At 35.1% G+C, this 72,089-nt stretch overlaps 1 protein-coding gene across 2 annotated transcripts; it reads right to left on the bottom strand.

Moving 5' to 3' along the window:
- Positions 1 to 16,305: 16,305 nt before the first annotated feature.
- pcdh17 (protocadherin 17) lies at positions 16,306 to 70,119 on the bottom strand. 2 transcript variants are annotated; one of them, XM_066706673.1, is made up of 5 exons: positions 69,582 to 70,119; positions 65,921 to 68,720; positions 48,074 to 48,132; positions 47,775 to 47,947; positions 16,306 to 20,315 (listed from the first exon to the last, which is right to left on the bottom strand). In XM_066706673.1, exons 2-5 carry the CDS (start codon positions 68,402 to 68,404, stop codon positions 19,651 to 19,653), a joined length of 3,381 nt encoding a protein of 1,126 aa, XP_066562770.1. In that variant the 5' UTR covers positions 68,405 to 68,720; positions 69,582 to 70,119; the 3' UTR covers positions 16,306 to 19,650. The 2 variants fall into 2 exon arrangements, with proteins under 2 accessions (XP_066562770.1, XP_066562771.1); XM_066706674.1 differs by having other exon boundaries at positions 47,775 to 47,944.
- Between the last annotated feature and the right edge of the window lie 1,970 nt (positions 70,120 to 72,089).

The following is a 72,089-nucleotide window of genomic DNA, read 5'->3' as shown; positions in this document are numbered from 1 at the left end:
TTTCCTTCCTTGGACCACTTTTGATTGGTACTGACCACTGCAGACCAGGAACACCCCACAAGAGCTGCAGTTTTGGAGATGCTCTGACCCAGTCGTCTAGCCATCACAATTTGGCCCTTGTCAAAGTCACTCAGATCCTTACGCATGCCCATTTTTCCTGCTTCCAACACATCAACTTTGATGACAAAATGTTCACTTGCTGCCTAATATATCCCACCCACTGACAGGTGCCATGATAACGAGATTATCAGTGTTATTCACTTCACCTGTCAGTGGTCATAATGTTATGGCTGATCGGTGTATGTTGGGTTTTTTCTGTACAAAAAACTAGCCTATGGCAAAAGAGACAATTACCCACTTTATTATTTAGTTTTATTTAGTTTTTTGTCTCATGAAAAACAGAAGTATAAATATGTTCTTCTCCATTAATCCACTTCACAAAACCTCCTTACATTTTAGAACAAATAGCTTTCAGAAAATTCTGCTGGCAGTTTATGAAAAGCAAATCTGGGAACTAGGTGAGTATGAGGAATAAACCCCTAGGAGACTGATTCCTGCAGGAGATACTTCAAGGCATTCTTCCAGAGCACTTTGTGCATCTTATATTATTACATCCTGTGCTATCGTTCTAGATAACCCTTCAGTACTGAAGTTATTACTAATTAAACAGAACAAAATACAGTTTAAGATACGTTTTAATTCTGGGTGACGTGTACAATGAAGCTCAAATACAACTTATCCATCAATATGAAGAATGCGTGGGAAGTGCAAAAACAAATTGATTAATGCTCCTAAGACTGCTTTATGTATAAATGTGTAGGGGCAAAACATTTACTAAGAAGAACCAAGAGGCCAGGGAACTTCAGTTGAACTAGTGTATTCAATACTCAGGGCTCTGGAGCCAGCAAGACTCCAGAGAGTAAAGCTACATCTAATATACTTTACAGGCTTCATGTAACATATTGTATGTTGATGGTTTTCCCCCTACAATATTCACCAACTGTCCTCCCTCAATCTGACACAACTCAGTACTTGTGGTAACTGCTCGTATCCTCCACAAGGACGTATAGTTCCTTTAGCACATATACTACTTGTTGTCAGCAAAGGTCAATATCCCAGGTCTATTTACCTGTTTGCAAAGTCCAGGGAGGCAGGAAAGATGAATGTCCAGCATCGATCTGTGTTCCATTTGTCTATTTGTGAGTTTTCATCATGCAGCAATATTAGGTCTTCTTTTATACATTTTATGTTCATTTTCCAGACCCTTCGTATGTAAGTGACTTTGAACACAGACTTTATGGAATTGTAGTGGCAGGTGCTATCACTGAAATAGCATAAGAGCCAACTGAGCTGCAGAGGCCATGTCATTGCTGGGGAATGATTAATTATATTTGCATTTGGAAAGGGGGCAAGTTTCACATTGTTGTCGACTTTACCAACAAGCAACTATATTTGTGTGATTGCATCCTGACATAGATTCCAGAGTATGATATATTGTGCTATTTACCTAAACAGATTCCATTGATAAACAATCAGACCAAAAACATTGTTATTTTTGTTATACCACAATATCAGAATTGAATACCGTGGTACATTTTTAAAGTGCAGCAACACAGATGTTCTACACTACAGGTGCATATCAAATGCCATATGTTGATATTTCCAGGATGTGCCAAACCTTGATTTATAAAACTGTTTACAGATGCGTTGTTGGTTAAGATGTTGGCAAATGTGCCTCTACCCTATGCTTTCTTGAATATAACATTATACAAAAAATAAATAAACAGCACAAACAGATTTAGATTTGTGAAATAATTAAATGCAACTAAGAAGAATATTATATATATATATATTTGATCATTGTGATGTATAGATTGCATTGCATTTAAAATTACTCAGAAAAAGTGGATGGTGAGTTAGTGCTTTCTCTGTGTTTTGTGAAAGAGGTGGTCAGATTTAAGTGAATACATTTTGTGCAATCTTGACTTTAAATCAAATCAATTTATTTTATTTTATTTCCAGTAGTGATGACATTGATTATGGAATTCCAGAACTCTCTGTGGTATGTAGCTATATTGAGCAATACATACTTAAATATATGTATGTATGTATGTATGTATTGCCCCTATAACAGTGAATGATTGTTTTGTCTTTTTCATTTTTGAAAGACTATAAAAAAGTTAAAAATACGAGATTTAAATGTAGATTCAAGGACTTTTCATTTTCTTTTCCACGTTTAAATTGTATTCAAGGTCTGCAAGCCAAACACATTATTGTATTGGAATATACTGCTGTATATCAAACTAGAGGACACATGAAATGCATGAATAAACAAGCATTGGCAAAATCACTTTGCCACCTTAAGCATACATGTTTTTCATAGTTCCATAAATAAAACATTGTAGTATTTTTCCATTTTCAAAACCCTTTGCAGTGCTTTGTGCAAAGTGGCTCTTAATTTTCAATGTTTAACTTACTGACATTCTAAAACATTGAGGTATATCATATGTGCATGTACATACAGTATGTACCAAAAAGAGGGGGACATATATATTTTCTTGTGTGACTTATGACTTATGACTTTATTTTCCCCCGTTTTATATGGATTAAGCATTATGATGGATTCATATACAAACTATTTAAAAGAATATCAGAAGGCGGTATGCAGCAATTGTCAAAATGATATTCATGCTGGTACAATGTAAGATCTAAAAAGAAAGATCTGTTGAGGCTCTGTAAAAGCAATGGGGCTCAGAGCAAAAGCTTTATTCTGCTGTTTGACTAAAATGTGCACTCTAGTTACCTGCAGCTGCAAAGTCCTCAGAGTAGTTGTCTAAATGAAAATCCACTAAAGCACCCAACCTGCAACACGGTATACATGACAATTTTTTTCAAATTATGCTAGCAAAACATGTATATTTTTATTTTTAATTTTTTTAATTTGCAAGGATAAATTATTACAACCTTTGAACCTAATTTCAGCCACTCGAACCGGCAAAGCATAGGGCATAAAGTGTGGAAATGGAACCATATGGTCAAACATGCTGGGGTATCTTCATGCCATTCAGAAAAGACAATTAATCCACTATGATTAGGTAAATTGTATATGGAATTTTATATTATATATATATATATATATATATATATATATATATATATATATATATATATATATATACACTCACCTAAAGGATTATTAGCAACACCTGTTCAATTTCTCATTAATGCAATTATCTAACCAACCAATCACATGGCAGTTGCTTCAATGCATTTAGGGGTGTGGTCCTGGTCAAGACAATCTCCTGAACTCCAAACTGAATGTCTGAATGGGAAAGAAAGGTGATTTAAGCAATTTTGAGCGTGGCATGGTTGTTGGTGCCAGACGGGCCGGTCTGAGTATTTCACAATCTGCTCAGTTACTGGGATTTTCACGCACAACCATTTCAAGGGTTTACAAAGAATGGTGTGAAAAGGGAAAAACATCCAGTATGCGGCAGTCCTGTGGGCGAAAATGCCTTGTTGATGCTAGAGGTCAGAGGAGAATGGGCCGACTGATTCAAGCTGATAGAAGAGCAACTTTGACTGAAATAACCACTCGTTACAACCGAGGTATGCAGCAAAGCATTTGTGAAGCCACAACACGTACAACCTTGAGGCGGATGGGCTACAACAGCAGAAGACCCCACCGGGTACCACTCATCTCCACTACAAATAGGAAAAAGAGGCTACAATTTGCACAAGCTCACCAAAATTGGACAGTTGAAGACTGGAAAAATGTTGCCTGGTCTGATGAGTCTCGATTTCTGTTGAGACATTCAGATGGTAGAGTCAGAATTTGGCGTAAACAGAATGAGAACATGGATCCATCATGCCTTGTTACCACTGTGCAGGCTGGTGGTGGTGGTGTAATGGTGTGGGGGATGTTTTCTTGGCACACTTTAGGCCCCTTAGTGCCAGTTGGGCATCGTTTAAATGCCACTGCCTACCTGAGCATTGTTTCTGACCATGTCCATCCCTTTATGACTACCATGTACCCATCCTCTGATGGCTACTTCCAGCAGGATAATGCACCATGTCACAAAGGTCGAATCATTTCAAATTGGTTTCTTGAACATGACAATGAGTTCACTGTACTAAACTGGCCCCCACAGTCACCAGATCTCAACCCAATAGAGCATCTTTGGGATGTGGTGGAACGGGAGCTTCGTGCCCTGGATGTACATCCCACAATTCTCCATCAACTGCAAGATGCTATCCTATCAATATGGGCCAACATTTCTAAAGAATGCTTTCATTCAGAATTAAGGCAGTTCTGAAGGCGAAAGGGGGTCAAACACAGTATTAGTATGGTGTTCCTAATAATCCTTTAGGTGAGTGTGTATATATATATATATATATATATATATATATATATATATATATATATATATATATATATATATATTTATAAATATATGATTATTTATTAATTGGCAGACACCCTTACCCAGGGTGACTTACAGTTTATATATAAACAAACAAACAAAAAAACAAACAGGTTTACGTTTGGTTTAACACAGTTGGCTTTCACCTTAGTGACTTCATGCAACTAATGATTGCAATAGCCTCATGTGTAAAAGGTTGCACTGTTATCAGCGATTTCCTTGCCATTTTAATGTGCAAAACCCAATGGTTATTCACTGGGGCTAATTCACTCAGAAGGAGCCTTTAGTCAAATGAACCCTTTAGAACGAATACACATGCAGCCTGAGATATCATGGCATCCTGGGAGAGAGAAAGAAAGGGATTGAGCTCCCTTCAGAATAGCACTGTGCTTGGCTGTGTGCAGTCTACGGAGAAATAAATGACTTCCATCTTCAGAGCTGGGAATACCTTGCTTTCCACAAGCAAGGAAATGACACAAACATGAGTAATCCTGCTTAATATGACAAATGAACTCTTTTAATCTCAACGAAGCGGGTGTTTTTTTTTATGCATTAATCCCCATGAATCAAAGGTTTTATGCAAATAAAGTTTTAAAGGAATTTTCATCTAAATGAGCACAGGTATTAGGTTCAAACCAGTTAGCTTTGAACCCAACATGTAAACAAATGTCAGAATGTATCTATTTAGTGTAAACACCCATTTCAGAAAACTAAAAACTTAATTTTTTATACTACATGTATTAGTACTCAGAAACACTTTATGTCAAGCCTCTCATATTAACTGTGACTACCTGTTTCTTAATATCCTACAGTGTTGACCTAAAAAGCTCATGACAGAGCCACTTAGATTTAGGGAGTGAAATAAAGCAATGATGAGTAAACTCTGGCATTTTCTTATGTAAAAGTATAAGAGGGAAAATAAAAAAAGCTTCAGCCACTTAGCCACTCAAATAATTATATAAATAATATAATATACACCTGCTTAATGAATTTTCCTATGCATTATTGCAAGGAAGTAGCTTACTATATAACAGTACAGTTAGGAAACCTATATTTAAACATATTAAATAATTGATCTAAAACAGTAGAGCTTTCAGTGTATGTATGACCACAGGACATATTGCCAGCATACAACATTTCCAGTAATTACAAATACTGTGCACTAAGTGATGAAACCATGTTCAAGTATGCAGTACAATATTTATGAACCATCACACTTTTTAATCAAGGCTCAGAAGGCATTTTTTGAATTTTATTTTACCTTCTGTGATATAGTGAACATTCTCCTCATAGACCAGTAAGCAGATTTTCAATTAAGTAGGCTGTTTTCAGGGTTTATATGCAAGCAATTATTACAGCCACCTTTCTCTCTCTCTCTCTCTCTTTCTCTCTCTCTCTCTCATGGAAGAAAGTAAAATCGCTTTAAAAAACCATGTCTCCGCCTGGTTTGCAGTGCAATACATATTAGATTTAATATGGCGAGAAGCGGAACTCTGAAATTCAAAGCTGCGTCTCTCTTTTTATTTTATTTAATCCAGTCCCTAGTCTATATATACTATCTATAACAGATTAACATATTTCTAGTCATGTCAAAATTAAAATTAAATAATGACATCAGAAGAATCTCTTGTTAGAGGCACTTTCAGCTCTTGCTAAATATGTTCTATTGCATGTAAATGTAATTTCAACTCTTCTTGTGAAGACACTCCTTCACAAACTTCGGAATTGAAATACCCATCCATGACCAAATAGCTCATTAACACATGAGATAATTTTCTGCTTCAACATTTCTTCTTGCTCCTATCAATCCAAGATGTCATCTGTATAATATAGCTTCTCAGCACCAGATGTGGCTATACAGCCCATAACAAAATTGTACCCCCTGTAAATTTAACGGTTTGAATAGAGCATGAAACATCATTGTATACCATCTGGACAGAAGAAACTTTCTTTTGTCTCATAACAGAATAAAACATTAAAATGCTTGCAGGCTTTGAAAACATACTGCTTGACAAACGCTGATAGATTCGTCTTGTTTTTCTGAGAGATAAATGGCTTTTATCTTGCCTCTCACCCATGAAATAGTTTCTTACCAAGACACAGGAACAATGAAGGACCTGCTTTATTCAGCTTGGAACTACCTCCCCTAGACAAATGAGGTGTGTACACTGTAACGAACTTGGGTGGCATACCTTACCATCATTGACTCTTTAAGTTTTTATCGGGAGCGTTAAGGTAGAAGCCAACCTCACTGACCATTAGATCAGAATTTTCCAGGCTTCACAACCCCCCCCACATACATACACAACCTGTTATTCATAATGTCAATGTGGAATCCAGTGAGTACAAAACAAATCCCATTAGAACAGGGTCCTCAAATTCATATCCTGTAGTGCCAAAGTAAGTTTTTGTTCTTGTTCCCACTGAGCTTTCAGTTGCTGAATTTAAATCTTAACAAATGCACATCTTAGTCAGACAACTGTTTATTGTACCTTAGCATTCACTTAGTTATTTCATTTGAAATCCCCAACTGTTTAAGCAACACAATTAATACATTATATATCTTATTCAGTACTGAAAAAGTCCAAACAAAGGTTCAAGCAAGTGAGTGCTGTAACAACATTTAGGAGAAATCTCCCTTTATGAAACAAACATATTACTAGTTGAAGTCCCAGTGGTAAAGTTGGCAGTGAAGGGAAGTGAAGAAAAAGCTCTGAAATGTTTTTTTTTTTTTTCAACTGGAACAATGATAGGTCCATTGAGTCACATGGGCATGACAAGAGAATATGAACAGAAGCAAACATAAAATAACATAACAAGACTAACAATAACCAGAGAAAAATATAATAATAAAAACGAATCACAAAAGAAAAGAAAACTAATTAAACAGACAACATAAAACAAAACAAAATAATCACAATATAGGACCTTAAGTCTCTCAATCCGATTTCCCATAGCCCTGACTGACTGACATAACACACACACACACATCCTAATCTACTTTATATAGTCCACCACTTGGCACCTCTCTTCTTAGATGATCACATATTATTCCCCCATTATATTATTATATATTATTATAATTATTTAACTATTTACAAAATATTAAAACACATTCACACCGTATTCAAATATAACAAATCACACTTTTATGGCAAGCCAAATTGTCATTTAGCGATATCTAAAAACACAATTTAAGATATCTTAAACTGAATTGCAGATATCTCAAACTAACTCCATTTCAAGATATCTCAAATTGAATTTAAGATATGTCAAATTCAATTCGAGATATCTCACACTAACTTCCTATGCTGTTTGAGATATCTCAAATAAATCAGAAAGTCATTTTAGGATATCTCAAATTCGATTTGAGATATCTTGAATTTGAATTTCAAGATATCTCAAATTGGAGCTTTAAATGAGATATCTCAAATTAATCTCAATTTCAAGAATTTCAAAATTTAATTTGAGTTATCTCAAATGCAAATTGACTTCCTGATCTATTTGAGACATCTTAAAATAGACAGCAAGTCCATACAAAACATACAGAATTTTCACAGGAAGTCATTTTGAGATATCCAAAAATGACTTCCTGTTTTATTTAAGATATCTCAAATTGAATTTGAGATATCTTCAAATAGAGTTAATTTGAGATATCTCAAATTCAATTAGAGATATCTCAAATGCATTTGAGATATCTCTAAATCACAATTTGGCTTGCCATGAGCCAAATTATCATTTAGAGATATCTTCAATTGCATGTGAAGATATGTTTAAATATTTACAGAAAAAAAGAGATATCTCTAAATGAATTTCAGCTATCTAAATGTATTAAAGATATCTTCAAATGACTTTCTTTTCATTTAGAGATTTCTTTAAATTATTTAAATATATTTTAATGATAAAAAGATATCTGCAAATGCACTCCTGTTCATTTAGACATATCTGCAATGTCTAGATATCTGAAAATGACTTCCTGTATGTAACCTGAGATTATCCCTTCCTGTTCACTCGTTCATTCATTTCTATGTAACTGAATAAGTAAACATTAAATAATTATCTCAGCCAACATACAGGAAGTAGTTTACATATATCTTGAAGTGATATGCAGATACCTCTAAATGAACAGGAAGTAATTTACAGATTCTGGAAATGCTTCGTATTTTGAGGTATCTCCAAATGTATTGTAGGACCTTTGAGAACCTTGAATGAATGATATATTTTTAAATTTCAGATATCTGTAAAATTGAGTTAAATCAGATTAGATTTTCCTCCAATCTAATTATTTACGCATTGAAATTCTCATAAGAAAGTCTGTATTTCATTAATGGAATTATCAGTCTGTCACCCATGTATTTTATATAGTAGAAGGTGTAATCCTTATGTTTTTCATATGCACACCATTACCCACTTTATATATATATAGATAAACATGTACAGTACATGAATTACAGAATAATATATATTTTAAATATAACAAATATATTTTAAATGTGCAAAAATGGGTCAATATTTTTTCAAATAATATTTATATTGTTTCTGTATGGGTCTAGGACTGTACTTTGAGATTCCTGCTTTGTCCTGCAATAGAAAGAAAGGAACAGTAAGGGATTAGTAGTATTACAAAATAAATTATGTAAACATATACATTCATATCTTCAGTCAGAATTACTGCACTTTTGCTGAACCCATACAACAACCGATTTAACAGTGATAAATTGTAAGTACTGCTGCTTACCTTTACAGTGCTTTTTCAGTGTTTTCTAGTAGTTGACACTTGGGAACTGCAGCAGCATTTCATGTTCAGCTCCTTTTTTTTGGAAAGTAAAGATTATTAGAATAAAAAAATCTAGCAGGTGACCATTTAGTTATAGAAAAGAGGAATTACATGTTTATGTGTGTATGTATGTACAAAATGATGTATGTATCACTTTCACTTAAATATAGATTTTATAAGGTGGATGTTATTTGGAATTAGGAAGAAATTGGGAGATGTTATTCTATAGCAATTAGCTTTGATTGGTGATTTTTCTATCACATAGTGCCTTGCTTTGCTTCTATACAAATGCAAGCCTAAGTTATATTGCAATTAAAATCAAATAAAAAATGTATAATTCAAATAATATTAACAAAAAAAAATGCATATTTTAGGGGGCATTGTATGTCTATTCATGCTTGGGTGATCTCTCTTTCCATATTCATTATGTATATCACCATTGTTCCAACCATTTATTTTCTTATTGTTTCATGCACTATTGTTTAAAAAAATATTCTCTTTTATCATGTTTCTTGTCTATTTCATTAACTTGTATGTTTATGATTCAGACTTGATTCAGACAATTTGCTTACCTATCAGACACTCTCGTGTTCAGAATCCTTATAACAATCTATATTTGCTCTTATAAGTTTACCCTTACTGAAAGACCATTATAACCACAGGCCAAAGTACAAATATACTAGAGTGATAGACAGTCATCTAACTTCTTTTTGTAGATTTAAATGGAATAGTAGACATTGTTCCTTTGAAAAAGAAAACTCTAATTGTGTTATGTTTGACAGGCCCATCAATGTATATCAGTCCTTAAGCGCTAAATAAAGCACTTAAGGTTCTTCCTACAACAACAGTCTTATCAAATAAGCCTCGTCTGTAGTAATTGCTGAGGTGAAGAAAATGAAAGCTTATGTAGGAGTACACTGCATTAAAATAAGTGACTCTATGTTACTCTGTTCTGCAAATAAATCAGATCTTTTTTTTTATGTTGATGTTGTTTTGCATTAATTGTCTGTGATAACAAAACCACTTATTCAGTGCAATCATTAAATTGAGACACTGATTTCTGACAGGGAGATATTTGTAATATTCTAGTGGTGTATTTTAGAGGTGTATTCCCTTTGGCTTTCCATGCATTCTATTGAAATACAAATCGTTTTGAGAGAAGTAAACTTTTTGTGGTCAATCACAGCTTAAACAACACTTTCTTGGGGAGTAACAAAAAATGCTCTTGTTGCTGTTCATTTAATAAATATGTAGATATCATGAAAAACTAATGCAGGCTTAGAACATTCCATAAATATATGGCGATGTTTATTATAATTTTTGTAGTATAGTGTAAATGCATAGTATTCATATTGTGCACACATCATGCATTATTCATACAAGAAAGAAGAGTTAAGGTGTGAGATTTCAGTGAAACACTTTACACCTCTTTATTATGATATTCGCACCTAGTTGTGTGAAAGTCAGAGTTAACATTTCCATACAGAGTCCTAAATTTAAAAGGTGACAGGACCTTGGGACAAGTACATCAAATAATGTTTTAATTGCAGTACCTTATTCATCAATGTATTTCATTACAAGTTAATTAATCTGGCAGGGTGTAGAGCAGTCAATCAAAATGCAAACTTGAGAGAAATAAAAAAAGTGTCAGCAAAGTCCAAAATCAGATTAGGTTTTATTTGATTATACACTCCTGATTTGCATTGTGCTACTGCTGTACCTGGCATGAATATATTGTCCTGAGCAAGTTAACAAACAAACAAACATGTACATCACAAAAACTTTGATCTTATATTATGTGTAACACTGACTTGGAGAAGTGACATTGTAATTAATAATGTATTGTTAATGAATGTCTAAATTGATCCTTTGGCATCAATCAATGTACCAACGTGCTGAAAGGAGGAGGTTGCTTGGTGATATTTAGATATTTACTTAGATATTTATGTTTACTGACCTTTAATTCTTATTATGTGATCCTATTTGCATTATGCTGCTGTTTCATATTGTAGAAACATAACCCCAATAATTTCTGCCTGGCGTGTTCTGACAAATCAGTGCTTAACAAGAAAACAAGAAAAAAAAAAAAGTGAGAGTACAGGTGACATTTAACAATGGAATGTGAATACTAATGTGGATCGCACTGTATAGGGATTAGATATTTATTAATTGATTTGGCAGCATCAGCTAGCATCCTGCTTTGCCAAAGGGAATAATCTGTTTGGTGGTATTCATATGTCTACTTCATATTAAGTTTCTACAGTGCTTATTGACCTTTTCATTTTGCATTTTTACTACTGAGCTGAAATGGCCCATCTGCAGCTTGTCTGGAGTCATTACTCTCTGTGAAGCACTTGTTACAAGAGCAAGACGATGCTTAAGACATCCAGCTGAGTGGCTTCTTTTGGAAAACAGTTCAGAGTAAAGTTTCCTGAAGCAAAGATCATAACCCGGAGGTCTGAGACTCCTCCAAGGATTTGCATTGTCACTTTACATTGCACATAGTGTTGCACTATGGGTAACCTGCTTCTGGACGGATGCACATTGCATCTTTACTGACACTTCACTGATGTACCTGAGATAAATTATATTAGATCATCTAGAGATAATTTATTTTTAAAATGTGTTAATAGCATCATCAAGGCACCATAAATAGAATAGTTAACAAGTAAATAATAATTGCTATGGGACAGTACCCTGTCTGTATGTCAAAAATATTCTGTTTGCTCGATTGTTGCAGCAATATTGTGTAACCCATGTGTGAATTTCAGCTTTGTGTATTGCTCTGGAGAAGCTAGATACAGTAGTTCTCTGTAGTTGATTTGTAGAAAGAAAGAAAAAACAGCCAAGGTCATAGAGAGAACAGAAGACAAAGTTTGGGGTATTTCATTGACATATTGTTGCCCAGCAAGCAAAGGGAGTAGTCTTCTATGTTATTTAAAAAAAACCTTTAGATGTGTCTTCTCAACTGGCCATCTCTGGAGCGCTTCGTTATAGCTGAATAAAATATTTTGGTATTATTATAATTCAATTATAAGTGTTCCTTGTCCGCATATCTATTGAGGGAGAAAATGTCTCCCTATCTTTAATAATTAATGGAGTATAATGCACCAGTATAAATGTCTGTCTTGTTGGTGGATCTAATCATCTCCATGCAATGTATCATAACAGATCAGCTCCGTATCTACGTTCAACAGGACATCCTGCCGTGTCTTATTGCTTACTTTATATTTTGGTATGCTGTTTGTTTCATGTAGCTTATCTTTCCATGTTCATACAGCATTATCAAAAGACATCTTTCCTTCTTTATATCTTTCTTTATCAAAAAAAATCTCTTCAGGTAGTTTCACCCAAGGGAAAACACTCGCTTTTCTTTAGATGCCTGCTTCACAGTTGTCATTCTCTGAGAATGAACAGTGATTTTACTCTATGGAGTATTTTGAAACTTATAAAGCAACATGAAGTAATATGTTAAATGAATAATCTGTACCTGGTAGAAAAACCAAACTTTCAGCATTCACTTGCTGTGTGCATAATTAACAACACACTGTATTGAATCAATCAATTAAGGTATGCCTCTTATGTTGCCTGTGCTATGTTCATGTTGTCCTTTGTATTATACCAGTTTTCAAATACACAATTTTCATGTGTCTAACCTACATTCATTTGGGATGTTTTTTGATACATACACGTTTCAAGGTTATGGTGCGATTAAAAAAAGTATGGATGTATGTTGTGGCATATTGAAAACAATTACAGAACTCAAGTGGAGATGTGATTGGCAAAGATTGTTGTTCCCTCATGTCCTTACATGTCCATATATAACCCACCATAAATGTAGCACCGTTCGATAATATCATTTCATTTCTCAAGGGACATTTTGAGATGACACATTTATGATACTAGCATGTTGGAATTTGCAACAATTGGTAACATTTAATATGAAAATGCAGACAATACACTCCAAGCAACAATGCATTACGAGAGAATATTTCATCCCATGGTTCCAGGTCATCGTGATTTACCAAGTCCAGGCTCTTAGTGGTCCACACCCCTGAAATGTAATGTCTTGTAATTCAGCAGCAGCAGCCTGTGTCTATCTTCTTCTCTCTCTGCCCCTCTCTCTCTCTCTCTCTCTCTCTCTCTCTCTCTTCCTATCCTATCTATCTACTATTCTATAATGTACACAAAGCTACACATTGTAAGAATTGTATATATATTATATAATTAGTATATAATTAGTACATTATAGAATAAAACTGATGGCTGTGTGTTGTTTACTGAGATAACATGAATGAGATATAGGGAACACACGGATCAATATAGATATGACTCTCCATGAATGAAGTAAGCCAAAAAAACAACAAACATTTACACCACCTTTGGAAAAAAAAAAGTCCCTTTGCTGTTCAGTTGCTCCACTAGTCTTTATCCTTTGTAATAATAAACATTGTTATTTCACACCACTGTCTGGGACTACACCCTTCCTTTTCCTGTTTTCTCCTATTTTATTTTTGTTATCAATGAAGGTACAGCAAAGTGGGTGTGAAGCCTCCTTTGTTACAAGGCAAACATGCAAAAAGGCAATAGTTTCAGGTTGATACATAGCTACTTTCATTTGTATACTTACATATAGGCTCTACCTATCTATCTATCTTTTTATTTATTTGTCACACTAGCCATTATTTAAATTGTGTTGATTCAGTATAATTTTAAAACAGAAACACAAGAGTTTTGTCATAGGATTTTATAGGATCTGTTTAGGCTCTTACTGTCAGGGGGGATCAGCATTAACTTCAATGTGTTTTTTTTTAATTATTTTTGTCAGTGCCTTCACCATCTGCAAAGATTTAATTTCAATGTCATCCCGATTACACATACAATTGGCCTCCAGTCCAAATTTTGTGTTCCTCATTATGGCCACCTATCTCTCATAATCTTCTCAAAATCTGAGGTGTATTTGCTATTCAAAATAGATAACTAGGCAGCTGGTGATAAATACAATACCCCGTTTTCACATTTTTTTATGCCTTGCACACAGTACATGATAAAATAATTCATTGGCAACAACTTAGCAGTTGCCGTTCTGTTTGCTTGTTCAAGCATGTTATCTACATTAATCTTTTTAATCTATTTTTTTTTTGTACCTGTAATGGGGGGGTATTAAGGAGCCCCGTGCATGTCTGGCTTTCTTCTTTCTGCATCAAATTCAACATGTTTTTTCTCTCACTTTCATCAAAACCTCGGTACAGACTACAATACAAATCAACAATGTACCATAATTATTTTTGTCCCTTTTTTCTGTGGCGATTAAGATTTAACATTTTAATCAGTTATAAAGGTTCTGACTGCTTTATATGGTTCAAAACAACAAGCTGCTTTAGCAATGATTTAGTTGGCTGAGTTAGGTGCAATTGTGTTTGTATTTATAAATGCAGTTGTGTTTAATAAATCAAAGGCAGGTTTTTCCCAATTTACAAATTAATGCCTTGGGACTACAGATTTATGAAGCAGAAAGAAAATAGAATTGTAGGACCAGGTCTCTTATTTACAACATAGAATTACTCGAGGAATGATCTACAAATCAAAAATGTAATTTACATGAAGTATGTACAGTTGTGTGAATATTTTCTTAAAATATCATTTGTAAATCATTAATTACAGGGGAAAACAATAAATTTATGAAAATACATGATAGATATTGTAAATTAATCATTCATTTCAAAAAGTATTAAAATAAAAATGTAATGACTTTCAAAGTGTTCTCTAGTTTTATGTGGATATCTGACATGTTATTAAAGCGAAACAGACAAAGTATGTTATTAAAAGTAAGTAATAAAGCTTTGATTTATAAACATCTTTGTCCATGAGGTTGTTTTTTGTTTGGATTCTTCCCCTAATTACTTTTCAAATGTCATTGCTGGGGAGAAATGTCGTTAGTTTTAATTCATTAACAATTTAAGACAATTGAAGACAAACATTTGTGAATCCATGACTAAGCTATTAACCCATCACTTACAGATCACCACGGCTGAAAACATACAGAATTATAGAGAACTGTACTACACATACTGTAAGTATACCCCACCCCCCAACCCCGCAACACCCACAACCCCCCCCAGTCTGTCTGTTTGGAAACAGTGGCTGTTGTGGATTTTTGTGGGATGATTGATCTATATGAAAGAGTTTATTAACATTTTCATGTGAAATGCATGTCTTCAGGTGCAAATGGACTTGATTGTCACATTTTACCCCAATTCCCACATTACATTAAATTTACCCATTACACTCTGTGGCCACAAACCTGATTCTGTCACAATTTTCTCACACATGTAACATGCACATATAAATACTGGAATATTGAAATTACACCAATGTCAGCTTTTCCCAATTACAAATGATCAATGGTTGTGTATTATTGAATGCTTGATTAGTGAAAATAAAGATATTTGGTTTTAATGCAAGCCTACATGATGACCAATATGCAAATATGCCGAATTTGGAGACAAGCCAGAAACCATTATAATTAAATCATTTGAGCAGAAGGGGACAAACACTGGATTGAGGATAGGAAGGCTGGATATTTAACAGCAGTGACGTATTACTGTGCATGACTTCCAAATCATCATATATTTGCTCCCACTATAAATTAGCTTTACGCTTTGTTTTGTGAGACTGGACTAATGAGGTACATTAAACATTAGCCTGAAGTCAGACTTTAAAAATACTGTCTGGGCTAAATATAAAAACAGATTTCCAAAAGTACTATTAACAAGCAAAGCCATCATAATGATAATGAAATCTTAAGTACAGACTGTTCATTTAATAAAAGATCATTCTTAAAATAAGTCCTTCAATTCTATTTATTGTATTAATATAATCTCCTTAGCTGCAAGTGCTTGTATTTTATTTATTTCAAATCGGCCTCTCTTTTCAGAAAGCCCCTTTAACTAATAATTGTACACTTTACACAGTGTTCCAGCAACCTGATAACTAGCTGTAGCAACTGTTGTCACAAGTTGTAATTACTTTGAAGTTCCCAATGGTATGTAGCATTTAACACATATCCTCAATGTTAATGAATGTGAGAGCAGGAGACACCACTATTAGTAATTGCTTTTATTCATAGTCTTCATTTTCCAGATAGATCACATTAAACACAGCCATTAGACAATAGCGGTTGAGATAATCCATACAATGTATGTCTCTTTTCTTTTCACCAGTTGCCTGGTGTAGCTTAGAGCCCTATGGGGTGACAGGGGCTGATAAATGTTGAACACCAGCCCATGGACCAATAGGGGCTGGAAGAGTCAGGACCTCAATCAGGTTTCATTCAATTACACTCCAAATCAACAAACTTTGATAGCCGAAATTCCCTTCTGACTAATGTACCAATTAATCTTGCCTGATGCCAAAAGAATGTAATTAGACAATAATGAGTGGGTGTATATTATGTTAGATTTCAAACTACTTGTTGACCTCAACAACTTATACTCCATTAGACAACAAACAGCTTGAAAATCAGCTATAATAAAGTATGACACATAACCTCCTTTTTTTAGGACTAAATCTGAATGCAGGACATCAGCTGACCCTTAAGGTAATGGTAAGTTAATTTCAGGAATAGAGTGCTAACCGTTTGATCAAAGTGACAATGGTTTATTAAAATGATTGCAAAAAGTCTGTGAATAGGATTACTTGCCCATGATACTGAACACTCCGTCTTGACATACACAGACAAACACAAAAACAATGAAAGTGAGATCAATTGTTTGAAAAACATGAAATAAACAATAACAGTGTGTGTGTTTTCTGAGTGCTATGGCTAGGCAACACGTTTGTTCCCTGAAGTTTGTATTAGCTAAAATTAAATAATTTGGCTCTGGCTAAATATATATATATATATATAAATCTGCCAGATATAAATCATCATTTGCAGTGACGACATCGGAATCATACGCTACACTGAATGTTGTTTTTGTTGTTGTCGAACCTTTCCTGGTAACATGTAGAGCATGTCACACCTGTCAAACCTGTCAGGCTTTTTAAAATCTTACTTACAAAAAAAATAAAAAGTATCCTTTTTCCAAAATGTATCTCTGGCAGTACACTTGCTTCACTAGGGTGTTGAATGTTCCTTTTTGAGTTTTACCTGAATAAAAAAATATTAAAAAATTACAAAATCCTGCTGTAGAAGCAGAGTGAAAAGCAAGATATGTATTCTCTTCAAACAATCTTTTTAATGGAAACAATGTCTTGTCTTGCTTTTACCTCAGGTTCCTGCTTATTTAAATAAATTAATAATAAACAGTTTCTTAAGAATGGCCGCTTATGGTACGTAATATAGTTCTTTTTTTTCAGGATCTCTACAGGATATTGAACTATTTTTCAGGTAAGGCCAATCTCTTTCTGCCCTAAAGGCTTAACTGCCAACATACATTCTGCATATATGCTGCCAGATATAATTCAAACTTAATTTGTAGACCAAAAAAGCCAATATATTTACATATATTAATGTCTCTTCATTGCAGTGCTGCTCTGTATTAAAGTCTGCTGTACTGCTTTACTTCCGGTTTAATCAGATTATTTTTCATTATTTGTGTAGTGGCATTTACTGTACTGGAATCTGTACAATCGTATGAGCTGAATGTGCTTTGTTTTTAATAAAAGCCTTATTTCACAATGAGAAAACCTGAACATAGATATTAAACTCTGCTTCTAGTGCTACAACTGCCTGAATTAAGAAAATAAAAAAATAAGGAAAATGGAATTTCAGTTATCAAGTTCGGTAATTTTTTGAGATTTCTGGTAAAATAACAATGTGACACATACAGAAAACATCTTGACAATACATAAACTGCTCAAGAGTAACTTTTTCTTTTGGTCCTTAATTAAATAATGATACTGCTCATTCTTCTATAGACAATGGGATATCCTCAACAGTCAAGAGCAATCGAGTTGTAATAAGAGAATCTCAGAGCACTTTTTATGTTAGTAAGGCAGTAGTCTATTCAGTAATGAAACAATTCTGCTATAAAAATGCCAGGTTTTCTTTTTTTTTAAGTTACTTTTTTTTTAGCTGCCTCGGTTTGATACATTAGTTTAGTAAAAGTACTCTAGTCATATATGGTTGTTGCTTTTCATTAGCTGGCTCATAAAGCTTTGAACAGTTTATGTATTCTAGTACAGTTTGACCAAACGTTAAACAAGAGACTTTGCTCTGAGGCATTGCTACCCACTCCTGAGGGAAAAGGGAGCAGAAAAAAAATGAAATTAAACTCATAGAGTTCGACAGCTACTAAGGCAACAGTTGCCAAATACAATATAAGCCCAAGTATATTGCAACACAACTATATATTAATTTAATAAAATACACAATATAGCTCTTATACACTTAACAATTTGGCTCATATGCACAGAAATTGCAATAAATCAATAAAAATATGTAATTTTGATGTAAACACATTAAATTCAATACATTTGCACATTAAATGATCTTGTGTATAGTGATAATGTGAAGGGACATTTCCTTTTGAGAGCCTTTGCAGTGTCCTCTGCAGTTTATAAATAAATATTTCACAATTAACTGCAGTTTAGCATTTTTTAACACTTTTTTTGTTTTGATTTTTTTTTTTTTTACAAAATGTATAAATATTTTTGTTAATATCTGGACACTATACATAAGTTTATATATATATATATATATATATATATATATATATATATATATATATTTATATTTATATATATCTTTTCACAGTAGAAGAAAAATGTCCCTAATATACAGGATTATGAGTGGCATTGGGAAGGTTAGACAAGTGGACATAACTGTACATGAAGAGATCAGGAAGTTTATGACGGATGAAGTGTTTACACAATGATCAGGGTGTGTTTTACTGCTTCACCAATTTGGAATGTTCTATGTGGCAGATAAATATAAGGGAACACAGTTTACACAAGTGATTGCTGATGGGATGTGAAGATCTGTATTATTGTATCACCACCCCCCACCCCTACCCTTTCCCCGTTAAAAAGATCTTCTTTTGAACAACAATACCATGAAATCCACAATGCTTGGCTTGTCCTCCTCCTCACTCAGACCAAGTTGCTCCGGAATCCGCAAACCAAAGCTCTGGTTTCTAACCGATTGTCATAACATTCTGATACCCATCCATTCATTGTGGATGTCTCCTGCCCGCCCTCACCCTCCCCGGCTGTGAATTGGTGTTCCTTGTGAAGGACAAACTGTAGTGAAAAAGTTATGAGTTGGTGGGCACTTGAAATGCTTACTAGAAGCCAGAAGCTGCATCTTCAGCCATCTCCGGGAATCCTAAAGTCTCGGGTCATGTCCTTTCAAAGTTACCCCTCCTTCCTCAGAAGATGCATTGCAATTGTCAGTGTCTTTATTTCGATTATATTCTTTGTTTCTTTTGAAATGGTTTATTTTTTTCACTTTCTTATTGATGTGGCTTCACTCCCTCGACAGTCCTGTAAAAGCTTATCGATTTCACGCACTACTTGTTCAGCATCCATACCCTCCCGGCTTAATTCTGGGTTGGACTGGTCCAACTGCTCCAGAACACAGTCCATCTCGTTCGAGTCTCGACTCACTCGTGAATGCACATCAGCAAGAACTTTAGCCATGGGATCGGACATAAGGTATTGGGAGTCTTTCAGTTGTTTATTAGGCGACAGGTACTGACTACTCGTTTCTGCAAAGTTGCCAGGTTTACCTTCACAGCCGTCTATAAGTCCTTTTGTGGATGTGCATGCAGGGATACACATTTTGCTTGGGCTGTTTGAAGCCGAGGGCACCTCTTGCAATAATGGGCTCAGAGCGCGCTTGGCTTTCAAATAAGGTTTGACATTGGCAACGAGGATTGTGTGATCTCTTTTCTCTTTTCCAAAAGTGCAGAAAGTCTTTTTTCCATTGGGGTTCACGGTTTCATAGGTTTCGGTCTCCACTGTTGCTTCCATTCCTGCTGGTACAAAAAGGTTTGTGCGATAATCTGCGCTTTCTGCCTGGTTAGCTGTAGGGAACTGAGGCATCCAACACCTGTCAGAATGTCCTAGTACTCGACACTCATCCGTGCAATTAACGCACTCTTCTTGTTCTGTAAAAAACAAACAAGTTTCCTCATTAGGTTTAACTGATACATAACCAGAAAAAGTCTAACATATTACATGGCTGTTGCTCAAAGGGTTTGTGTGACCTACTGTGTCCTGTAATTAAAGAAACAAAAACAGAATAATTATATATATAAAAAGCATTCTTTCAGGGGAATAGGGGATACCAGCTGGCTAATTCTGTTTACCATGAATATGATCAAGGGCTGAATGTGTTTACTAGAACCTCAAGAATGAATAACAAAAAGCAAGAAGGAAAAACAATTTGGCAAACGTTTGGTACTGTTGTCATGAATGTGTGACACGTGCGTTTGAAGCCCTCCCAAATCATGTTCACCATATAGTAGAGCCGACAGTGTTGTGCAATTCTGTTCCCCTTTAATCTCAAATCGGAAGAGAAATATATATTTCTGGCACAACTCTGATATTCTGTCAAATAATGCATCAATAGAAAGAAAGAAACCAAAAGAAAGAGCATTAAAGAGACAGAGCAACGGCAGTATTATGAATTTAAATCTTCAAAGGACCCAGGTAGGCATTCATTTGCTAAATAAAGGGTTTTATGAACTGTCACTTTAAGCCTCCAGAATATTAACACAATCTCTAAAAACGGAGACTTTCATTTTAACAACAAAAATCCTTCCTTCCTTTAAAATGATATATACTTCACAAGTGAAGTACTATGTGAGAAAATATGGATTGCTCAAACAGGATCCTGTAAGTGCAGTACACTGCACAACAGAAATAACCTTTTCCAATGACCGATCATTCAATATTTGGTAATAAATATGCTAAATGTTTGAGAAAAGGCTTTATTTACCAGCTTCACCATATTTTGACCTTACACACAACACACTGTATTGTTTTGGTGATGAGAAAAGTAAGGTATAAATGGTTTATTTTCACTCACTGTCAAGCTGTGCAGTGAAAGTTACACATTTCAGTTAAGTGAAATAAGTTATCAATCACAATACAGTGCATCCTGTCTAGTTTCTATCCACATAGAAAGCACTACATAGAAAATGATTTACCTCCTTTAAATCAACAGGATTCTCTGTTCTCTCTCTCTTTTATTGTTTTATGCTTCGCCATGGTGTCCCAGTAGGAGTCATTACTTTGTGTAGATCTTGGATTTGGTAGACAAAGATATACACTTATGGGGCCACAAACATGCTATTAAAAGGTCATATATATAGCAAAGGATATCCACAGAGAGCAATTAAACGAGAACCTTCAGTTGCTTTTGGAATGCGGTCACATTATTTTACCTCACTTTTAGACTTCATGTTTGTTAAGTGACTCAGGTAATTACACATCTGTATTACCAGATGCAGAATTTACTGCTTAACTGCACACGCATGCATTTTCATGTCACACAGTGGCAATCGTTGAAGTGCTGCAAACTACAGTCTTTTAATTATTTTGTTCTTATTGACAGGTTGATAAAATAAGTTATTGTCAGCTGTAACATGATACACTATACGCATTGTAGTAAAATAGTGTAAAACAGAGCTGCACCATGTAGCTGTGGATTCAGGGAAAAACACTAACATGTTTATGTAGGGAGGTGTAAAGGTATGTATATATTTGCCAAAGTACAGATGTAGAGTTTATGCCATTCATTGTACTATTACTGTTATCCTTTTGACAATACTGAATAACTACACATAGCTATTTCTTAGCTTTTCTTATCATCTATTTCTTTTATCTTCTGCTTTTGGCCCCAACACACAGTGTCACATGGTATTTGCTATTATAATTTACCCTCATTCTTTTTTCAGTAATTGTTTTGGTTGTACTGTATGTTATACCCTGCAGTGCACATACATTTAAAGTCAGTGCTCTATTTGGTATTCTGCTTTAGGCCTATAGGTCCAAAATGGCAGGGAATAAAAATATTAATAATAATTTGTAGGCTATTTCAATTTTACCATTATCATTATATTTCAATACATTATTTTAAATTCTGTTGACAAAGACTTGCAGATATTGCAAATGTAGAGGGACTGTGGATTGGCGTGGTACAATGTGACTATATATATACATGCATTCACAGTACTATTTGCTTTCCTTTTTCCCTTACATTCTCAAACATGTTGTCCATTCACTGAATATATAATAAAGCATAAATAAAATATGTAGACACCTTTATATGTACATGTTCATAGACACAGGAGCACTCTGGGGGTGAATATTAATTAATTATCATTGCAATGACCTTGAATCTCTCTTGGCTACTAGCTATGAATAAAGATTTGAAATGTAATGCCAACAGTAGCTGTACAGACACAGTTTTCTTATGTCAGATTGGGCACATTTTGTGAAGAAATTATCACACATTACAAGTACCTAGAGTTACCAGCTGAGCAGTACAATAATTTAGTAAGAACAAGTCTACTACCATAAAGAATATGTCTGACTGGAAAAAAAAAAAAAAAAAAAAAAAAAAAAATATATATATATATATATATATATATATATTACAATGCATTTGTAAAGGTAAATAAAATGTATATGTATTATTGTCTTGGTATTTGAACACTATCTTGTTATTTTATAAAAAATAAATAAATACATCACATGTACTACTACTACTACTACAAAAAAAAAAAAAAAAAAAATCAACACCCAGCCTTCAGAAAAATACAAATAAAAATAGTAAAAGTGCAAATGTATACTTTTATGTTTGTTTTAATCTTTTTTTAAAAGATGAAAGAAAAAAATGTATTAAGTCTCTACAAAACTCAGAAGGAACTTAATGCTGAAAATACAGCTTCACAGAATGCAATTCAGATACTTGCATTTGCCATTTGTTTATTGTTCAAGCTGGAAAAAGGAGTCATGTCATTGTCGAGTCTTTCCCACACGTTCAAGGATGCATTTGTGTTTAATAGGTTTCAATTACCAGAATACAAGAAATTAAAGGTGAGATGTGAAAGATGCAGAATTTGAGCAATGTCTCTTACACACGCACTTATTCCAAGATGCATTTCAGATCATTTCCAGTGGAGAAAGGTTGGCCACTCATTATCTGATTCCATGGTACTCAAAAAGGTAATATATAACAAAAAGAGCTCCTGTGTACCCTTAATGTACAGATAGATGCATTAAGTGCTCCTGCCAAATCTTTTATTAGCATCTCGTTTTTCATTTGGTGCCTCAGCCACAGAGTATGCAGTACATGTGATATTCAGGCTCCTAAGTACTCTAGCAGACAACTGATTGTGTTTGGTTAACCATTTGAATCATTACAAATGTGTGGGCAGTCAGACCAGAGTCCTGTTAGCAGCCCATTTCGGAGTGTCACAAAAAAGCAGGGAAATTACATTAAAAAAACTTAAAATCAATAAATATTAGTGTTGTCCATTTTGTGCATTCCTTACACCTCTACGTCACTGTGTTTCCCATGGATCCCCACACCAAACTTGCCGTTAAAAGACTTTAAAATCTGAGCCAGGAAGGCAGGAGGGACTAGTCTTTGATCCCACCAATCTTACCAGCAATGGTAATCCTTTATGTCTGAGTTACTGAACCTAAAAGGTCATGGCTGAGCTGGGCCAATCTCCACTGCGCTACGAGTGTCTTAGTCAGACTCACTGTAGCATGCTGAAGCAAACAGTTCTTAGCTCATATTGCCTCTCTGGTCCATTGAAGCACAACAACCAATGCACAACTCCCTGGAGGTCCCAGGCCAAGTTTATCAACTTAATGCAACTAGTGATCAAACAAGTGTTGAAATCAAACAATCTTCTGATATCATACCCATTTGTCAAAGGAGAGCTAGACTATTTGAGTCAAGTCAAGTAGTGGCAGCTTTAGTGAGGTTATTACAGTTATTACTTCAGTGTATATATATATGTGACATCTTCTTTTTGAAGGGTAATACCATGTTCTATTATTTTTAAAGTCATAAAAAAGAAAAGCCTTCCTGCTCTTAGTCACTATGGGGTGAAGTTCAGAAGATGCTGAGGTAATCCTTTATATGAAGTGTCCGTAATTACTTTTTACAGTGTAAATCAACATAAATTACACTGGTAGTTACCAAGTAAATACACAGTAATAAGGGAAACTAAATGTGAAGTTTTACCCTAGCACAGTAAAAACATAGTAACCATGCACAATTACAGTGTAAACAGGCAAAATTACACTGATAGTTACCAAGTAATTACAGTGCAAATACACAGTTATTAGGGACACTTCATGTAAAGTGTTACCAATGTTGATTTACTAACACCATCCTTTTAAGTTGGATTGAAGCAAGTCTCCTTGTATGATACCCAGCAATGGCCAAGTTTCAGCATTTTATATGGCAATTGTTACAACCCATCGTAACTGTTGTTAGTGGGAAAGCATTTTTGTGTTTTATGTTTCATTACTAAATGTCCATTGCCACATAAGTTAGAATAATAGTTTCACATGCTTAATTGTCCACATTTCCTTTTGGGAAGTCCTTCACGTACACAACATATAAATACACTACTGCTACTCAGAATAAAGGCGTTTTGTTTACTATCAAATTAATATACTGCAGGGGGACACCATCCTTCACGGACACAGCGGGAGGCTTGGAGACATCTCTAGGCACAACACAATATAAATTGAAAGGACTTGATGTTAACAAAACAAAATAAAGAGGTTTGGCAAAGTATATTATCCAAGCATGAGAACATTTTCAAGGTAGGTAGATTATCCAGGCACTCCAAAACTGAAGCTCAAACTGACTGGTGTTTTTCTTGTGTTGTTTTGTTTTGAATCGTTAAGCTTCAAAACGGGATAGATGGGTTCTCTTCCCTAAATGTTGTAGTCACTCTGGGTTGCTAATCCTATCTTCCTTTCACTGCTCCACGCTATGATTAATAGCTGCAAATCAGTACAGGTAAGGACCATGAAAAACATAAGCTGTGAAAGACGTGCATGCATCTGTGCCCCACGACTGGGCATGGACAGCATAACTAGCAGGCCTGCGGTACCTCGAACTGAATTCGATGGCAGCTGGATGCAGCATGGAGCATCTGTGACAGGCGAGAGCTGCACCTGCACACCTAAGGGGCAAACTATGATCTGAATAAACCTCATAGTAACATACTGGGAACTCAATAGTGATGACAACGTGTCTTGCATAAACCCAGCCACCTCACTGGAACAGAATGCAAATTTGTATTCAGCGAACCCCCACCTCCCCTACATTCAATATCTTGACATCAGCTATGCTAGCGGCTCACACAACTCAATTGGTTTAAATATCTGTATTAGTGAATGTGTTTATTTATTTCTCCAAAATAAATCAATTAATAATGTGTGTGTAAATATATAAACAAACACACATACATACACATACACATATTTGATATAAGATGAACACCAAGCTGATTGATTTTAGTGGATACTACTGATCCACTGACTACTGATCAACTTTTATGAGGTATATGATTAAATATGACAACTATGAGTTTTCAATAAACTTCACAGTTATGAGACAAATCTAATACACACTGGACCAACATCAGCTGTAAACAAAGTAGACCACAATATACCAAAAACCAGAACAGCCAAGGTCAATGTTTTCTGTACTAATTTTCTTCCAAACTGCATTAACTTCAGATGTAATAACTAGCTGGTTGTTCAAAACCGTACCCATAAGGAAAGCTGAATGAAGGAAAAAAAAACAAAAAAACACCAACACCAGTGCACTGCAAGATCAAGTCAATCCTCATTTATTTAATACCGCGCTGCTTTGAGAAGGAAAAAAAGAAATGTTACCTACAGTGTGGCCTTGGTTTATACACTTTGCCCTTTCATTCCTCCAGCAGAGGGATCCTTTCATGTACTGAGATTTTTTCTCTCTCGTTTTTTTTGTACGTTTTATCGTAGGTCACTCTTTCGTACCCAGTGGTGATATGTATAACCTCAGAGCTGAAACACAGGGCACATTTATGGATTGCCAGAGGGTTCCCGTCTCATTTCAGCAATAAGTGAGTGCCTCTCAGGTTTCTCCTGCCAGCAAGCTGCTCTACAGTAACTCTCCAATTTCAATCGGGATTCTGTTACACTAGGACAGACTGATTGGGATTAAATACGGCTTTGTTTGTTATTGTGTCCCTTCCTCGGAAACATTTAGGGAGGGCGCCGAGTATATCTGTAGCACTGGTCAGCTTCTGAAAGGGAAGCTATAGCAATGGAGAAATGTAATTATTGTATTCCCTTGACAGAGGATGGCCTGCTGTAGCTGATCCCTGCCCTTCAATTATTCAGTAATCACTGCACATAAATAAGATCAATTTCAAACAAGCCATATTTCACACCTAAAGGGTTAACGTTAAAGGAGTAATGAAGTATTCCCATGCTGAGGTACAGTCTTTGTTTTGATTGGAGTATATTAGGTACATTAATTGAATTAACATTTGCAAATGGACAATGGGCAATAGAAAATATGCTTAATCGTAAAATAAAAATAATTAAATCAAATACATTAACTGGTAGTTGAATTATTGCCTGTGCTTCAAAAGATTTGTCAATTAATTCCATTTTTTTTTGAGCAAAAATTCAACAAAAAATAGAAAATGAAAAAAAAAAAAAAACCTCTTTATACTGCTTGAGAATTTGTAAAAACCCCATTGCTATTGTCATTACTACTGGGTATACGCGCACACACACACAAACACACTATATATTGTTTATGACAGGAATAATGAAAATGAACCTAATACATCAATTTATCAATAAATAGACAGGTGAGATAATAAACTTGAAAGTGCTATGCCAAGCAAGAATTATACACCATGCAAGAACTTCAAAAAATACAAGCAAAACACAAGTCAGCACTCTAACAATTTATCACGTATTCACATTCATCACTGCAGGGATTTTCTGTAAGTGAGAGTCTGAATTTCAAAAACAGGTAGAGCTATTAATACTGTTTTAATTTAGAGGATGAATCAATATGTTTATATGAATATTGGAAGGAAATATATATTTTTTTGTGTGTGTGTGATTATGTGCACACATTCTACTAATATTTCTATAATATATATTTATATATACAGGAAGTTCCCAATTTAAAAACTGGTTGTGTTCCAAAAGTCTATTGTTTGGAACGCAGAACACATTTCCCCATAGCATAATTGTTATGTCAAAGGCTAGCCCACAAAACCATTTAACCCATTACATTGAATAATATTTATTTTTATTTACATTGAATGCTGGTGCTGCCTTGCTTAAAGGAAGAAGGTTTAATTACAGGAGGCTGAGGAAATAGATGGATATTTTGGTTAAGGATCTCGCACATGTATTCTCAATGGGGACAATGCTAATTCTGTGAAGATTAACTACATTCTCATTGATTTATAATGGACATACAGGTCTTACAGAAGGGCTTGGGAGTTTGTTTTGTCGTATATGGACCTTTCTTCATTCTTAGCTCATCTAGAAGCTCTCGTAGCATTTCATCACCTTTTTCTCATGTGTTATTTGGAATACTGACGTTCTAATTCTATCCTCTATATGGCTCTATATGGCTTCTATCACCTTATTTCTACAGTTTTCGTATTCACTTTATTTCTTGAAAGAAAATTAAAGGTAGACAGGTTTTATGAATGATTCTGGTTTCCTCCTATTTTCCGGCAGCTTTCTTGATTCCTGAAAACTGTTACAGAACTATGTGTTAGGTTAAGCTGGTGCTAATAGAGCCCAAGAGGGATGATTTGTTTGCATGTGTGGGTTGGCATCTTATAGAACTTTGTCCATATGTACAGATGTTTGTAAATCGGGGAGTGTCTGTATATACTGCATAAACTAGGAAAGTCACGTAGCACCCCAGACAATTACATTCACAACAACATGACAAGTTTTCACTGGAAGTGATGATACAACATGGGCTTTAGGTTTATATTCAACTGTCTTGCCTGTGAAATTAGCAGCATGTTATTTGTGGGCACAGTCATTTTCTGTTACCACTATTGATCAACTGGCCTTTTGAGAAAACATTCAAAGAAACCTTTCCAGATGATGTCTGTAAGTTACATTCCTGGTCTTCCTTTCTTGTAGACTAGCCATTACAGAACTTGATCTCTGCACTTGCGGGGTTCAAAATGTTAAATGAAGAACCACAAGATTTTTAGGTTATATTAGACGTCAGAGAGAGCTATAAATTGAAGTTAAGTTTAACTGTATTCAGCTCATAACTTGTAGCAGACTCACAGAGAGTCTGTTTAATTTATTTCCATCAGTTAAACACATACTGTTACATACTGTTACAGATAGTTACATGATGTATGGATAATAGATGACTGACTGTTAATTACATCTATAACACAGTGTAAGTACACAGGAAATAGCAGCAAGTTTTCAAACGAGAGGAGGCCATTCGACCCATCCTGCTTACGGTTATTGAAAAGACTTAAAAGTCTTTAAAAGCTAATACTGTGTACATTCAGATATAATCTCTGAGAAAAAAAACGTGGCTTTTCTCAACTTTTAGATTTTCTGAAAGCTGATTTGCACTGCTTCCACATAGAGGACACACACATATACACACACACAATCATGGTACTTTGAACATTATAAATATAAATTATGAAAATAGACATTACACACATATCCAGTACTGTATAACCAAATTACAGTGGATTAGACTGTCAAAACGATGTCTGTTTCTGGATGTTTCTGCACATGAAACTAGGCTACATTCCCCAACTCTCCAGCACATCATAATTTTTAGTTTTCTCTCTGTGGGTGGCCCCTTGGGGAAGAGGAGACACCCAACCCCAGCAGCTGACAAGCCACGATCAAGGCACCTCCCATACCGAGGGTAGACAAGGCACCTCCCCTCTGAGGGCAGACAGGCCATCACATAGGGAAGACCACAACAGCAGCACTACCTACAAGAATTTTCTGATCTTCATGCTGCCTGTTTATGTTACATTGCCTGGAGGGGAGGTGACCATTTGGCCTAGACTTTAAACTGTGGATGCTTATTTTCTCCTATAACAGTCTGTCTCCTATAGAAGTTTTAGATTTTCTCTCCTCCATGCCTGAAGTTTTATTAATCACAATCTTGTACTGTTTTAATCTGTGAAGCGCTTAGTGGGAACTTTATGATGGGCACTACTCCAAATAAAAACTGATTGAACTGATGTGCACAGCCGTTACAAAATTCTCATTTAATCATTAACATTTTAAAATACCTCTATTTAGCTGTATATCAATAAGCAAATGTAATAATTTATAAACTATAAGGTGAATACTGTATCGTACCCTAGAAATTAATATTAGTCAATTTAAGATTTTAATAGCGCTTGTTAATGTTAAAATTAGCTTTGCAGCATCAGATATTTAAGGAACTGCAAAATTCAGGGTTGCAGAAGCAGGGAAATGCTTTAGACCATGTCCTTAAGAATGCAAAACTATATTTTCAAAGCACGCAACAACTGGTTTAAAACTATAGCTCAACACAAACATTGTACCTTTTCTTTAATTGTAAACAAATATTCAAAAGCAAGGATGTGCTGTAGTGAAAATGCATACTGTAGATAGATGAAAATTAAAAGACACTTATTAAAGGAGTGAAAATAACAAGGAGATATCAATTTAGTTTTGAATTGTTTGTAATTAGTACACAAGGGATCAGGTTATAATTTTGTAATGAATATTATCCATGTTCTTCAAGCATAAATCCACACAGAGATTCCCACACAAATGATAATCAAAATCACATAGCAGATTTTGCACCTGAGGTTAGAAAGTGGCAAGTTCAAACAGGCTTCCTTTGTGCAGTAATGGCTCACTAATTACTTGAAAAACATTATGTGCATTACATGTTTCTTCTGTGTAGTTTGGAGAGTGAATCTATTTATAGATATTAAAATGTTTTTAGTTTTTCTTATACCATTCCATTTGTATGCTAAAATATCACTTTTAAATGTTTTATTTCAATCTATAAGACCAGTAATTAATGACTTCTACAAATTCAATGCAATTAAGAACAAAATACACACACACGCTTATATTCAAACACACACTTTTTGTTTCAACAGGTAGTTTAGGATCACAGTTTTGATCAAATATTGTGTTCACCTGAGCCTGAACTGGATAAAACCCCTACAACTGAATTTCTGATCTGTAGCACTCAACACTCATCATCCACCTTTGTGATATGGCAGAGGAATTTAATATCTGATGTTGGTGTCTGGAATCCCTTTTTATTTTTTAGAATACAACAATCGTTACCCACATAAAATGAAAATGTGCAAATATGAAAATATATTGAATAAAGCTTAAATTACAAGATTAAATGTTAAATGTTCCCCCTACAGATTCAAATAAGACTAATATTAATTAACTCCATGGTTAAACTATGTAAAGGAACAATAATCATTTTAGAAACTCAATCAATCAATTCATAAATTGAGATTATAAAATTTAACTGCTGAGAAATAGAAGTAAAAAGTATAATCAGACGTCTAAGATATTACATGTTTTTAGATGCAGTTAAGCTGCACAGCATCCTTTAATAACTTGTGTAAGATGTCAACTCGATGTAAACAAAGCTAGTGTTACTCCACATTTATTTAGCATTGATATTTTATACTTGGTCCTGCATATTAGTGTTTACAGTCTAGACAAAGCCAGTTTATATATATATATCGTTTCATAACCATGATTGAATTAAAAAAGCCTTTTGACTTAGGTGTAATATGAGCTTATTAAGACATTACATGAGATAATCATTATAAATTCTCATATCGGGTTTCCTTGAATTAAATCTGAGCATCTTTCCTCTGTCACATTTTCCTTTAGGCTATACGCTGAAGGAGCATGTGCAATATCTGCAAACAAGTGCAAAAACGGAAAGCTAAAAACATGAAATAAAACAAGCAGCAATAAAATCAGTTGTCTGAGCTTTATTACTTTCAGAACGGAGAGAACCTGAGAGTATATTTATATATAAAACAAACAGACATTTCAACTACTATTCATTATAAAAATACAAGATTAGGGTCAAAGATAAGTAGGCTTACATAGGATAAGTATAGGATTATTGGAGATAGATGATGATAAATAACAGGTCTGAATACCAACTCCACACCTGTCCTGTAAAAAAAAAAATCTTATTGAGATTTCTTTTCCACACAAGATTTTAGACTTAAGTTTGAAGTCAAATCGCATCATTTACAGCTGCTGCAGAAACATCTCTGCAAACCTTGCCTTAACGGTGATGTCCATAGACTGGAGAACGGAAACCCTAAACTAATGCAAACTGACATCTTGAAAGTGACTGAATTAGGAAAGAAAGAAAGGGGAAAAAAAATCACACTATGGACAATGAAAGTTAGATAAATAGCTGAAACTCTTTTTTTTCAGTACCCAATAGCTTGGAGACATTCTATTTTTTGATAAGGTAATCAAATTAAGTGGTTGGTCAGAAATATTAAATATTAAATAGTCAAAGCATTTTCTCAGTGTGTGGTAAAAACTAAACAGGCAAGTATGTAAACAGAATGTGTAAGTGCATCTCATAAATACCACAGATTGAATTTCATAAGTCATTCCCCTATATACCAATTAAAATTATAAACATATTGCATAGTGTTACTGAAATGTAATTTGTACATATAAATATGTATGAAAAAGTGCTTGTTGAGACACAGCATCCACCAGCTTTGGAACAAATATTTAGGTAGGCTATGTATAAAGTACATTAAATCATCATGTGAATAAATAATACACTTACACACATTGTTTTATCACACACAGGGAGGTGGTTCAATATGGAGAAAATGTCAGCACAAAATATTATAATAATACTACATAACATAATTCTCAGTTGGAAGCAGGAAAGATACCTGTATAATGCAACGACTAAGACACAATGGTACTTTCACTATAATAAATCAAGCAAATACACTGTCCCTTAAATACACTATATTTAATCTGAGCTGCAAATATGTGTTCCCAAGCACGACAGCAGTTTCAAGGCTGGACATGTATGGAAAAAGATATTTGCAAACACTTGTTTAGGTCGATGGTGTGCTAAAAGAGACCGACAATGGCAGTAATGCATGACTATGTTAAAAGCTCATTTCAAATGCAAACTTACTGGCTCTTCTGTTGAAACAGCTGGATACACAGCCCACCCACACTCATCTAGGAAATGATTTTGAACTGGTAAATGCTTAGGTTACATGTGAATCGATCTCTTGAGACTGAAGCTCACGTGCCATTTCAAAGAATGTCTAGAAAGTTGCCAGTAATTATAACGTGCCACTAAGACTTAAGGTCTGCAAATATTACTTGTGTCGATTAACACAGAAAATAAATGCAGTTAGGATGTCACATGAAATACCTGTCAAAAAAGGTACCAATTAAAATATTAAATCTTCAGGCAATTTGTAGAATATTAAATCAATCAAATAAAAAGACAGGTATAAGTGCTGCTTAGAATATCACTTTTCTATTGGTATATTTCGTCTTAGATTAAGAACCAGGACAGAATAATTTAAGAGAATGTTAACCAACTCTTCAGTACGACTAGACATGCTAGACATTCTTTACATGTTGGCCAGCTCCCAAATTTCAAAGTAATATAGATATTTTTGGTTTCTACTCTGCTACACTACTTGGAAAGGAGTTAAGTATTATCACAGTCTCTTGACTGGATTATCCGTTTGCCCTACTCATGGTATACACTTCCACTTCTGACAAAAAAAAATGTATAACAGCAAGAGGCTTACTGATCTCGCTGATTTGTAGTTTTTAATCAAGAAGGATTTCAACCACCTTCAGCACAGATGGTCAGTCTGCATTCAGACTCCTTTAAGCTAGTGTACAAGGACGGCCTTTACAATAAACCTTCTGTCTATTACCAATGCATTAACTTGAACATTAACCTTTGTTATGCTTTTTAAAATTAATATATTAATTAAAATCTGAAAAAGTACTTAGTTCATATTACTTATGTTTCAAAATTATCACCACACAGAGTAAAAAATCATGAAATCTTCCAGCTTGCAAATTTTGCAGAAATTAAATTTTTGGCTTGAATATGAATTGCTTGCATGTGTTATGATCTGATTATGATCTTCACTAATTGCTACTTTTCCTAATGGCTGTGTGCCCTCACATGAGTTTCAACAACACCTGACAGCACTAATCCTGTAATAATGAACCTTGCCAAATACACACACACACACACACACACACACACACACACACACACACACACACACACACACACAAAACGAAACATGTCAGATTTTCTCAGTCACGGTTTTCTTTCCTAGATTACTGTTCTATTTCTCCAATGGCCTGTGCTAAAACTGGAACTTGAACAGTCAGCACAAAGGACACTCTGTTAGTGAGACAACACACGTCTCCAATACATTCAGCAGAAAATGCCTGCTTTTTTCTCTGAGCTTTAATTATATTTCCCTCTCACAAGGAACCCCATCACAACAGATGGAAAAATCTGAAGCATGTTGTGGGACAGTCTTTCTAATTAACCCCTAGTTACCTTGTTGAGTTTCATAATGCCCTACGATATTCATATATGGCTGTTTTATTAGCATACTTCCATAAACACGGTTTAATCTACGAAGAAAGAAATGTGTTATTTTAACACATTTAAATTACATTATTTTGGACTGACATAAATCTGCTGAAGGCCTTTAGCTTTAGATTTGACATGCTATATTTTTAAAATGATGAATGGTTATGTTCAATACATAACTAATTGTTGCTATTTAATGTGTTTTGTAAACAAATCCTTGAACACATACAATTCGACTATATTTCTGAATATTCGTTGCCATTGGGAAAAGCATCGGCTTAACAAATAAATCTAAACAAACAAACAAAAAAAAAAAAACACAAAAAAAAAAAAAAAATATATATATATATATATATACACAAGTATATTTTACAATTCATTTAAAAGTAAATCTTGATTACTGTTCCACAAACTTTGAATGGTGCATTCATGTTTAATTCCATAGAAGCATCTTAAAATGGACACCAGTAAATTATGCAAAGTACCTTTGAAGTTTTGAACCTTTATTCAGAAATCTTCAGAGGTCAAACACTAGCCGTTTGTTAGAGCCCTAAAAATCAACCTTTCAGAGCATCACTTTAAACAAGCAGTTTGTATTGTAAGTAGCAGAGAGAAGTTCAAGGGTGGAGTAATTATACTTTTAAGTTCGCTGTCCTGTTAAATGGCAGAATGCATTACCTCTGTATATTACTCTACAATGCTAGACATGAGAGTATTCCCTACGATTATTCAGATGGGTATAAGTGTAGCTAAATGCAATACTCTTTTATGCATTAAAGAATTGTGAAACTGTGAGGACCCATCTTATGTTACAATATATCTAGCTCCCGCCCCCTCCCCCCCTCCCCCCACAGATTCCCCAAATGTCCAGGTGGGTGGGTGGCCAGATATTAGTTTTCATTTTTGTACTAATAATTCATTCATGTAGAAACATTTTCATACCAGCCTCTCAAGGCAACATGTTTCCTTCTGGCGACAAATGTTGCTTTTCTCATTTTTGCACTCCAGAAGCGTTCTCTGAAAACCACCCCACACATCATTCTAATGCAAATATGCTGTGTAGAATCAAAAGGGACATGATTCTTGTGCCGGCACAATGAGACTGTGAGCGAGACCGAGTTGGTGTTTATGGGAGTCAAATAAGTCAAAAGAGTGAAAAGGAAACCGTGGAACAAATGATTCATCCATTCGGTTTCAAGTCTGCAGCTACACCACAACACATTATATGTAAAACCAATGTCTTCAGTGGATATATCATTTGATTTATATTTTTACGTTTCATGTAGTCCCCCTAAAAATACATTACAAAATATATACATGCAAAAATAAAATCATAAGCCCTCTTAGTCTACACTAACAATTCACCCACATAATGTTTTCTTATTTGAAACAGTAATGTCAAGTAATTTCATAATCACAGATTTCCAAGCATTTTATGAAAACGAAATAAATCTTAAAAATAAAACAATTACTTTGATGTTAATTATTGAAGATCTAAAGAATAACGAATAATGTAGTGTTAAAGGATGTAAATATACATCTATATAAATGACCACATTAGTGTTGGAAAAAGGTATTCACAGATTATGAGAAAAGGAAATTAAAAAATAATAAAATATATCTCCATAACCAGAAGAAAAGACTCAGTTTTACATTAATTCTGACTGGTGCCAGTGGATCCGATTCTTGAGGATATGTGTGTGCATCTTATGGAGTTATTTTCATTTTAAAATATCATTAGCCACCCTTCTTTTTTCTATTGCTGATGACATCCTCATATTTGCAAAAAACGCCTGAAGACCTGCAGCTTCAAATTGAAGAAATCTCAGATGCCAGCAAGAAAACTGGACTTGAAAGAAACTTGAGTAATACCAAAGTAATGTTCAACAGCTTTGTAATCTCTAAGAAAATTGAAGTAGATCAACGCAAAAGTAGATACTTGAAGAAGATAAACATTATGTCTACCTCGGACAACAAATCGGTGCAGATGGAGATATTATGGACGAAATCAAAAGAAGAGTGAAAATGGCATGGAGTGTATTTGGAAGAAACGGCATGCTGTTCGAAGAAAATCTGCCCATTTGCCTGAAGAGAAAAGTATTTAATCAATACATACCACCAGTGCTCACTTAAGAGTGTGAAACATGGTTGCTAAACATGAAAATGTTACAGAAACTGAGGACAAAAGAAGAGATTGAAAAAAAAATGAACGGATATGAGAACAAATAAAAATATGTGACATCGCTTTAAGACTGAAAATGTTCAAATGGCCAGACACACTGCAAAAAGAACAGATCAAAGATGGACAAAGGAAGCTATCGACTGGATCCCAAGAGATGAAAAATGACCTAGAAGACGACCACATAAAAGATGGGAGGATGATATCATAAATTTTGCAGGCCAGATGAGGAAAAGGGAAGCTATAGGTCGATGCAAGTAGAAACATCTTGGGAAGGCCTTCATCCAGCAGAGGATCGAATTAGGCTGATGATGATGATGATATATATAAATATATATACACATACATATATATATATATATATATATATATATATATACTTATTGTTTAACTCATTCTCTAAATATATGAATATGTTTATATAGCACTATTATCAGGCAGACAGATGGGTCGAATGGAATAATGCCACCAGGCAACAGAGTTTCATAATAATCCCCTTTTGGGCTTGGGCTTTTTTGTGATTTTAACAACATTTTGCTCTAGGAGCTGAAATAAAAACGAAATGTCTTGGTTTTCACAGGCTCATTCTTTTAAGGCAGAAAATGCATTTCCATTTGCTTATCTTTTTTCCGCTTAATTAAAAACAGATTGCTAATAAAAAGGGCTGTCTTGTTGGCTTATGCCCTGAAACAGAAACATGCATTTATTAATCATCCTGACACCAGACCTGTCTGTATTCCAGACATACTGCTGGACCTGCACACAGGGATTCCATGGAGGATTTTGAACGATGTAATGCTTTGCTCATGGTAACACATATTAGTGTACAGTTAGTTGTTGAGCACTCATGTGTGTCTGAGAAATTGGGAGGAAGCAACTGAAGCAAGGCACAAAAAAAAACATAAAGGAAAAAAGCTGCAGTAACCAACAGTGCGTTACAAAAGTTACATCTTAGCTCTCTTACAACAATCAGTCATATGAATATGTCCAATTTAAGTGTGTTTAAATAAAAAATTATGAATGAATAGAAAGAAACATAAATAAGAAGATCAACAAAAATATCACCCTTCAGGATATAGATGTGTAATATAAAATGAAACATAATAAAATGGCCAATGAATGGATGTATGAATACCACCTGAATTACACCTGAATACCTTATGCATTTCAACTGAGTTCTACTGTTAATCCCATGTACAACAAGGTTAGGGTCAGGGGTGAGGGATAGGGTGGGTGTTAAGGCTTCTACATGTGAAACTCAATGGAAGAGCATGAAGCACTCATAGGTCATTCCTGTAGAATTCATACATTCAGCAAGAAGTGTTGCCCAATATTGTAAAGGGTTAATAAAAATTATATTATACACACACACACACACACACACACACCTGTAAAATAAATTCTGGCACTTCTAATCAGTAAATCAGTATCCTTAATTCCAAAGTAATTAAGCACAGTATAATTATACTCTCAACAATGCCCTCAAGTAAAAGGTTAAACTAAAATGTATAAGTTATGCCTTGAAGATGCATGTTAATTAATCACAAATATGTATGCTTTTCACAGTTATGATTGTATTAATATGTTTTATCACAGATACAGCATGTTATTGTACTTTGTTTCATGACACATTTCATAATTTAACACAACCTCTTTTTATAACTGAGAAATAGCATTTCTTCAAATAAATATGAAATACAGTGTTTTATATATGTTTTGTGTATCAAGGAAAAAAACATCAGAAATACTAAGCATTTCCTTATTAAAATGAGCACTTGGACATATTGTCGAATTATCCTGCTTTCTGTCAAACTTTTGTGTCGATGGTATATATACAAACAAAATCAGTGTTCTACATGTTGTGTAGACACTGTCTCCCTGACACTGCTGGGTTTGTATAGATATGCTTCATATTTTGTATACCAAGGCTGCTCATTTTTATATGGTTGTATACAGTTGTGTACAAAATAAATAGTACCTTAAATTAATCATATTAATTGACTCTTTATACTGAAATTTTTAAAATATAGTATTGTACCCGTTAAGGAAGCCTTTACTCAGCAGAATGAGTCCTATGAATGCCATAAAACAAATTTACAAAGGCTTAAGGGGGCAGACCTTGGTAGTTTTGATCGAAAACTGGTCTGATGGAATTGGAGTGGAGATGGAAATGTAATGGAGAACAGCTACTTCTTGTACAATAATTCTGCTGTGAAAGTTCGTCATTATGACCATGGAGAAATATTATACTGAAAGAAGTGGGTTGAAATCAGCACTTATTGAAATGCTCCAAAAATCTCCAAACGGTTTACAATTCAGATACACCTACTGCAATTTAACTTTCTCAGGCATTATTTAATTCAATAATCGATACAGATCTTGATCTAACCATATGTACAATGCATGTGACATATACCAAAACGTGCACAAGGTGAGCCCTAAGTATGTTAAAATTAAATTGTATTTAAATAAATGTAAATGAAACCTGAACATAGTGAAATAAGGAGAGAAACAACATGAGTCAGGCTCAATATAGATTATAATAAAAAGACACATTCACTTTGAAAATCATGCATCTAATCCATCTTTCATATATGATTAAAGGAGACCTAGAATATAATGAACTTAGATATGGGTGACATTGTTTTTCCTCGTGTTGTTAGTGTGGAATCATTAAATGCGGCAACTGCATTTAATTGTCCTGTTTACTTTAAAGATATTTGCATGGCAGGTGATGTCAAGATGCATGAGCAAAACAGAATGCTATTATTAGGAGTATTAAAAATAAAAATAAAAACGAATTTAAAAATGTACTAAGACACCGCCACCACCTTCCCCAGTCCCTTCTGTTCATGAGCTATGCTTTCAGACTACAATGCAATGGTGTATAATAAAATGTAAATGCACGGATTAATTCTACAGATTACTAATGCTTTGTAGTTACACAGGCCTAACCATGTACTAGAAAATAAAATAACAAAAACCTTAAACTCCTTATATCCGTATTTGTCAAAGCAATGAAGATCCATGTCGGAGAGAAAAAAACATTTACAAAACCTTAACATTTGTGCAGCCTCCAATATCCTTTGTAGCTCTTGTGGTTTTACAAGCCCAATACACAGCTACATGGTTTCAGCAAGATTAAACCTAATGAAAATCTGACTAATATGTTGTCTTAATATATTATCTGCTGCATACAAGTGTGGAAAAAATGCCTTAAATTAGATTTACGCTTAACAAATGATTAAATCCCATTATAATAGGAGAGAAATAATCATTACAATAGATCACATCACTACAATGATGCTGTAATGTGTTAAAAACTCCTTCATCACATTGCTAAGTACAATTTTATTGGGATATTTAATCATTCCAAGCACAAGGGTGATAGCCATTTGAAACAACTGAATATTACATTGAGTCACCAGTTACTTTACTGAACGATACTTAATAAATTTAGCTGCAATACCTTTGGAATAATCCCAAACATTTGTAATTGCAATACAAAAAACTGTTTTGTATTCATGCTTTCAGCTGACAAAATAATGGTACAGCTTCATACTAAATATATTTTTTTACTTTGCAAAAGAACCAGCATTAGCATTATGAAAATCAGTCAAACAATGTCAAATCTTCTGGTTAGGATTCTTTTTCTTTTTACATACAGAACCGTGTACACTTTGATTGAAAGAAAACGATTCAATATGCTACACCTGGGATCAATGTAACAATGGGACTGCAGAAAGTTCATGAATTATATAAAATACTTCTTAATCCTTTAAACCTCCTGTAAAAGGCAGACAAATCCAAAGACGGCAGCTTTACCTGAAACCATTCAAAGCTACTAAACTAAATCCATAATGCTTAACTGAAGTGCATTATTATGCTGCAGTGGAGGTCCCAAGTCACGAAAAAAACAAAAAAACAAAATGCACATCTCCCAAACCTTTAATTAGAATTTGAGTGGTAAGTCTTGTGTTGTTCAATAGACCATTAAAGCTTATGCATTTGACCTTCTGATGTCGAGAGCAGCACTTTCAGGAATCAAACTGCTTGACAGAATTCTACTCTTTACACAGGTAAACATTGTATGGTGTTTTTGAGGCCGGCAGCATCTAGTACAGATCAAGCACCTCTGAGTTCAGAAATATGAATGTGAACCCAGGAGATCATGCACGGATTCACAGCCTGCCAACTGAAATGTGCATAAGAGCTGAAGTGACTCAGTCCTCCCTACTAATGGAACAACACTTGTTTTTCATAGTCTGAAGCTAAAAATCACAAATATAAGTAACACTTGTTACATATTTTTTATACAGAAGCTTACAAAACTAGAATTCCAAAACATAATAAAAAAATGCTCCCAGATACAATTCACAAACTCTATGGTTCATATAACCTTTACAAAAATAAGATACTATTGATTGATTGACTACTGACTTTGGTTTCACATTCGATTGCAACACTAAACAAAATCTATCATGCACCATTTTCATTGACATATCTTTATTTCAAAATATTAAATGGAAATTGTGAACAATAATAAATACTGTCAAGGTAATGAATATGGCTGTAGAGAACTGTAATGTATTGGTTTACAATGAAGTAAGTTACACAAAAGCGATGCGCATATATATATATATACATATATATATATATATATATATTTGTGAAAATGCACATGCTTTGAAAAGTACCGTGAGTAAAATGTATTTATGAAAGCAGACTTCAGAAAGATTTCTCAGACAGATGCTTAGTAATGAACATCAAACACAAATAAAAGCTGCTTATTTTAGAAAAAGCTGGTGCGCTGGGGAGAAGGAGGAAAAAAAAAAGTTTACGGTTCTGTGAATTCAGTGTGGTAATATCTTCTATTTAAAAACACTGACAAAATGGTGTGAAAATAATGTGGAAAAAATGTCCAAATACTGCCACATTTCAAATTTACAGGATGCTCTTCAGAAAGCTTAATTTAAAAGTTATAAATAGCTGTTGGTATCAACTGACTCCTATCAACATCAATAAGGACTCTTTTTTTCCATTCAAAGTAAATCAGCCACCTCCCTCAGCAATTTTTTGTTTTTTAATATCAGTTTTATATTAACATGGCAATCGGTGGCTTTAATTGCAGTGGTGAAGGGTCATAAAGCATGTCTATGATCCCTTAATTACTCATACAATACTTTTACCACCAAAGAGAGGGTGTGGGTGGCTAGCCTTTTTTAACCCCCCCAAGAGTAACTTAAATTGAAAAATTGAGATTTCTACTGATATCAGAGCAATATTTAATAATGTCTCTTAAAATAGTCTGTTCATAATTATGTCTAGATTATTTGCTGGCAGATTAATGCTCTTTTCTAATTCAGTCTTTTGCCTTTTTCATGAAATTCCACTTTGTGGTCATAACCTGCCTGAGAATACTAGCTATAAATCTGTAACTAGTGCATTTCACTTGGCATTTTTATAAATGATACTTGCAGAGTCAAGCCTACTTATAACACTGATCCAATTCAGAGCAAGGCTATACCAAGATAAAGCTTATTATTTTTCAATTACTTTTAACCACAGAAATGCATTTGTCAATAGATTTCATTTATCATGAAATTTGTTTAAAATGCTGAGTAATTCCAACTGATGATTTGTTACATTCATGGCAAGTAATTTATTGTTCAAAGCAAAACATTTGTTGATCCTTCAATTTCTCCATATTACATTTATTTTTATTTCTGTTGACTGTAAATCGATATCATGTTATTGTAATACATCTGATTACGTTTCCAATACAGCAAAAATACTGCAGCAAAATATGACCAAATTATGAACCCGAAGAAAAGCCACACTACAGTACCAGATGTCTCAGAGGGATAAAGGGCTGAAATGACTGCCTTGGTGAACTTTTCCACTTGATTTCTTCATATATCTTACTGTCAATTATATTCCATGACAGTTCTTCTGTATTTTTTCCCCTGTCAAGTTATGATTTATTACAAAACTAAGATTATGGTGGTGTTTATACAAATGTTTACCGTGCCCTAGAACAACTGCAAATACACACAAGAATTGTATTGTGAAAAACAGTTCAAAATTAATTTCAGTTGTACGGTGAATTTAGTGTCTGTTTTGCATCATTTAGTACCTACTATTCCAATTAAAAGACAATAATAAACACAGTCCAGCACTTTACACATTCTACCCTAGAATGATGTATAATTTCCAGTTTATTAACACAACTAATGTTTAAGATTAATAAATAAAGTAATTATTTGACTCACAGACTTTATTCTTAATGACAATAGGCACTAAGCAGAAAGAAAATATTCTGACTCAATCACATGTATATAATGTAACAAGTGCATACAATGCATTTCTACACACAGGTTGTCATAGTTTTGATTTGGTCTATCCCTTTGTCAATATGAAAAGCTAGCATACAATTTGATATACCAAAGATAATGTGCAGCTCAACAGAAACATGCTCATGTATTTGTTGTTGCTGTTGCATTGTTGTAGAATTTAGCATGTTGTTTACTTCTATATTTGTGTTGCTTTCTATTTGTGTAAAAAATGAATTTCTAGCATGCAAAATATTTATGAATCATCAGACTTTAATATGCATTAAATAATATGCCTTTTTCAGAGCCACAAAGTTTAATTAAAGTACAGGATCAAACAAAATTGGTTACTATAGTAACATGCATTAAAAGGGCATCTGATCTGACTTTACCCAACACATTTCTCCTTTGGAAATGCACTTCTAATTAATTCCATCTCATGATTCACTGATCATTTTTAGGCAGAGATCTCGGAAATGTTAATGCTTTATACCTGCATTTCAAATAAAGCCTCATAGGTAATGGCCCCATAATCTTTAAGTATGCAAACTAGTTCAAGGGCATCTCTTTATAGGAATCTGGTATTATATGGAAATGATAAACTATGATATAGTCTATCCTTAAAGCTACTTCAGACTTAAGCAGCCATCATCTGAATATTAAAGATAAGAAAATAATTCAAGGTCAAATGAAGGTGTACATGTAAATATATAGCTACATTCAAATAATACTGCAGGACTAAAAACATTTTCTCAGAAATTGCAAAAGAGAATCAAATATGATGTGACACCATGTACATCTTGATATAGAATAATACAAAATAACAGTATCAAATAGTATACAGTAATACCTTGGCATATGCAGATTCGAGTTACATGATTTTATAAATGGACATCAAAGAAGGAGAATACATTTTGAAATGTCTGTCATTCTCGTATATACGCGACCACACGTTTGTTTTCAATGTTTACAGAAATCTACTGCAGAGCACAGGGAGCTGGCAAGAGATTATTTTACTAAAGCCTTGTAATAAATCTAAAATTAAATGAGAAATATGCTTACTAGGACAACCTTCTTCTCATTTAGTTTAATTTAAAGTGCATTAATACATTTGAAGAATTAAAGCTACGAGGTAAGTTGATTAAATAAGTTTGAACATATTTCAACTCCTAAAATGTATGATTAATACAATTACACAACATAGAAACAAAAGGACAGTCTAGAGCAGCAAGAAGTCACAAATGCAAGACACAAAGTGCATGGCCAAGAATTTAAATTAAATCAATTTGAAACTCAAATCAAAATTAAAATGTATTTCTCTTATTGTCTTGCGTGAAATTTACAACTCAGAAAAATGAAGATTGTTTGAGAGCATCCCAGAGTGTACAAGATATTTCTGAAGAGTCACCATACGTTCGGTCTCTCGCTACCCATGTTGTGTAGACAAGACAACGCAAAATTAGTCATGCAGAGCTTAGTTTCCTGGGGAGGAAGCTGGGGCACTTGTCCACTCTGAGTTTAGCCTTTTTGAGAGCAACATTGTCGTCTCTGGCTTCTGCTTGAATTTGTATTAAAGAGCCTTGACAATAAGCTCCAGGTTGCAGTGATAGTCCATATAAATTAAGATTGTCCTTCATCTCAATTGAACATTTGAAGTGTTAATGTTAATGTTAATGTTAATTGAATAAATACTCACTGAATATGATCCTGTAACTGTATAAATAATGTATTGACTGATTTTTTTTTTACCTTAGGTGTAATAGAGGTGTACAAAATATGGTGTCTGAGTAACATTTCCATTGTTTGCATTGTGAAAATGATCCGTGAAAGGCGCGATTCTCGCCTCCGTTAAGTTTTCCGGGAACGCAACGCTATCTCAAGGTATTACTGTTCACAGATAAAGACCAGAAACTGTACTGACGGACTTGTTACCAAGCACTTCATGCATTTCTTGACTTGCTTGCAGGATCTAACTTTTCCGGTCAGATAAAGGGGGGAGGGGATAGAGTTTCTATTCAATTGTATTGTTGGGATCAGGACCAATTAATATTTAATGGTAGATTATTGGATTATGCATTTAAATGGTAAAGGTATGCCAACATGTTGCAATAAGAAGTAAAGCAAACACTTGTTCTCTGCTCTGAAAGCATACATGCAAAAAAGCTAAACATATGAAAATAGCATGTACTTTTTTTTAATGCATTTCTGTGTTTAAATAACATACCATCAGTAAATGCTAATTAAACTAATGGTTTAACATCCATTGTGTAGGAATATCATTATAAATCATTATTTATTTCTGAAAGCATACTTCAGAATGTTAGGAAACATTGTGCATCGATAATAAGCAATGGGTTTGGAAACCGTTCTCTTTTAGACATTAACATGGACAAATTAAAGCCAATTGCGTGAGGTCAACCTGAACATTCACACAGTATCAAATGCCTTTCCTCTCAACTTTTTTTTTTTTTTCCTTCCCACAAAGCAATATTGTATTGCTCTCTCTCAGGCATTGTATGATAGGGGAAAATCAACTCAAGCGTGCAGTTGCTGATGAATGCATTTCAGGATTAGTTTGTGCTTGAGGCAAATCCTAGCATCAATTAATCACCAATTAATATAAAGCTTCTAATATATTTCTGCTTAATTAATATACAGCTTCTAATTTGGCAGGCTTAATTAATCAATTTTAAATGGCTTTAATGTAGTGAAACCCGTCTAATAAAAGTATGGGTAAAGTTAAACAAAAAAACGACTGTAAATGACTGTGAATTCCAGAACAATTTCCCTCCAAATTATTTGAAATCCAATTAAGTTTTAAAAACTCTAATGTTTTCTGGGAACTACACTGACCACAACATGGCTGGGATCAAACAAAATGGTACTCTACTTTTCAGTGTATGGTTAATATTTGCAGTTATATGCCCCTACTTTTTGACTTGTTGGACAAAATAATTGGAGAAAGGTTTTCTATTAGATTGCAAAGGAAGGTCAGCAGATGAGCCAAAATCAAGATTCTGGAACAAGAGGCTGTATTCTTTGGTTAAACTCTTCTATGTATTTATTACATGTTATTGCCTTTGGCATGTGCCCTTGAATGTGTGTACTTAATCAAAAAAGTTTTATATCAAATGAAGAATGGCTGATGTTGAAATCACTATTGTAGGCTGAATATATAGCAATAGTGTATACTTGTGGATATGTCTTTCCTATGAAGATGGACATTCTTATTTTTTTGTAACATCACCCATATATTTCTGTTTTGAAATCTTGAAACACTTTTAATAAAAAACGTTTTAAAACATGTACAGGCCTGTTAATAGAATGCACTCTCTCAGAGGAGTTTACCGATGAAAAAGGTGTTTACAAAATAATTTCACTGCTTATATAGTATGTGCATTGCATAATTTAATTCCAGGAAATAAAAACCTCAAGCATTTTAACCATATGAATGGGTGTTGCCAAACAGTGAAAAAATTCCTTCCTGTTTGCAGCTGTTTCCTCATCAACTGGTGTTTTTGTTGGAATCAATAGATGATCAATCGATTTTTATATTGTCCCGTTCTACTGCAATTTTAATGTTAGTATAAAACACAAACCAAATATGTCACAAATGTGGAATATTTCAGTTCAGCAGAATACAAATCCACCACAAACCAACAACAAAAAGTCAATTACATCCTCGTCATTCAATGCATGAGTCAAAACACCTTATAGTTTATTAAGAAAAAATAAGTTTGTTCCAAAGGACTGAGAAAATGTCCACTAGAGTAGTTTATGCTGATGAGGATATTTTCCATAAAGTGCAACCTCTGCAACAAGATAAACAACTCTAATTACACCAAATTAGACTGAAGTATATATACAATATATTTTTAAAGATAGAAACATACGTTATGTGCAACAACTTAAAGCTTAATGTATCACAGACTACAAAACTTTATTAATAAAACATGAGCACAGTTTTCAGATTCACCCAGTTGTTTTAGATTCCATATTTGGGAGAGTGACCCCCCCCCTTATCGAGTCACTTGCTTAAATGTCTTGCTAATCTATTCAATCTCCTAAATCCCAGGTCCAAGAATAGGCCTGCTTGGATGTCATGTCAGAAGAGTATCACAACAAGAGATATTAACAAATGCTAAAGGCATAGCAGTCCTTACTACTGTCCTTTTAAAAGGGAGCCTGCATTTCTCGAGTGACAGTGTACAGCTGCCAGCAGGACAAAAGCTCTCAAACAGAACATTGCTGGAAAGACGGAATACAAGCCAGCTGTAACCAGTTAATTCACTTATTGCATGGGTATTGATATTCAGAGGAAAAAGGTACATAATTAATCAAGTTTCTGTTGCAAAGGGATGCACAGATATTTTCTATAGTTCTCTTTGAATAGCCTCACATTCATGTACACAACCCCTGTAACAGCTGAGCTCATTATAACTAAACAATTTACTGCATTGTTTCATTACATTCTGCTCTAACATTATCTATGTTGTCAGACAAGTTATCCTTGATCTTGTTGTCCATTGTGGTGACATGCCAATAAATCCAGTAATTTCAAGCTATATTCTTGTCATGCCCATGCACGATTAAATCAGTCCATTTCGTAAATATGAAACATATGGGCCACTTTAATTGCACAATTTTTCTTGGCTGTGCATTTATTCGAGCTAAAACCTAATGGAGATGTTATAACACACTGACAGCCAAAGATACTGGGCTATATTCCTAACAGTCTTTCCGTTGTACTAAAGGTTCACCAGTATTTTGGTACAACAAGTGGATTTAACCTACAGACAAAAGAAAAACAAGAATGTAGGAGCCCCTGATTTAACCCTTTTTGGCATTTATGAAAAGCTTACCAATAACCTTTTTAAATTGTTTCGAACAGAATGTGGTATAAACCGCAACCATGGAAAATGACAATAAAAAAAAAAAATGAATTTATGAAGAGATAAATTATAAAGACAACTATGAGATGATACAGCACATGTTGCAAGTTTTCTCTACCGTAGAACTGGGGGGAAATGAAATTCATATCGAGAGAGTTATTGTTCTACAAATGTCATATGTAATTTTTCAACAGCAGTTAAAATAATTATTCATTTTTAATCAATCTGAAGATGTTACATTACCAAGTGTATGATAAGTCATTTTCCATGTTCCATTATTAAAATTTTAAGGAATCATGCTAAGTACAGGTCCCCAGCTCGGTCTAAATGGAAGGGCTAAAGTGGTTTGGCTTATAAAATCATAATGGGCTTGTCTAGTTTGATAAACTGTTACCGTGGCTTGCGTTCAAAAAGAGAGAGGGAGAGGGAGAGAGAGGCAGAGGAGAGAAAGAAACAGCTGCCTTTGTCTTCAAGTTGCCAAAGCTTTAACTTTAACTCACCCTGCTCAAGAGGTTGGGGCTTAACTGAAGTTGATTTCATCTTCAGGGCCTCTTTAGCAGACATGTCGCAGCAGGAGCCTTTGTTGGTGTCTTGGTCACTATCAGCCTGGTCACTGTCCCCATGCCCACTGTCTCTAAGGCTTGCACGTTCAGGGTCCTTGAATGTGGAGCTGCTAAAAATAAAAAAAAGAACCAGAGTGTCTCCTTTACTGACTCTAATTTGAGTAATATGGTCTGAAGGAATAATTCTGACAGGAATGTAAATGCGATGGCTGAGCAAGTTATTTAATAGCCCTTACCTTTGAACAAACTGCTGCCTGCTGCCCATGTAATTGGGCTCTGCGGGAAAATTGTCTGTCTGTGAAGGAGAAAGGAGAAAATTTACGTATTGTGTTACACAGAAATATCTCCTGCCGTGCAACAAGATTTCCTGGTGGAAAAATGATTAATAATGCAAAAGTTCTCTTTAATCTTCAGATTTGTACATTTTAATTACTTAACAAAACACGGGGCATGATAATTATACATTCCAAACAATTCCGTAATTCCAGGCTTCAAATTACCTGCTAATGTAAACAACAGACCCTCTTGAAAAAGGGCAATCCCCCATCTTCAATCAGACACTTAATACCATTCGTATTGCTTAATTAATGATGACATGAGAGGTTAGGGTTAGGTGATATATGACCTAATTGTATGCAGACGATATGAGGAAAATATGATGTCATGTCCACTGTAGTGATAAACTTGTTGGCTCCCATTGGGCACAGACGCCTCCACCATAAACTTTGTCGCATATACGATAAGGTGTAAGGGGAAAAAAGGTAGATTCATGTCATCTACACTATGGATAAGATTCTAGGTTTCTGTTTTTGCACTTAAAATCTCTAGTCCCTTTACAGAAAAGGAAAAACTCATAGAAAATACCAATGTTGCACTGTTATACTTGAAAGAAATGGTTAAAGCAGCACCAGTGATATTAAGTAAGTAATATTGCAGCTCTCGAATGCATGCATTTTTCAAGAAAGATGAAAACGGTTGACTTTGCTAGATATACACCAGCTATAGATCAAACAAAGGCTGGAAGACTGCAATATCAGCTTCCCCCAACAATTCCAATTTCTTGTACATGACAGAGCCTGCTGTATAGACTACTAAAGCAGGACTGTTTCTTCCCCACAACTTATCATTTCTCAACATCACGACGAACATCATTTTGGAAAGGGTGGTGCAATTATCACCTCTAAGAGCCGGATTAAATCAAAACTTTGACCCACCCGCTAATAGAAAACTACAGAACTGTACTCAGTTGCAGCTTCATTTTTAGTAAGATGACACTTTCTTCTAATCAGAAATGTAACCACTATGATGTACAGGCTTGTAGTTTGCTATTAGCAGGTGGGTCAAAGTTTTGATTTAATCCAGCCCTAAATCAGTCTAAACTGAGAAAAAACTACAAAAACAAACATATGCCTGATTGATTCCATATCAATATGAATATTTAAACGTAACAATGAGATATCATATAGTAAACACTGCCCATATTTAATGAAGAATATGATCTTAATATATTGAAAACATAAATAAATAAGCAAATACATCAATAATGTTACTTATTAAGGGGTACATTTTTAGTTGAGTTAGGAGTGGCATTGTAAACACCCTTCTTATTTTCTTCAGATATGAAAATTAAAAGAAACCTGCATAGTTATGAGGCAAACAGAAATAGACTATTTTATGTTTTACTTTATTGTAACGTACTCACAATCTAGACAATGCAACAGAATCCCTTTCAATGTTCCTAAAATAAAAATAAAAAACACTTGATACGTCTATGGGATATTAATGGATTTTCTGAATTATTTTAATTTTTCATACAGTACAAAATATCACAAGAGATATTCAATCTTTACATTCTGTTTGACAACCTTGGATCTAACAAATTCTAAAAACCAGGGGAGTGAGATGTTTAACCTTACTTATGTTGTCATCTAAGCAAAAGGAATATAGCAAGCACATTTCCTTAATCATTAAACAGCTTCTTGACAATAGTTTTTTCCCCAGCACTGCTATGAAATGTTAATGCATTGCATAATGTCACAATATGTGTGACTGTTCTGCATGCAGTTAAAGGTAAATTACAGGGACACTCTGTATACACTACATAATAAAGTAATGAGGAAAGCAGAGAGCCTTTACTCAAATAAGTAATCCCATTAGTTTTGGACCAAAATGGTAGCACTATCAGAATTCTTCTTCACTCCTTTAATCACACACATTCTCCTGTGCTTTCAATTATATTTTTACTGAGGGAAGAAACTTGATTAAATCAGTAGTTCTGAAAAGACTCACTTTTTTGTGCTAAACACAAGACCTATTAACGGTGTGGTTGATGTCAGTTGAAGTTTGCCAATCCATGACATAAAACCACTTTAGAGGTCTTGTGGTTACTGCCCAATAAATAAGCAAATGATAAAAACTGCATGTGTTACATTTAGAATTCATTTAAACTCATATTTCCATTGGAATACATCTTTCAAAGGTAAAAGTATAACTGCATGTCACTTTGGCCATGTATCTGCAGAGTGAGAGGAGAACTGAGACAAGAAAGAACAAGTTCCCTCCACTACTACATTACATATGTATGAGAATACTTATGCTCTGTGTGGATCTAATAGCAACCTATTTTGTAAGGATTATGCCATAAAATGTTAGAATCATCAACTTTAAAACATCGAAAGAGGTCCAGGATTATAACACAGCGGTCTGCAAAATAATGTCGTATATATGATCCCAAGAGCACTATTGAGTAAAAGAAAAAAGGAGGAAAAAAACATACCACAGGGAAACATGTTGTTAAGGGAGAGATTAAATTTGAAGTATTTGTCTACCCATTACTATTGGAAAGGTTTTGTTTACTCCCTTTGCATTTTTCACACCAGAAAATAGCAAGGGGAAAAAAACTGAAAAAGATAATTAGAATGGAAATGGAAATAATATGGAATTTAATTTCTTGCAAACTATATTTTACAATAACAGAAAGCAATTATCAATACATTATCATCCACAAATATTATTATTAGCTTGTCCAGCAGAATAATAACAAAGTATCGTTTTTCACACTTAATGTGTAGCTGTTATGCTGTAATATAATACACTAGTTACAATTTAATCCCCCCCCCTCGTTACATTGAGTTAATATGAATACCTCTAGACACATCAAATGACGATTCATATCTGTGGTATCTTCAAATTACTGTTGAGTCAGATGAAAACTGATCATGTTAAATAATAATAAAATCTATAAATAAGAAAACAATAAACACAGACAGTCCCAGAATACAAAACAAATACAGAGATGAACCAACAAAATATACACACCAGCTTTGTTTCACACAAAAGGAAAGGTGAACGATACTAGAAGGAAGAATCTAATTGCCTTCACTCCATTTCAACTTTTGAGGCATCTGTTTTCTAATACCAATTTTCTAGGAGCCTGCATGATGCATGTATCTCATAACAGAGCCTTATTAGGAACATTATAAAAAGCAACAAAACGAGTATAAAAAATAAAAGCCTAATTACCATATCTATTCCGAACAGTGTAGAGAATATATTTGGTATGCATTAGGAGATGGAGATGTTGTACTGGTGAATTTAAAACAATTGTGTGATGCATCCAACTCGTATATAGTTATTTCCTTGTAAATACCCGACATATGCAGTGCCTGTGATCTGGTTTGAGGCCCCTCCTGTGATGCACAGCACAGTCTGCCATTCAGACAATCATGAGTCCGCAAAAAACTATTTTGGCCAAACAATAGGCCTGCATCCAACATATTTACATCATTTACTAAAGATATGCACTTAGCATGAGCTACACTGTCAATAAAAAGCACATTAAGAAACTATTGAAAGGGCTTCCCTGTCAATTAGACTGCAGATGGATTCTATCAGCCGAGTTTTCCTGTCAATTTAATATACTAGGTCATATTAACAGCACAGCCTTGTCAATAAGGCAGATCTGAATCCTATTAATGGAGTTATCCTGCCAATATAATCGGGTTCATATTTATCGAGCTCTGCAGTGTTTGGAAAAGCTGTGAAATGGGATTATGAGGTTACCCTGTGTACATCTGGCTCCCTGGCATATACATTTTCAGTAATTTGATCATACAAGTCAAAGAAACACCTTTCTAATCACTTTTTTCCCCCAACTACAAGAATTCTGGACAATAGAAGACTACTCTGAGACAAGGATGGGGGGGGGGGAGGGCATTGTACTTTCTATAAAGACAGATTTCACATGTGCTTAATGGGAAACCATGTGACAACTTTAAACAGCAGTTCCAGAATAGCTGTTAATCAAACCAACAGCAACTTTAATTCCCGAGGAAAGTAGATTTGCACAAGTGTGAATCCCTGAACGAAAACCGTATTTGCAGTTTTATGTTTTCTGCATTCCTTAAGTAGTTTCTCAGGGACAGTAGTGCTGAAGACAGCCACAGAAATTGAGACAAATGCTAAAGGAGAGACAGTTTGTTTGTGGGAAAAGCGGGAGAAGCAATTTAAAGCTCAGGCCTGCAGTGTTTTCTCTGCCTGGGTTCTCCTCTTCATTCCCATTATCTACGTGTTCACTTGCACTGAGGATTATATGTGCAATGCATTTAACATGTGTGTATTTGTGTGTGTGTTCTCCTCTTAATTCCCATTATTTTTGACTTGCATTGAGGACTGTATGTGCAATACACACACATTAAGTTATTGTTTTCCCTTCCAAAGGCAACAGTTAAGGAAAATACTTGGACAATATTAAAAATGTCAGCAAGATTTAAGAGATTACTTGTACAGAAAATGTATTATCTTGGACCTCTGCATTTGTAATACTCATTAATTTAAAGAATCAGATTTTATGTTTTGTTAACCACGGTGGTCCACAAGACACTGAAAGTCCATAGTGTTGTAGGATAATAATCTTAGCATATTCAGGAGCCGGGTTTAAAACCTGTTTGGAAATCTGCAGCACACTGGCCAACACTCCAGGATATTGATTTTCATTTCTGATCCTACCAATATCTCTGGCAGCAGCAAACCAATATCCTTTGGATGTCTTGGCAAACTCCCGGCCTACGGTGTCAAACAAAAGCAGATTTCACAGTTTCTCAAATTGCCCTTGCCAAGTTTGCAAAATGTGTAAAGAACCACTGGAACAGGTGTTTATCTTTAGATCAGAGGCAGTGAATGAAAATTGAAACCCGAGTCATCAAGTAAATGAACAAGGAAAACAAGAAGGCCAAGAAAAAATACAATTTTATCATGTACTGACTTGTTCTTGTGTATGTGGGTGTCCATACCTGTTAAAAAACATAAGAATAGCACCTCTTCAGCCCAACTGTAGCAATACCTTAGGTTTGGACAAATCTTCAGTGCACTCTATAGCATTGTTACTTCAGTCTTGTTTTATCTAACTACTTTGACATTATATCCATGGTATTAAGTTCCTGATCTAGTGAGACCACAACAGCCTGAAAAACTAACAAAGGAATTAATGATTGAGTTGAGTTGAGTTGAGTTGAATGTAGATGTGGTTTTAATCTACATATGTTATTTAACAATCTGTAAAAATTGTTTGCCAACTTTCTACTCAACATGGTTATTTATCTCACTTTAAATCTCAGTGTCATTTATCCATCTAATTGAAGGTAACCCGTGATAAACCATTGGGGAAACAACCTTTCTCAAGTAACAGGGGATCTCCTTTTCCACGATAACAACAGGCAATCCCCCTTGCAACAGTGATTATGACTCAAAATGGAGAAAGAAATTGTCAGATGCACAGCAGCTGGTAGCAAACAACAAAGAACTAAGACCAGATACAAAATAATAGGATATTATCTTTAGTTTGAAGAGAAAGGTAGTAGTAGTGAAAATCTAAACATCAAAATAAACAACCTGGTCTATATCAGTAGGTAAGTCTATACAGTGAATGGAAATTGAAACATTGTAAAAGAGGATCATTTTGAACATAATTAAAAGTAGTTTGAAGAAGTGAAATTTCTTACATACCTTACTATTCCAGAACATTTAGCTATGCTTTTAAAAACACATGGAATTAAAATACTAAAGGATGTTGGAGTGTAAGTAGAACTGAGTTAGACTACTTCAGTCTAGTTAAAAATGTATACACATAAATGCACTCTTTCTTCAAAATGTTTATAAAAAGCCCTTTGATGTTCATTAAAGATGACCGAATTCAATTCAGTCACACACAATGCTAAGGATGTTTTGCTTTAACAAATTAATCAAAGGCCTTACTCAACAGTATCCACTTCACATATGTAGTCCTATGAACCTTCAATAAAAATATATCACTCACCAAGCAATTAAACATTGCCTACCATATGGTGGAACAAAATATGTGTGCGATTAAAAACATATTTTGTTTCCACTGTTTGGTTATCTTTTTCCATACCCTCTGCCTCTAAGTCTGTGCACTTTTGTACTTTATGGGGTTGATCATAATATTAAATGTTTTTCATGAGAAATCAAAACCAATATGTTACTTTAAAGTCTTTCAGATATTCGGAGGGTATGAATCCAGAAAATTGTGCACACTTAGCATTAGAATTATGCTTTAAAAATCAAAAAGGTATTAATGGAGCAAATCCAACAATGATTATCATTTTCTCAGAGCAAACTATTTGCGGTTTAAAACTCCTGGCATAAGAAGAGAAAACAAAAAGCTTTCCTAATTTACATTGCAAAGGGGAATAAATCTAAAGCAATAGTGCATATCTCCACCCTCTACATCTGGGGAAAATAAATAACACAACAAATCATTTATGTTAGCACAAACACGGTTTCAAATTAACTATGCTGCATTTTACAACTTAACATATATACACCCAAAACATATAACCTTGAAACATAATTAACATGTACAACTTGCTTCATCTTTAATCCAAAATGTTATGCACCGATATGAACTGAATACAATGTGAATATAATATTGCAGAATACTGAACATGAATAAAACTGTGGAGTTTATAATAAATTAGTTGTTCTTCATAAACAAAATATATAAATATCACTGTATCTGTATACATGTTAAGTCCTTAAGAGTCCTTTCATTTAAAAAAGGACATAATCATGCATCAGATATAGAATTTAGAAAAAGGTATTAAAATATTTAACTAATGACAAGGATAGCAAAAGGCCAAAACATTGATGATGTTCTGAGTCCTATTTATGCAGATTATAGATTCACAGAATAATAATTATGTTAATAGGTGAGGGAATACAGAGACCAAAGGGAAAAGAGAGGGGAGGGGGGAACTCCCACTGCATTATGGAAACTACACAAAAACACCACTTCAAAGCTTGTTGCCCATTTGCTTAAACATGTGGTGTTCTTGTACATCTATTATTCACTGCCGAGGGACTGACATCGTAAAGACCTACATACCAGAATTATTTTGAAGAAATCCTTGAAGAACTAAAGAAGTAAACTAACAACAATGCACATCATATTTTACAGAGGGAAAAGATATGAACTAGGCTTGACTATAAACCTTTACAACGCCAATTCACCCCAAACAGCAAATGCCACAGGAGGTTCTCACTATAATTTACATTTAGAGTCAAGACATATAACAAATAATAATTAAGATGTATAAATCGCCTCAAGTAGCCTATGGCCCCAGGTACCAGGGGACATTGTACCAGCTTATAAAATCCCCACACCATTTATCTCAGTCATCAGACATCTGGTTCCAGCAGCAAAGGCTATTCAGGTAGGAAATGTCATGTTGGCTCCCACTTCCCAGAAAAGAAGCTCATCACACTTGCTGCCTTACTGACCGATTAAAGCCAATATCAGTGTCCAGTATCTTTCTTGAATATTGAAAGGAATGTTACTAATATAAAGAAATGAGATACTTTTTTAAATTGCTGCAGTTTAATTCCACATGTATGGTACAGGAACTAGTTAGAACTTTAAACCCTCTTCGATCTTCTGCTTACATGCTTAATGTAGATTGTAGAATAGTAAATATAACTGTAATTGCGAAGCATAGCACTTGGTCAGATTGAGATAAACAGCTCATCCTTGTATTCTTTAAACTCTGGGTTTCATTTTTTTTATGCCACTAATTATTTTAGTTAATTATTTAAATTATACTTAATGTGTTCTCAAAGTAGACTTTTGACTGGAGTTCAAGTTCTGCTTGAGCAGAAGGTGAAAGAGATGAATCAATTATGCTTTTAAACCACTTTCAAATGTTCAAATTTTCCAAAGGTCCTCACAAATGTAAATAATTAAGTCTTCGCTCTTATCAGGGCAAGTAAGACAGACTAATGTTTTAATTGTATGTAACACTCAACCAATTTGTTTTTATGATTATTATTTATAGGATAAAATATGTAATGTAATCATGACAAGATGTAGCTGTATGTATGAACACTAACTGTTCTATAAAATATATTCTGCTATAAATATCCAGTATAAAATCAAATTCTTGTCATTTTTTATTTTATTTGTTTAAGATTGCATACTGTAGAATACAACTCAAAGCCTTTATTTCTTTTGATTTACACAACATTCACAAAACATTTACCTTCACAGTTGAAGAGTGAAACCTGCAGGGACTGAAGTGACAGAAAAATGAGTGAAGAACAGCATCACTGAAAGGTCACACAGGAAGTACAGTTACAAAAAATGTACCTGACAAGTGGGGCACACTGTAGCGTTATGAAGAGCTGTGTTGCATTGACATTTGTGATGGCGTATCACTACAACGCTTTCCTGACACGATCAGTGCCGCGTTCCTATTTCGACTGACTGTACATACAGTATCATCATAACATGAATCATGCCGATTTCTCACCTTTCGTGGGGATCAGTTGAAATTAGAATCTGAGAGAGAGATACGGCATCAGAATGAGCTTGTCAAAATGTATTTCCGTCAAGAGTCTTAGCTCATCTGATGCCACGTGATTCAGGACATGTCACAAGTGATAGAACAATAGTATGAGCAACGCTATTTCGGATAATGAGTCACAGACAAAAACAACACTGATCCAATTCAAATCACAACACTGTCAAAAAATACTTTGTTAAAATTACAAAATCTGTTAATCACACACAAGTCACTGCAATTTATGATTAAAATAATATTAGAGTAACAGCCCACATGAAGACAATTATGTTATTAATGTTTTTTTTTCCACACCAATGTATTCAGCCTTTTTAGACAACAAAAACACAAACACAAATTATTCTACATAGTTTGCATAATCTCATAATCAAAGCTGTAAATAGAAAAAGTGGAGATCCAGCAGCATACATAAGCAAGTAATTTAATCCACTAAAATATTGTACGGAATTCAATTTTAGGTTTTCAATTTGATTATGGCAAAATAAAAAGTTTAACTTTGCATAACCATTTTCTTACAGCAGCACCATGAATATTGTTATTCTGCAACAGTCTGTAAAATTTATAGCACTATGTAGCCATTAGCCAGGCATATGAAGTGAGTTTGACCTCTATTTTTCCTTGTAATCTTCATTGCTGGATTCCCCCAACCCCCCTACTTTATGTATACAATATCATAAATCTCCAAACACACATCTCTGATTATACTGGCCACTTTAATTTACAAAAGGTGACTTTCCATTGATATTGTGGTTAGAGTTGGTAAGTATATACCATCAAATTACAAAAATATTTATATATTCTCATATATGGGTAGATACTATATTATGGATGTGTGATGATGTATAGTTTGTGTTTTACACTGAGGAACACGTATGCATTTCCTCCACAGGTATGGTTTAGGTGAATAGAAACAGAAATGGTTTTCTTAAGGATTCCACCTGTTTGTAATCATTTTAGACTTCACTGGAATTTTACCTTCTTTGGTAGAATTTTATCTGGCAAGTCTTACACAATTTTAAATCAGGATTTGACAAGTACAGCCATGATAGGTGCACTGGAGAAACTTGTTTTGGACAGGTTATAAACTGATAAGTGCACTTTCAAATTAAAAGATTGATATGCCAGGTGTGCCGTTATTGTCGTCTATCTTTGACTTGGAATGAAAAAAACCTCCATATAATACAAAACAAAAAAAACTGCTGAGCATAAGCCCGACAGCAAATCATTGTTTCTTATGAATAACTAAACTCTCAAATTTAAAATAATTCCAAACAGGCATTAATCCTTATAATATAAATCTACATTTACGGAAACAGCAGGGGCTCAGAAATTAATTGCACGTCCCCTTAAGTCTTTACAGTGCTGTTGGCAATAAGAACATAACAGGCTTTATCCTATTCAAGGTTGCTGTTTATAGGTGCATCAGACTTTTTCTGTTCCACTAAGAAATGAATAGGATTTTAAATTCCCCCCATGCACAGTTGAACTTCCTGCTCAATTACAGAAATTCTATATGCTTTCATTCATAGAAAATCTACATAAAACGGTATTTTAACACACGACCCTCTTACATTGTTTATCTATTCTTATACTTTAATCATTTTGTTGAAATCCATAAAGAATATATATATATATATACACACACACAAGAGAAAAGAAACACAAAGACAAACCTTGTGTCATACGTAATTTTAAATTTATTTTTCACAATTGATGTCAAGCTGATGTATTTTATTAAGGTGGTACACCCAGTTAACATTTGAACACAGTAAGAAAAGGTACTGTGTAACAGTTTTAATTCAATTAATATGCATTACTTTAGATGAACATATGTACGCTGAAAAGGTCAAACAACCTGGGTTGCATCTGTAAAGTAATCTGTGGTGTAAAACTGTTCCTCTCCTAAGATAAGTTGGCCATGCACAGAAATGTCATTTTAATACAAGCTAACAAATCATAGTGTTCATAATTAAGTGCATCAGTGAAGCAGAATGATGGCTTTGTATTTATTATATTCCCGAGGAGGAAAAACTGGGCACATACAGTAGCTTGATGGGGAAACCAGCATTACATTATATTATTATATCTATAAACAGCGTAATTTGCGGTGATCGAAAGTCAGCCGAGCTCTATACAGGTCATTGGCATCTTATCTTGGGAAGGTAGCGAATGTGAGGCATCAACTGGTGAAAAATGAAGATATGGAGATGTGTTTGGTGCATTTGGGATCATAAAACTCCAAAACCATTTTTAAGCGTGCAGTAGGAAGGAATAAGGAATAAATGTGCATAACCGTCACCTTAAACTAAAACCTCAAAATGACATCTGGGTATAGAGAGAAGTCTTTGCTTTTCACTGAGAGGAGCACAGCTACAGTACAGATAGGAAACCACTACTATTACTAATAATAATGCACAATAATTACAGATTCTGCTAAGTTAAGAGAGGGCTTAACAATGTATCAATTAGCTTAATGTCAAGTTTCTCATTGTGTTTTTTGTGGAGTGCTGTTGCTGTAACATAATTGTTATTTATGTTGACAAATTCTAGGAAAGAAAAGTCTGCACAGTAGTCCATTTTCAGTTTTATCTCATATTTAGGTACAATTTGGAAGTACAGCATTTCTTAATAGTAAATAAACATAAAGAGTGTGGGGAGTTTCTGGTGATAAGGGCTAATGGTCAGTTAACTCCATTGCAGCACACTATTGGTTCTTGCGTTCCAGCATGAATAACCTGTAGCTTTAACCTGCTTCTGTCTGCTCAGGCCTTAAGAGTTTTAATTTTTTAGAAGGCAAATAAGCTGCTCTGTGTCTAGCATCATAACCATTTTCACTTGCAGGTGAGACTTCAAGAGAATCTGTCTAAGCAGTGATAAGCAGAAAGAAAGGAGCAGCCTGCATTATATGCAAGACATTTACCACTAACAGCAGCACAATGCAATCCTGTGTCGAGTGAAGTAAAACCATTAGGATGCATGACCAGGTAGGAGTTATATAAAAAAAAAAAAAACACAGAACAAGAAGTGTTACCAAGCCAGTGGAGTGAGGAAAGAACATGCCATCCCCACCGCTTCAAACTCCAGCTTTTCAACACTCAGGATTTAAAGCGCTATATAAGAATCTCTGCAATGTATGCAAACCTGTATCATGCATCTGCAGATTACTTGAATGGAATTGCATTTGTTTAAAGATAAAACAATATTCTTATGTCCATACAAATTGTATATTTATATTGCCTGCTGTCACCAAGGTTTCTTAAGCCTTTCCAAATGCTTCACACCAAGAAATAACTAATAGAAAAACAAACAAAAAATGTTAAGACCCTTGCAAATTAGCCAGTACAACTGCACTGTTAACTCTTAGAGGATAAATACAGCCAAATGAATTATGGATTGGGATCAGAAAAGATTTATTCCCCTGATGGATCTTATTTTACCAAGTAATGTCTTTACAGAAAATTTCTACTGCGACACCCTGGCCCCATGTCTTCGGAGGCATGTTCAAACAAGCAAAGACCATACAGCTTTTGATAAACCACCTCCAGATATTTGTGGATTTGTATTGAAATCTGTACAGCATGCTCCACTCCTTAGTCACTTTCTTTTAAATATTCATGTATGCCTAAATACAGGGACATTTTCTAAAGTTTACACTGCCATTCAAATAACATCTTTACCACTGATTTCTTCTGCAACTAAGCAGTTTTTATTTTACATATCCAATCAAACAGGCCAGTCAACACATTCATTACTTATCAAAATAAATTATTTATATTTTTTCATGTGCTTCACAGTAAGTTTTCATTAAATAGCACTGTAAAATCGGGAAACTAGGAGAAGTAGACTAAGTTAGCCTTTCTTCATGCTTATTTTCAAATACAATCCCAAAAAACAAACTAATTCAAAACTGTAGCCCAAAACTGACAAGAAAACAAAACCTGTTGAAAATGAAAAACAGCAACAACAACAGGTTTTCAGCAGATCTACTTAACTATATTAATGATCCCCAGAGTTTAAATTCAGTAGAAATCTCTAGGGTGCAGAATTATTCAAAGCTATACAACATAGTTAATTATTTACAATCCTTACATAGATTTCTAGAAAGGTCTATGAATAATGAACGGATTTCTACAAATGCCGGTAAATATCTTTATATCTTTAAAACTCTAAGAGACTTTCAATAGCAGTCCATAAGTGCTGGCATATTTCTTTTATGAACATTTTAATATTTTATTGTGGGTTCATTCAGAACCAACAAACTGAGGTATATCAACTCAAAGTTCTAAGTTCTAAGGCAAATTAAATGTAATGGTCAATTTATGTTACTGATTTAATTTGTTCATTAAGTATTTTTAAAAATATTTTCCAAATTAATGGTAGTGTGCATAAATACAGAACAAATACACAATTAGATTTTATTGTTGAGTTTTGTTTTTTCATTTCCACTGCTAAATCAACTTTTGTTTTACTCCAACAAATCAAAATCAAGAAACGTTTCCTGATCCACATGAGGGACATTGGTGTAAAATATGATGAAACGAACTTTATATCAAAATGGCACTGTTCATATTTGTATTCCATTGATTTAATTAAAAAGTGGTTTCACTTGATGCTTTCTTCCACAACCAGCACTGGTTTTCAAAGATTCATCTAGCCAAGCATGAAATCCTACATTGTATAGAGATTCACAAAACAATTATTTCTTAATCACCCAATAACACCACCAACATTTATATTCAGTCTGCAATACAGTGGTTTAATTTTAGAAAAATGTCAGATAGCATAAAAGAAACCATAGTTTTAGAAACACAGCAAGCCTACCAGCAGGTATCCAGAAGAATAAATGGTCCCTTTTCCCCCCATAGGTTTCTGCAATTAACATTTCTATAACATATGGGAGCATATCTAGAAAAATAAACATCTAAACAGTCATCCATATTAGAGATATACTTAAAACATGTCAATTTCACCTTGATGTACATCAATATTAATAAACAGTCTTCCCAAAGAGTAAACAACTCCTTACACATAATCATACTACACAAAATGCTCTTAATAAAGCAACCAAGAAACGTAAAATCGCAAGTGTGTAAATCAAAGTAGAAATATGTACAGACACACACTCACACATACACACAACAATGTGAAATGGATAGTTACCCTTAGCCCCCTAAACATTCAATTAGAAAGATCAAAATAAAAAGAAGGCAGCTCTTTAAAGTTTCTCTCACATGAGACCATGAAAAGTGATTTGAACAAATCTGAGTGCTGTTACACTAGGTGCTCACTGCAGTGTGGGAGTAATTTCAATACAGTACAGCTGCACAGAAACATTGCAGGGCAGGGACTACAAATACCAGTAAACACAGCAACTGCAGTGCTGGGCTAGACAAATGTGAGACTGTCAGAAAAATATAAGAGGAACTGTGACAGACCATCTACTGTTTTATGTGCATGTTTAGAATACACAACACGTTTAAAAAAAAAAAATCTCTGAACCATCCATCTTTTGTACCATCTGCTATGCAGGGTTATTTTGATTAACAAAGCCTGCTGCTCTCCTGTTTAACCCTATATTTGTCAAAATTATTTCCATGAAGAAAAGCGTTTACTACTGCCACATAACGCAAAGAAATAGATTTCGGTATGTATGTGTTCCACTGGGTTTTCAGATCCAATGCATGAAGAATTGGAATCTGCTTTTAGTTGACAGCTGGACTGATGTTTATTGACAGCAATGAAAACTGCTCAAAGTGGAGCTACAAACTGTACAAAGAAACTATTACAAAAATAAAAATAAAAATCTCCAAACATTTTTATTATCAATGGACTCACGGATCAATCTGCAGAAATTCTAAGTAATGTATAAACAGAAAAGTTGATTTTCTGCACAAAAAAAAGGTTTAGTTCCACTGAAAGAGGGTCATTTTCATGAAAATGCAATATTATAATGGATTTGAGGAAATATAGGACTACAAATTCTGTAATGGCAGTACTTCACTCTTGGTGCTGTTGACCTTTATAAATGGTGTGTAGTGAGCCCCTCAAGTGAATTACTGGCCTGTCTGACTGTGTGACCTTGTGCAAGTCAATTGACCTCTGTGCACCTCTGCCAACTCTGGCTGATAAACTGGAGAGATTCAAGACAACACCGAAAGTAAACTGTCACTTTTTAATGAAGATTGCCAGGATTTGTCACATGAGATAGCAATGACAACATTAACTTGCTTGGGTTTTCACAATGCATTTTTAAGGAGAGGAATATAACAAAACTTAAGAGGCAGGGCTATCCATTGAGTATTTGAAGGCACCTGCTTTTCAGCAGAACAGACAAAAACAGCCGAAAATGTCAAAAATAATCAGATACACCTGCTGCTGCTGCTGCTGCTGCTGCTGCTGCTTCTAAGAGAGCAATTGTATTTCCATCCCTACAACCATCTGTCATTGACGTATTATCCAATAGTGTTCCTTTATTTAAAAAAAATGATTTTCAAATATTTATAAATGTTGTGAAAACATTTGTCAACTATATATGTCTCCGGTCTAAATAGGATGAATACACACAAGATAGGGAGTAGCATGGGAGTCCTCTTCCTGTTAAACTGGCCATATAAGAGCCATAAGGCAGACTAACTCCACCTAGAGGAGAAATACTAATCTTTTTTCCTTTTTTTTCTTCCCCCAGAATGTAAAACTTGGTGGTTAAAAACCTAGCTTGAAGGGGGTATGATTTCGACAAGATTATGAAGTGCTTCCAATTTGTAGAACAATAAACGTAAAGGCTGGTTTACAAAGCTCAAAGCTATGCTACTCTGGGAGGGGGGAATCATATTTGGTAGCATGAATTCAAAAAGGCTGTAGATTAACCAAGAAAATCAGTTTAAAATGCAAGGGTTGTATCTGACTATAAATTATGTCAGTTCTTGCTATGGAGTGGTATTCACCAAGCAGCTATGTGCGTATCTGTGTGTGTGTATGTGTGTGTTCTTCTGCTTTGAGAAATACCACACTGGATTCATTTTAGCCTTGATTCAGTTGTAAGTAATATGCTTTAACGCTTCAAAGTTGAATTAAGTATCATTATGCATCATCCATCTTCTTATTCAATAATTCTTTACAAATCAAATTACTCTTTGTTTCACTATGCCGAAGCTCCACATAGAATGTAGCATATAACCATTTTTATTTGAAATGCAATGACTTACTCAGCGCCAGCGGATAAAACTTCTGGACTGCTATAAAATGTCATTATTGGTTCAGTAATACTGCGTGTACTGTTAGGCTCATAAAAGCCTTAAGGTGACCTTCGTGCGGCAGATCTTTTCAGCAGGTAGTGATAGATCCAGCCACTCTAGATCAATAAAGGGAATTCTGTCTTTGTTTCCTGCCATTTTCCAATAAGCACTCTGCACAGATTTAGGTTACCCACTCGAGCACTAGGGAGAAAGTAGTTTTTGTCATTGGAAATATGATATTGGGTATCTTCCTACATTGTTTCTTGTAAATAATAGAATACACGTGTTCGATATATCGAGAGAATCCACAGTGGCGTGCGAAGGATAATGTTTTTTTCACTACATAAGTGAGAAGACCACAAACACATGAGTAATGGACACTCAAGATACTTATAAAGGTCGTTTATCACGTCTACATTCAGACGAGCACACCCTATGCTGCATGATTATTTTGTTCAGTTGTAAAGAGGCTCCAATAAAACCAATTTGTAGATGCAAATGTCTGTAGCATGACCTTGTCTGTATTTCTTGTACCAATAATACAACCTACTAGTTGAAAAGTAATTCCGAATATATTTTTTTGAAGTTTGTTCTGCTTTTTTTCTGATAAAACAACGCATCTAGGAAGGGTGTATTACTCCCCCAAAACACTTTACACATCCTTAGATATTTTCTAAACAATAAAAATCAATACAGTGCATTGAGGATCTTAATATTAATAAGAACTTAAATATTAATAATTTATTTATAAACCCAAAACCACACATTTTAGAATCATAATGACAACAAGTTTGATAAATTCCCCCACAAATATAAAGTAGCCTAAATAAATACAGCAGAACTTTAGTCTTTGCCAACAATAATCTAGCAGGTTGCATATGTATACCTAGTTTACAGTGTTTTAAGTAGGACTTTAGCCTTGTCTGACATGACAGATTTCGAATTGCTTAAAACAGGCTTAGCACAACAGATACGCAGTAGTTGTCAGCGGCTTAGTGAAATCGCTCCTCACAAAGAGGTATTAGCTAGGAATGTGGAAAACAAGTAAACCCCTTTGGTTTCTAAGAACAATCTGAGCACCTATTTGTTCTTGAGGAATTATTTATTCGTTTATTTATTTGAGTAATTTGTAGTCTTTGAAAATACAACTGCTTCAAGGCATACATCTTTTCGATGCTCTTAAACTAAACTGTATCCATCATGTAAATGTATGAAAAGAAGCTGGAAATGTTTCCCTAGCATCCCAATGAGCTGGGTTGCCGTGTAAGAAAGTAAACAAGAAGCTCAAATGAAAGAAATTACAATTTTCCAGCACTCCATTTACAGATACTGACAATTCTCTTGTGTATATATACATACAAATACACACAGACACACAAACATACACACACATACAAATACATGTGGGTATTTAAAAATATTTTCCAGTGAATACAAGATATAAAAGCTTTATGTCAAAAATATTAAATCCTTCATGAGATATTATATATTAGATAGATATAGATATCTATATATAACAAATAAAACAATATATTACAATAAACATGGTTCACATAAGCACATTAAACTGACTTTCAAACTTATTTCTTTAAAAGATCACTGCATAACAATTCAGAGCTCATCTTGCTTATAAAACATGAAAGCACTTTGTTAAAATCCCAAACAAAAACTGATTTGAGTTATTAGCTGTTGAACAACATAGCAGTAAAACCTTTGTTCTTCGTATATACATTGGCATATAGATCAATAACCCAAGTAAGTCAAATACTTAAAGAAAACAATGTTTTTGACCAGCCATATTTTACATTTCAGAAAACTAATGATATTTTTTTAACCAATGCTTCCTGGTTCTACATTTTGCAAACAGACAGTGCTCTCTCGACTGTACCATTACCTTTCAAAATGTTTATGGAACTGGTACAAGAGAAGTGCTGAATTAAGGGGTTACAAGACGGATAAAAAATGTGTTTCCTACCTGAATTATTGACATCCTATTAACTGGAGTCTCGGTTGTATTCGTTGCTGGTCCAGTGAAGCTGGTGTGACAGCCAACATGCCCTTGAGGAACAGTCAAGTTGTTAGACGTGGGCTTGAGGTACATTACCTCTGACCTGGGGGAGCTGAGGGGTAATCTTGTCTGGTAATCAAAGTACATGGGGGAAGTTGCAAGTGATGGGCTGCTAACCACATTCATAACATTCATTGCATCCCTCTCTTCCACCTCACTTTGTACCAGCATGATGTCGTTTTTATTAATCTTCTTCTTTTTGCTTTTGCCCAATTGTGGGTGGGAATATTCTGCTATCCTGCAGTTGTAAGTCCTGATCTCTTTGTTTTCTCGTTTACACTTCACAGCTATGGTAATCATAGCTGCAAGAAGAATGATGGAGATGATGCTCAGAGTCACAATCAAAGGCAAAGACATGTCCCAGTGACGCTGCTCATCGTTTATTCTGGGCTCCCCTTCCGGCAGCGATCCAGTGTAAGCCTTGATTATTAGTTTTGCTACAGCCGAGAGGGTTGGCTTCCCATGGTCTGTAACTTTTACTATAAGCTCCACAACTGGGGCAACCTCTTCCCAGAAAGGATGGACAGTCCTGACCTCCCCAGTGACCGAGTCCATCTCAAACAAGTGCTCTTCGTTTCCATCTGTAATCTCGTACGTCAGCCGGCCACTTTCACCATAATCATTGTCCACTGCCCTCACCGTGGTTACAATGTGTCCCACGCCAACATTTCGGGGTACGTGAATTTCAGCAGTGTCATTTTGTAGAAGGGGTAAAACAATAACTGGTGCGTTGTCGTTCACATCTAAGACACTGACCCTCACAGTCGCGTTGCTTTCCAAATGTGGAGACCCTGAGTCTTTTGCCAAAACTTTAAACTCAAAAAACTTGGTTTGCTCGTAGTTAAAAGATCTTAAAGCATAGATGGCGCCATTTGTTGGGTTCACAGACACATATGTGTAAATAGACACATCCCCTACATGTGAAGGTAAAATAGAATACGATACAGTGCCATTTTGCCCTAAATCTGGGTCATGAGCCAAAACGGAGCCTAAATACTCCCCAGGGATATTATTTTCCGGAACCTGCAGGAGATACACAGGTTTGGTAAAACGAGGGGCATTGTCGTTCTCATCTAAGATTTTCACCGAGAATGATTTGGTAGAATTCAAGGCAGGGATCCCATTGTCTTTGGCCACTATTGTGACATTATACTCATCCTGAACCTCCCGGTCTAAAGGTCTATCTGTAACGACAGTGTAAAAATTATCATAATTTTCTTCCAGTTTAAAAGGCACATTGCCCACTACTCTGCACTGGAGCTGCCCGTTTCTTCCCGAATCTTTATCAGTGACCCTCACCAGGGCAATGACCGTACCTGGTGGGGCAGCCTCACTGATGGCTCCCTGCCGGACAGAAACAAAACCTATAGTGGGCCAATTGTCATTTTTATCAATTACTTTCACGGTCACTTTACAGTGGCCAGGAATAGGGTTTGGCCCTAAATCCTTAGCCTGCACATCAATCTCAATAATCGCATTTTCTTCATAATCAATTTCCCCCTGGATCTTTACAACACCAGTTTTAGGGTCAATAGAAAATAACTCACGAATCTTATCTGGAGCATAGCCACTAAATGAATAAACCACTTGTCCATTGCTCCCTTCATCTGGATCTGTGGCGTTTAAATCTATCAATATTGTGCCTAGGGGTGCGTTTTCGGGGATTTCCACAGTATAGGAGGGCTGTTCAAACACTGGACTGTTGTCATTAGAATCAATAACTTTCACATTAATTTGCACTGTCCCTGATCTTGGATACTCGCCCCCATCCAAAGCGGTTAATATCAGGGTGTGATGGCTCTGCTCCTCTCGGTCTAAAGGTCTCTGAATGACTAATTCAGGGAATTTGGTCCCGTCTCCTCTGGATTTTACATCCAAGGAAAAGATGTTATAATCGTCTCGGGTGATCTGGTATGTCTTTAACCCATTGTCTCCCGAGTCCGGGTCGTGTGCGCTCGTCAGTGGGAAGCGCGTCCCTGCGGCTGCGTTCTCAGAAATGTCAATATCGATCTGATCGGAAGGGAAGCTGGGCGAATTATCGTTTATGTCCTGGATTTCCACTTTAATCATGCAGATCTCTTTATCGTTGGCAAACACCTCCAAAGAGAGCTGGCACTTGGGGCTTCGTCGACACAGTGTTTCCCTATCGATCCGCTGCTTAGTATACAGCAGTCCGCTTTCAGGATCAACATCAATGAGGTGAGGGGCTGAATTCTCTAACACCCGAAAGTTGGATTTCTTGCCTCTTTCTCCGGCGCCCAGCCTGGCATCTTTGGCAATGTTTCCGATCACGGTGCCCGGCGCCTGCTCCTCCGGGACAGAGTAATTTAAGTTCTTCAGTGTCAGGGCTTGAGCCCAGAGCAGAAGGAAAAAGAAAATGGAAAGATACATCCCCCCTGGCAGTGTGTGCGCCGATATATCTGAAAATGGCTGTGAAGTTTCAGACCTGTTGATCAGCTCAGAAAAAGGACAATCCCCGCTGCATTTAATTGTAATCAAGCAGATAATTCTGCTCCGGATAGTAACCAACAAGAGTCATGTCGGGCCGTGTGGCGAGAAACGGGCTGCTTTCTGTCGGTTTAATTAGCAAAGATGCTGATGGACCCCGTTAGGATGGCAATGAAACGCGTCCCGTCCAGCTGACCGCCCGGACGCATCTGCGCCGTGATGGGGAGCCGGTTTCCAGCAGATGAAATAGCTGTGCGCTCTGAAATACAAAACACATTCAAAGAGTCCTCAATCAGCACAGCAAATACAGGGGAAATCGATTTAGTCAGGGGTTGTCGCTTTTCCTTAAACGATACAGATGGAAATAAATGCCTCCGCGTCCTTTATTTGCATAGAAACTGCTTTGCAGTCAGCGCCTCTCTTAATGCAATATAAAAATTATACATGGGATGAGGGCTTTTGGATTACCTCCAAGGCTGAGCAGAGCAGCAGGTTGATACATTTTGAACTGCATTGCACAGCCTACTCAGCGGACCTGGCTCTGCGTGCGTGCCTGCGTGTGGTTATTACATATCTATAATAATATACATTCATATACAAATTGAGAGCGAGAGACAATTGTGACATCACATGCACTCTTTTTTTGAAAACGGTGCGCTAATATTGAACAAAAGCACACGGATGCTCCGTATAATCTAAGCCGAGGAAATGCAAGTAAATACAACACAGTTGAGCTGAACGCTATTTTTACCGCATTCAAGTGTTGAACTGTGGCCATCTCTCCCCCTCTGCACGCTTTATGAAACTGATCTGGACGAAGGCTTTTAATTAGGCTCAACACAGCGACAACAAATAACACACTGCGCCGACTTCAAACCACACAATACAACTTTAACAGCACAGACAACGGCAATATTGTGTCACAGTACCGCTATGAAATGATTTGGAAGCCCCGGGGGCTTTAGTAGAAGCTGTTGCATCCCCTCCGACTCCGGGTAAATGGATTAAACTCAGCTCCAGACACATCATATTTATATATATATATATATATATATATATATATATATATATATATATATATATATATATATATATTTTTTATTTATATATAAATACTCACCCAATTATATGTGCTTCCAAATAACGCGGTTCCCTCCGCTCTTCCACCAGGATCTTCTCAGAAACGGAAGAAAAAACACCCAGAAGACAGCACAGACTACTGTGTATGTGCAAGTCAACTGGTCCAGAAAGTCCTGCTTGTAATATCAATGAGCCAGGCTCTCTCAATTGCTCTGATTATAATGCAATAGCTCGCCTCGGCTCACGGTGTCTTCAGTGAGTCACCCAATCCCCCCGAAGAAGGCTTATCAGAGTGTGAAGATCCAGCTAGCAAATATAGATCCAACATAGATATTAGCATTGTGATCAGCCGTCAATGTCTTGCATGCTGCATTGATGCAAAGCCAGAGGTGTTTTAGCCTGCATTGCCCTTGCTGTTAATTAGTCCAATATTTACACGCAGCGAGGAGAAAGTCGGAGGTCCTGTCTGTACGGGATCTGCAACGCGTGGATCAAAAGCAGCTCTTCCGTGTCACATCAACTGTTGAAAACGACGGGATTATAATTTCACACACCGCGCACCTCCAGCTCCCTCGCAATGCCGCTCACTGACTAACTCCGCTCACCTCCCAGTGCGTTAAACATTGTTACTGATCTACCGCCAACCAATGAGCGCGGAGGGGACCGAACCTGCCTCTGGCCGCTGCTCCAATGGGGTGCCGATCCTTCGCGTTGGGGGCGGGACTTACAAATCAGTGCAGGGAGTCTGTGATGAGAGCAGTTAGTTTTGACAGAGTAATTGGAGAAGGGTTATTATACTTCACAATCACAAAGCAGGGTTTTTTCAATGCAAATCAACTTCATTAGCATCCGCTTTTGGCGCTGGTGCTGCCACAAAGTCAGCTATGGTGGATGTGAAGTATCCGCAAGTCGAGAGACCAGACGCTACAAAGTTGGCATTAGAGAATACAGGTTTTAATAAAATGGTCACACATTTGCCAAGACGGCTGATCACAGTCTTCAAACCTTTAAAAACGAAGTTGATTTTATATTGATTGCACTAGGATCTCGAACATTTTTCTGTGACTTCTGGCTGTGCACACATTGGTTTATGTTGCCCCCCCCCCCATTTTTTTTTTTTTTTATGAATGTCAGTGTTGTTTTCTTCAAGCTGCGTCTCTCTGTTGCAAGCAAACGTCCCGCGTCATGCTTCTCTACATGAAACTGCCTCAAGAAACAGGCTTATTATGCTGATTGAGATTATGGCTGTGTGTATGTGTGTATTGCAACAGATGATATTAACATTTCTTTCTTTCCTCCTTTCTTTCTTATTTTTGAAAGCATCCCGAAAGGACCACGAATTGGGCGCATCTGAAAACGGGGTCTTATTTATTCCAGGGGTATTTATTCACTCTTACTGACTAGCCAGCATTTTGTGTGATTGCCGTTTATATTCTGACAACTTGCATATAGACTGATTTACTGTGTCGAAATTGTATATGAAGTACTACAAGTGCTCCAGTTATCAGCACGGATAGCACCAATACTACAGCTAATGAGCCTCAGTCGTGCTAAAAGCAGCCTGTATCGTTGCTGAACCATTCACCTCCAAAAGAATGAACGGCTGTGGTTGTGTTTATTCCTTGGGGGACGCTGTTTTTCAAAACGGTGTCATTAAAGATCAGAGAGAGGTATAGATTTGACACTAATGGCAAATATGAGCAAAACAATGTATATGTATTTGAAGATGTTACACATCCGTCGACTTTACTTACAGAAGACATATAGGAATAATATAAGCATGTCTTTTATCGGTTTTTGTGTTTTGTTGGTTTTGCAGGCTGTACGCCCTGCTACACCACTGGCACTACAGTATTAGTTACTTAAGAAATATGTTTCCTTATCATATAATGAAACAACAACAATTATTATTATTATTATTATTATTATTATTATTATTATTATTATTATTAATAATAATAATAATAATAATAATAATAATAATAATACATTTTCTTGGTAAACATACAAAACTAATACATACAAGAGGCTTGTTCAGTAATAACACATTCATTAATGTTATGTATAAGAACACGAATGCATACCTTTTGCTGACCCTACTGAGAAGGCTGATTTATTCCCAGCTATTTCTGATGATTTGTGTCTCTGTCAAATGCATTTCACATGTACCGGATGTTCTAAAACAGTATGTTATGGTTCAATCAAAAAGTGAAATTATATTTCACACACTCATTATTGTTATTATTGTTATTGTCTATTGTTTTGTATTTTGAAACTGTGACCTGCACAGACATAAGATTTTCAGCATCACAACACACTCTTTTTTTTTTCTAGCCAGATAAAAAATATGATTTTGATCACCTATATTAACAAGTTTCCAGTGTCTAAGTAATTTGTTGCTGATGGGATTATGTGGTCTTAATCCCTTAATAAAACCACTGCTATACAAAATCTCCTTACACATGTGGTGTTTCCCATCTAAAACTAGGTTATAATCCTGTTCTACATCTGTGTCCTATAGTTGTTTTTGTTGTTGTTGTTGTTGTTA

The sequence above is a fragment of the Amia ocellicauda genome, chromosome 6 (assembly GCF_036373705.1).
Source record: "Amia ocellicauda isolate fAmiCal2 chromosome 6, fAmiCal2.hap1, whole genome shotgun sequence".
NCBI lineage: Eukaryota > Metazoa > Chordata > Actinopteri > Amiiformes > Amiidae > Amia > Amia ocellicauda.
Note: the sequence above shows the minus strand (reverse complement) of the source record. Positions and strands in the feature narration are given on the sequence as shown.

Excerpts from the sequence above, each read along its gene's own strand:
- pcdh17 (XM_066706673.1), bottom strand. The coding sequence starts at position 68,404 with ATGTATCTTTCCATTTTCTTTTTCCTTCTGCTCTGGGCTCAAGCCCTG. Across the intron at positions 48,133-65,920 it reads ATAGGATGTCAATAATTCAG|ACAGACAATTTTCCCGCAGA; the intron begins GTAGGAAACACA and ends TCTCCTTCACAG. Across the intron at positions 47,948-48,073 it reads AGGCAGCAGTTTGTTCAAAG|CAGCTCCACATTCAAGGACC; the intron begins GTAAGGGCTATT and ends TTTTATTTTTAG.